The sequence below is a fragment of the Sinohyriopsis cumingii genome, chromosome 15 (genome assembly GCF_028554795.1).
Source record: "Sinohyriopsis cumingii isolate HCF-2022 chromosome 15, ASM2855479v2, whole genome shotgun sequence".
In the NCBI taxonomy this organism is placed as follows: Eukaryota; Metazoa; Mollusca; class Bivalvia; order Unionida; family Unionidae; genus Sinohyriopsis; species Sinohyriopsis cumingii.
Window position 1 is genome coordinate 89,438 of NC_142975.1, and position 72,089 is coordinate 161,526.

General features: G+C 38.6%; 13 non-coding genes across 13 annotated transcripts; all 13 read right to left on the minus strand.

The window, feature by feature from the left end:
• Positions 1-102: 102 nt before the first annotated feature.
• On the minus strand, positions 103-192 carry Trnam-cau (transfer RNA methionine (anticodon CAU)). Its single transcript is given in 2 exon segments — positions 103-138; positions 156-192. It is a non-coding gene; the product is annotated as a tRNA-Met (tRNA).
• A 3,400-nt stretch (positions 193-3,592) lies between these two features.
• On the minus strand, positions 3,593-3,682 carry Trnam-cau (transfer RNA methionine (anticodon CAU)). Its single transcript is given in 2 exon segments — positions 3,593-3,628; positions 3,646-3,682. It is a non-coding gene; the product is annotated as a tRNA-Met (tRNA).
• A 3,399-nt stretch (positions 3,683-7,081) lies between these two features.
• Trnam-cau (transfer RNA methionine (anticodon CAU)) lies at positions 7,082-7,171 on the minus strand. Its single transcript is given in 2 exon segments — positions 7,082-7,117; positions 7,135-7,171. It is a non-coding gene; the product is annotated as a tRNA-Met (tRNA).
• A 3,399-nt stretch (positions 7,172-10,570) lies between these two features.
• Trnam-cau (transfer RNA methionine (anticodon CAU)) lies at positions 10,571-10,660 on the minus strand. Its single transcript is given in 2 exon segments — positions 10,571-10,606; positions 10,624-10,660. It is a non-coding gene; the product is annotated as a tRNA-Met (tRNA).
• Positions 10,661-14,046: 3,386 nt separating this feature from the next.
• On the minus strand, positions 14,047-14,136 carry Trnam-cau (transfer RNA methionine (anticodon CAU)). Its single transcript is given in 2 exon segments — positions 14,047-14,082; positions 14,100-14,136. It is a non-coding gene; the product is annotated as a tRNA-Met (tRNA).
• A 3,408-nt stretch (positions 14,137-17,544) lies between these two features.
• On the minus strand, positions 17,545-17,634 carry Trnam-cau (transfer RNA methionine (anticodon CAU)). Its single transcript is given in 2 exon segments — positions 17,545-17,580; positions 17,598-17,634. It is a non-coding gene; the product is annotated as a tRNA-Met (tRNA).
• Positions 17,635-21,020: 3,386 nt separating this feature from the next.
• Trnam-cau (transfer RNA methionine (anticodon CAU)) lies at positions 21,021-21,110 on the minus strand. The gene is given in 2 exon segments: positions 21,021-21,056; positions 21,074-21,110. It is a non-coding gene; the product is annotated as a tRNA-Met (tRNA).
• A 3,408-nt stretch (positions 21,111-24,518) lies between these two features.
• Trnam-cau (transfer RNA methionine (anticodon CAU)) lies at positions 24,519-24,608 on the minus strand. The gene is given in 2 exon segments: positions 24,519-24,554; positions 24,572-24,608. It is a non-coding gene; the product is annotated as a tRNA-Met (tRNA).
• A 3,386-nt stretch (positions 24,609-27,994) lies between these two features.
• Positions 27,995-28,084, minus strand: Trnam-cau (transfer RNA methionine (anticodon CAU)). The gene is given in 2 exon segments: positions 27,995-28,030; positions 28,048-28,084. It is a non-coding gene; the product is annotated as a tRNA-Met (tRNA).
• A 3,387-nt stretch (positions 28,085-31,471) lies between these two features.
• On the minus strand, positions 31,472-31,561 carry Trnam-cau (transfer RNA methionine (anticodon CAU)). Its single transcript is given in 2 exon segments — positions 31,472-31,507; positions 31,525-31,561. It is a non-coding gene; the product is annotated as a tRNA-Met (tRNA).
• A 23,104-nt stretch (positions 31,562-54,665) lies between these two features.
• Positions 54,666-54,755, minus strand: Trnam-cau (transfer RNA methionine (anticodon CAU)). The gene is given in 2 exon segments: positions 54,666-54,701; positions 54,719-54,755. It is a non-coding gene; the product is annotated as a tRNA-Met (tRNA).
• Positions 54,756-61,929: 7,174 nt separating this feature from the next.
• Positions 61,930-62,019, minus strand: Trnam-cau (transfer RNA methionine (anticodon CAU)). Its single transcript is given in 2 exon segments — positions 61,930-61,965; positions 61,983-62,019. It is a non-coding gene; the product is annotated as a tRNA-Met (tRNA).
• A 6,800-nt stretch (positions 62,020-68,819) lies between these two features.
• On the minus strand, positions 68,820-68,909 carry Trnam-cau (transfer RNA methionine (anticodon CAU)). The gene is given in 2 exon segments: positions 68,820-68,855; positions 68,873-68,909. It is a non-coding gene; the product is annotated as a tRNA-Met (tRNA).
• Positions 68,910-72,089: the final 3,180 nt, after the last annotated feature.

Below are 72,089 nucleotides of genomic sequence, written 5' to 3' on the forward strand. Positions count from 1 at the left end.
ACATTTGGCGTTTTCACTCTAATGTGAGTATAATTGGTGGAATTAAATAGAATAACCACAAAGGATAAAAGGTAATAATTCGAGCTAAGGAGACAAAATATCTGCCCCGGGTGAGGATCGAACTCACGACCTTCAGATTGCTCTCTACGATTGATTATGAGACTGACGCGCTACCTGCTGCGCTACCGAGGCTATATACATTTTCCATGAGAGATTATATCTTCAGGAGAAACTAAAAGCATTCTTCAGAAAGCATGCGCACCAGCATATGTCAAAAGAGCAAATGATTTACCCCGAGGCGCAGATGTAGAACATGGTAGAAAACACTATAACTAGTCATAAAACGTGTTCTAAACATCCATGATGGTCAACTACATTAACTTATAGGTAAGTTCATCTTATCGGTATTCTGATACCTCTATAAATTCTAAATGGATGGCAATACTAGTTGTTACAAGAAAATAGCCTCCCACTGTTGAGGGGTGGGTGATATTATTTAAATTTAGTGTTTATGATTGTACAAAATTATCATTATCGCGAAGGTTATAATGCCATTGGGAGCGTACGTTTCTACTTTATAAACATTAAGACTTATCAAACACGATTCACTGTGAGTTTTCATTTTCAACTCGTAGGTGAGGAATTTAAGCTACACAAAAATATTTTTTAATTTACTAAATGTTCAAAGGCAGGAACTGTGACTGAACTAGCTGCGTTTCATTTTAGCGCTTTCCGGATGGAGACGTTAACTGTGTTGAAGGACTGCCATGCAAACGAGCATATTCCAAGAAAAGTTGAAAGAGAATCATCTATCATGTGGTCTGAACATAGGACAAGTAAGAAGTCTTTCTATAGAAAGGCGATTGTGAGATTGGCCCTCATGTGTATTGAATCAATGGTCACATTGGAGGATTGTCAACTCTGATTGAGGCTATGCAACATTGATGCAATTTGCGAAACTGTGCTAGCGAAGGTCACCAATAATCAGTCGAATAATAAATCTGGCTCTCAAGGACAATACATGAGTATAACAAGAAATAACAGTTGACCCATGAACCGTCCTTGTGGGCTGATGAATACATATCCATACATCCATTCAGTCAATGAAAACAATTTCAAACAAATATTTTGGAGTTAAATATTATACAGGTCTCCCCAGTCAATGTTCGAAAAATATCGTTAGAACACTGATCATATCATGTGTTAAAACTTTTCTATTCACGGATCGGTAACTGAAAGCGACAAATATGCATTATAATTTTCTCTGTAGAAAATAAACCACAAAATGCTTTCATTACATGATGGCATGGAGTTTGTTGAATTGTATGTGATTGGAAAGAGAAAACCATTCCTCGTGTAACATTAACTCATACAAATACCATTAATACTAGTACTATTACTACCACTAACACTACTACTGCTACTCCTACTACTACTACTAACACATGTATAATGCTCGGAACACTTTCTCTGGATTCCTGTTGAAGACAGAACTCCTTCTTTAGAAAGGACATATAGACGTCGTCAAATCAGCGTAATTTAGGTGAATCAGGTTCTTACTTTAATATTGTGATAGTGAATCCTATTCCGATTGATGAAACAATGGATCTTGCCCATGAGGAAATGTTTTCCAAAATATACTCGTTTGGAAATCTAGATATTGTTACGCGTTATTATGTTTATGACCTCGGGCCCTGATGGGCGCCCTCCAATTGGAAGTAGGTCAAACCTAATTGAGTGTGCTAACACCAATGGCTGATTTATCGTGACGTCACCAGTAGGAAGACTGATATGCACCGAGGTACGACGCTTTCTATATTGATTACAGTGCGGCACGTTCGTTTTTTAGCCTTTGCTATGCAAACGGTATTTTGTTGCGAATTATATTTATTGAAATTGTATTTGAATCGAATTAGTTAACGTATATTATAGTAGTTATTATTTCTTCCCCGGTTGTTTTCAAATGATGGCTACATTGTTGTATATATCTTTTAGGGTCGGGTGCATTGAGCTGCTTGACTTGACCCTAATATGTATGTATTAATGCAGTTGATAAGAATGATGATATTATAAATTGGAAAAATGTTGGTTTGGGTTATAACTTGCTTTCATCCACTCCGGGCCAAATACATTCCACATAGTCCTACTCGCAGATGAACCATTTCCACTGAATGACGACACGTTCCCTACTTAGGCGTATCCGAAAGGTTTCCTTTTGATGGGAGCAGCACGTCGACGACACACAAATCCACCATATTTGCTGTGTGTGAGTGAACTGGCTTAGATGGGGTTCCTGATGGCCCTCAAAGATGACAGACAAAAGTTCGAAGCGTTGTTCAAACTATGTCAATGAACGTAGAGTTTTGCTAGGCGGTTTGAAAATGTATCATCTATCGGCAAGTGTGTCTTCTATTAAAGCACGATAATGGTCGCTGGCAGACTAAGAAACTGATGAATGTACAATCGTTTTCAAAGTGGGTTATAAACCTATACTCCCTGTTCTATGCTTACAGTTTTTCAGGAGATCGATGTCATGATACGGTATGATGATTAAATTACTCCAGATCATAAGTCTTTGTCTTTGAGAATTTAGGTAGCGAGCACACATATTCAAACTGAAGTAACGAATAGATATGTTTTAACAAATATTATTTGCAAATGTTATATCTGACACCAGACAGTGAATATATTTATTAATGTAAGAGCAGAAAGTTGGCGGGATCGAGACCGACAGATTTTTGTCCTAATATACGCATGGGAAGAAGATTATATTTATGTAACAAACGTGTAATTGTATTATATCCTTTGGTCCCCGTTTCATGTTTATGAATACAGACTTCCATAGATCAATACAGACTTCAATTGACCATTACCAAATGCAAAAGTGTCATCTTCCCTGTAACTTATGCTCGACGGATAGAACAATATTTGCCTTTCTTTGTTGCAAGTTGTTTTTAAAATAGTCAAGTTTGATACTGTACTCAAGTATCACGTGCATGTACCTTTTCTGTCTTTACAGGAGAGAGAGAGAGAGAGAGAGAGAGAGAGAGAGAGAGAGAGTGTTTTTGTTTGATTTGGATTTTTAACGTAGCTTTAACAATTTTTCAATCATATAGGTACGTTGTCTGCAGTGTGGCAGTTTATAGTGATGCCTAGCACTGGGGCATCATGTCGCAGACACGTAGCATGATGTCCCACCCAGTCCCATTATCCTGAGACCAGGCCAACCAGTTCTATCACTAACTTCTTAATGCTGAGCACCTAGAGAGGCAGTTGTCAGTATCAATTTTGTAAGTCTCTGATAGGACTAGGCTGGGGATCAAACCCATGACCTCCCGCATCCACAACGGACGCCCTAAACATTAGGCCACTGGAACGGTGTAGAGTGTCCATTGTGCTTTCAAGTGGGATCTGTTTGAATAGGTAATGATAGTTTCCCATCAGTTTGAGGCACACCATCCTTCAAACTTGGTCGTTACATTTGATATATACATTTGGCGTTTTCACTCTAATGTGAGTATAATTGGTGGAATTAAATAGAATAACCACAAAGGATAAAAGGTAACAATTCGAGCTAAGGAGACAAAATATCTGCCCCGGGTGAGGATCGAACTCACGACCTTCAGATTGCTCTCTACGATTGATTATGAGACTGACGCGCTACCTGCTGCGCTACCGAGGCTATATACATTTTCCATGAGAGATTATATCTTCAGGAGAAACTAAAAGCATTCTTCAGAAAGCATGCGCACCAGCATATGTCAAAAGAGCAAATGATTTACCCCGAGGCGCAGATGTAGAACATGGTAGAAAACACTATAACTAGTCATAAAACGTGTTCTAAACATCCATGATGGTCAACTACATTAACTTATAGGTAAGTTCATCTTATCGGTATTCTGATACCTCTATAAATTCTAAATGGATGGCAATACTAGTTGTTACAAGAAAATAGCCTCCCACTGTTGAGGGGTGGGTGATATTATTTAAATTTAGTGTTTATGATTGTACAAAATTATCATTATCGCGAAGGTTATAATGCCATTGGGAGCGTACGTTTCTACTTTATAAACATTAAGACTTATCAAACACGATTCACTGTGAGTTTTCATTTTCAACTCGTAGGTGAGGAATTTAAGCTACATAAAAATATTTTTTAATTTACTAAATGTTCAAAGGCAGGAACTGTGACTGAACTAGCTGCGTTTCATTTTAGCGCTTTCCGGATGGAGACGTTAACTGTGTTGAAGGACTGCCATGCAAACGAGCATATTCCAAGAAAAGTTGAAAGAGAATCATCTATCATGTGGTCTGAACATAGGACAAGTAAGAAGTCTTTCTATAGAAAGGCGATTGTGAGATTGGCCCTCATGTGTATTGAATCAATGGTCACATTGGAGGATTGTCAACTCTGATTGAGGCTATGCAACATTGATGCAATTTGCGAAACTGTGCTAGCGAAGGTCACCAATAATCAGTCGAATAATAAATCTGGCTCTCAAGGACAATACATGAGTATAACAAGAAATAACAGTTGACCCATGAACCGTCCTTGTGGGCTGATGAATACATATCCATACATCCATTCAGTCAATGAAAACAATTTCAAACAAATATTTTGGAGTTAAATATTATACAGGTCTCCCCAGTCAATGTTCGAAAAATATCGTTAGAACACTGATCATATCATGTGTTAAAACTTTTCTATTCACGGATCGGTAACTGAAAGCGACAAATATGCATTATAATTTTCTCTGTAGAAAATAAACCACAAAATGCTTTCATTACATGATGGCATGGAGTTTGTTGAATTGTATGTGATTGGAAAGAGAAAACCATTCCTCGTGTAACATTAACTCATACAAATACCATTAATACTAGTACTATTACTACCACTAACACTACTACTGCTACTCCTACTACTACTACTAACACATGTATAATGTTCGGAACACTTTCTCTGGATTCCTGTTGAAGACAGAACTCCTTCTTTAGAAAGGACATATAGACGTCGTCAAATCAGCGTAATTTAGGTGAATCAGGTTCTTACTTTAATATTGTGATAGTGAATCCTATTCCGATTGATGAAACAATGGATCTTGCCCATGAGGAAATGTTTTCCAAAATATACTCGTTTGGAAATCTAGATATTGTTACGCGTTATTATGTTTATGACCTCGGGCCCTGCTGGGCGCCCTCCAATTGGAAGTAGGTCAAACCTAATTGAGTGTGCTAACACCAATGGCTGATTTATCGTGACGTCACCAGTAGGAAGACTGATATGCACCGAGGTACGACGCTTTCTATATTGATTACAGTGCGGCACGTTCGTTTTTTAGCCTTTGCTATGCAAACGGTATTTTGTTGCGAATTATATTTATTGAAATTGTATTTGAATCGAATTAGTTAACGTATATTATAGTAGTTATTATTTCTTCCCCGGTTGTTTTCAAATGATGGCTACATTGTTGTATATATCTTTTAGGGTCGGGTGCATTGAGCTGCTTGACTTGACCCTAATATGTATGTATTAATGCAGTTGATAAGAATGATGATATTATAAATTGGAAAAATGTTGGTTTGGGTTATAACTTGATTTCATCCACTTCGGGCCAAATACATTCCACATAGTCCTACTCGCAGATGAACCATTTCCATTGAATGACGACACGTTCCCTACTTAGGCGTATCCGAAAGGTTTCCTTTTGATGGGTAGCAGCACGTCGACGACTCACAAATCCACCATATTTGCTGTGTGTGAGTGAACTGGCTTAGATGGGGTTCCTGATGGCCCTCAAAGATGACAGACAAAAGTTCGAAGCGTTGTTCAAACTATGTCAATGAACGTAGAGTTTTGCTAGGCGGTTTGAAAATGTATCATCTATCGGCAAGTGTGTCTTCTATTAAAGCACGATAATGGTCGCTGGCAGACTAAGAAACTGATGAATGTACAATCGTTTTCAAAGTGGGTTATAAACCTATACTCCCTGTTCTATGCTTACAGTTTTTCAGGAGATCGATGTCATGATACGGTATGATGATTAAATTACTCCAGATCATAAGTCTTTGTCTTTGAGAATTTAGGTAGCGAGCACACATATTCAAACTGAAGTAACGAATAGATATGTTTTAACAAATATTATTTGCAAATGTTATATCTGACACCAGACAGTGAATATATTTATTAATGTAAGAGCAGAAAGTTGGCGGGATCGAGACCGACAGATTTTTGTCCTAATATACGCATGGGAAGAAGATTATATTTATGTAACAAACGTGTAATTGTATTATATCCTTTGGTCCCCGTTTCATGTTTATGAATACAGACTTCCACAGATCAATACAGACTTCAATTGACCATTACCAAATGCAAAAGTGTCATCTTCCCTGTAACTTATGCTCGACGGATAGAACAATATTTGCCTTTCTTTGTTGCAAGTTGTTTTTAAAATAGTCAAGTTTGATACTGTACTCAAGTATCACGTGCATGTACCTTTTCTGTCTTTACAGGAGAGAGAGAGAGAGAGAGAGAGAGAGAGAGAGAGAGAGTGTTTTTGTTTGATTTGGATTTTTAACGTAGCTTTAACAATTTTTCAATCATATAGGTACGTTGTCTGCAGTGTGGCAGTTTATAGTGATGCCTAGCACTGGGGCATCATGTCGCAGACACGTAGCATGATGTCCCACCCAGTCCCATTATCCTGAGACCAGGCCAACCAGTTCTATCACTAACTTCTTAATGCTGAGCACCTAGAGAGGCAGTTGTCAGTATCAATTTTGTAAGTCTCTGATAGGACTAGGCTGGGGATCAAACCCATGACCTCCCGCATCCACAACGGACGCCCTAAACATTAGGCCACTGGAACGGTGTAGAGTGTCCATTGTGCTTTCAAGTGGGATCTGTTTGAATAGGTAATGATAGTTTCCCATCAGTTTGAGGCACACCATCCTTCAAACTTGGTCGTTACATTTGATATATACATTTGGCGTTTTCACTCTAATGTGAGTATAATTGGTGGAATTAAATAGAATAACCACAAAGGATAAAAGGTAACAATTCGAGCTAAGGAGACAAAATATCTGCCCCGGGTGAGGATCGAACTCACGACCTTCAGATTGCTCTCTACGATTGATTATGAGACTGACGCGCTACCTGCTGCGCTACCGAGGCTATATACATTTTCCATGAGAGATTATATCTTCAGGAGAAACTAAAAGCATTCTTCAGAAAGCATGCGCACCAGCATATGTCAAAAGAGCAAATGATTTACCCCGAGGCGCAGATGTAGAACATGGTAGAAAACACTATAACTAGTCATAAAACGTGTTCTAAACATCCATGATGGTCAACTACATTAACTTATAGGTAAGTTCATCTTATCGGTATTCTGATACCTCTATAAATTCTAAATGGATGGCAATACTAGTTGTTACAAGAAAATAGCCTCCCACTGTTGAGGGGTGGGTGATATTATTTAAATTTAGTGTTTATGATTGTACAAAATTATCATTATCGCGAAGGTTATAATGCCATTGGGAGCGTACGTTTCTACTTTATAAACATTAAGACTTATCAAACACGATTCACTGTGAGTTTTCATTTTCAACTCGTAGGTGAGGAATTTAAGCTACATAAAAATATTTTTTAATTTACTAAATGTTCAAAGGCAGGAACTGTGACTGAACTAGCTGCGTTTCATTTTAGCGCTTTCCGGATGGAGACGTTAACTGTGTTGAAGGACTGCCATGCAAACGAGCATATTCCAAGAAAAGTTGAAAGAGAATCATCTATCATGTGGTCTGAACATAGGACAAGTAAGAAGTCTTTCTATAGAAAGGCGATTGTGAGATTGGCCCTCATGTGTATTGAATCAATGGTCACATTGGAGGATTGTCAACTCTGATTGAGGCTATGCAACATTGATGCAATTTGCGAAACTGTGCTAGCGAAGGTCACCAATAATCAGTCGAATAATAAATCTGGCTCTCAAGGACAATACATGAGTATAACAAGAAATAACAGTTGACCCATGAACCGTCCTTGTGGGCTGATGAATACATATCCATACATCCATTCAGTCAATGAAAACAATTTCAAACAAATATTTTGGAGTTAAATATTATACAGGTCTCCCCAGTCAATGTTCGAAAAATATCGTTAGAACACTGATCATATCATGTGTTAAAACTTTTCTATTCACGGATCGGTAACTGAAAGCGACAAATATGCATTATAATTTTCTCTGTAGAAAATAAACCACAAAATGCTTTCATTACATGATGGCATGGAGTTTGTTGAATTGTATGTGATTGGAAAGAGAAAACCATTCCTCGTGTAACATTAACTCATACAAATACCATTAATACTAGTACTATTACTACCACTAACACTACTACTGCTACTCCTACTACTACTACTAACACATGTATAATGTTCGGAACACTTTCTCTGGATTCCTGTTGAAGACAGAACTCCTTCTTTAGAAAGGACATATAGACGTCGTCAAATCAGCGTAATTTAGGTGAATCAGGTTCTTACTTTAATATTGTGATAGTGAATCCTATTCCGATTGATGAAACAATGGATCTTGCCCATGAGGAAATGTTTTCCAAAATATACTCGTTTGGAAATCTAGATATTGTTACGCGTTATTATGTTTATGACCTCGGGCCCTGCTGGGCGCCCTCCAATTGGAAGTAGGTCAAACCTAATTGAGTGTGCTAACACCAATGGCTGATTTATCGTGACGTCACCAGTAGGAAGACTGATATGCACCGAGGTACGACGCTTTCTATATTGATTACAGTGCGGCACGTTCGTTTTTTAGCCTTTGCTATGCAAACGGTATTTTGTTGCGAATTATATTTATTGAAATTGTATTTGAATCGAATTAGTTAACGTATATTATAGTAGTTATTATTTCTTCCCCGGTTGTTTTCAAATGATGGCTACATTGTTGTATATATCTTTTAGGGTCGGGTGCATTGAGCTGCTTGACTTGACCCTAATATGTATGTATTAATGCAGTTGATAAGAATGATGATATTATAAATTGGAAAAATGTTGGTTTGGGTTATAACTTGATTTCATCCACTTCGGGCCAAATACATTCCACATAGTCCTACTCGCAGATGAACCATTTCCATTGAATGACGACACGTTCCCTACTTAGGCGTATCCGAAAGGTTTCCTTTTGATGGGTAGCAGCACGTCGACGACTCACAAATCCACCATATTTGCTGTGTGTGAGTGAACTGGCTTAGATGGGGTTCCTGATGGCCCTCAAAGATGACAGACAAAAGTTCGAAGCGTTGTTCAAACTATGTCAATGAACGTAGAGTTTTGCTAGGCGGTTTGAAAATGTATCATCTATCGGCAAGTGTGTCTTCTATTAAAGCACGATAATGGTCGCTGGCAGACTAAGAAACTGATGAATGTACAATCGTTTTCAAAGTGGGTTATAAACCTATACTCCCTGTTCTATGCTTACAGTTTTTCAGGAGATCGATGTCATGATACGGTATGATGATTAAATTACTCCAGATCATAAGTCTTTGTCTTTGAGAATTTAGGTAGCGAGCACACATATTCAAACTGAAGTAACGAATAGATATGTTTTAACAAATATTATTTGCAAATGTTATATCTGACACCAGACAGTGAATATATTTATTAATGTAAGAGCAGAAAGTTGGCGGGATCGAGACCGACAGATTTTTGTCCTAATATACGCATGGGAAGAAGATTATATTTATGTAACAAACGTGTAATTGTATTATATCCTTTGGTCCCCGTTTCATGTTTATGAATACAGACTTCCACAGATCAATACAGACTTCAATTGACCATTACCAAATGCAAAAGTGTCATCTTCCCTGTAACTTATGCTCGACGGATAGAACAATATTTGCCTTTCTTTGTTGCAAGTTGTTTTTAAAATAGTCAAGTTTGATACTGTACTCAAGTATCACGTGCATGTACCTTTTCTGTCTTTACAGGAGAGAGAGAGAGAGAGAGAGAGAGAGAGAGAGAGAGAGTGTTTTTGTTTGATTTGGATTTTTAACGTAGCTTTAACAATTTTTCAATCATATAGGTACGTTGTCTGCAGTGTGGCAGTTTATAGTGATGCCTAGCACTGGGGCATCATGTCGCAGACACGTAGCATGATGTCCCACCCAGTCCCATTATCCTGAGACCAGGCCAACCAGTTCTATCACTAACTTCTTAATGCTGAGCACCTAGAGAGGCAGTTGTCAGTATCAATTTTGTAAGTCTCTGATAGGACTAGGCTGGGGATCAAACCCATGACCTCCCGCATCCACAACGGACGCCCTAAACATTAGGCCACTGGAACGGTGTAGAGTGTCCATTGTGCTTTCAAGTGGGATCTGTTTGAATAGGTAATGATAGTTTCCCATCAGTTTGAGGCACACCATCCTTCAAACTTGGTCGTTACATTTGATATATACATTTGGCGTTTTCACTCTAATGTGAGTATAATTGGTGGAATTAAATAGAATAACCACAAAGGATAAAAGGTAATAATTCGAGCTAAGGAGACAAAATATCTGCCCCGGGTGAGGATCGAACTCACGACCTTCAGATTGCTCTCTACGATTGATTATGAGACTGACGCGCTACCTGCTGCGCTACCGAGGCTATATACATTTTCCATGAGAGATTATATCTTCAGGAGAAACTAAAAGCATTCTTCAGAAAGCATGCGCACCAGCATATGTCAAAAGAGCAAATGATTTACCCCGAGGCGCAGATGTAGAACATGGTAGAAAACACTATAACTAGTCATAAAACGTGTTCTAAACATCCATGATGGTCAACTACATTAACTTATAGGTAAGTTCATCTTATCGGTATTCTGATACCTCTATAAATTCTAAATGGATGGCAATACTAGTTGTTACAAGAAAATAGCCTCCCACTGTTGAGGGGTGGGTGATATTATTTAAATTTAGTGTTTATGATTGTACAAAATTATCATTATCGCGAAGGTTATAATGCCATTGGGAGCGTACGTTTCTACTTTATAAACATTAAGACTTATCAAACACGATTCACTGTGAGTTTTCATTTTCAACTCGTAGGTGAGGAATTTAAGCTACACAAAAATATTTTTTAATTTACTAAATGTTCAAAGGCAGGAACTGTGACTGAACTAGCTGCGTTTCATTTTAGCGCTTTCCGGATGGAGACGTTAACTGTGTTGAAGGACTGCCATGCAAACGAGCATATTCCAAGAAAAGTTGAAAGAGAATCATCTATCATGTGGTCTGAACATAGGACAAGTAAGAAGTCTTTCTATAGAAAGGCGATTGTGAGATTGGCCCTCATGTGTATTGAATCAATGGTCACATTGGAGGATTGTCAACTCTGATTGAGGCTATGCAACATTGATGCAATTTGCGAAACTGTGCTAGCGAAGGTCACCAATAATCAGTCGAATAATAAATCTGGCTCTCAAGGACAATACATGAGTATAACAAGAAATAACAGTTGACCCATGAACCGTCCTTGTGGGCTGATGAATACATATCCATACATCCATTCAGTCAATGAAAACAATTTCAAACAAATATTTTGGAGTTAAATATTATACAGGTCTCCCCAGTCAATGTTCGAAAAATATCGTTAGAACACTGATCATATCATGTGTTAAAACTTTTCTATTCACGGATCGGTAACTGAAAGCGACAAATATGCATTATAATTTTCTCTGTAGAAAATAAACCACAAAATGCTTTCATTACATGATGGCATGGAGTTTGTTGAATTGTATGTGATTGGAAAGAGAAAACCATTCCTCGTGTAACATTAACTCATACAAATACCATTAATACTAGTACTATTACTACCACTAACACTACTACTGCTACTCCTACTACTACTACTAACACATGTATAATGCTCGGAACACTTTCTCTGGATTCCTGTTGAAGACAGAACTCCTTCTTTAGAAAGGACATATAGACGTCGTCAAATCAGCGTAATTTAGGTGAATCAGGTTCTTACTTTAATATTGTGATAGTGAATCCTATTCCGATTGATGAAACAATGGATCTTGCCCATGAGGAAATGTTTTCCAAAATATACTCGTTTGGAAATCTAGATATTGTTACGCGTTATTATGTTTATGACCTCGGGCCCTGATGGGCGCCCTCCAATTGGAAGTAGGTCAAACCTAATTGAGTGTGCTAACACCAATGGCTGATTTATCGTGACGTCACCAGTAGGAAGACTGATATGCACCGAGGTACGACGCTTTCTATATTGATTACAGTGCGGCACGTTCGTTTTTTAGCCTTTGCTATGCAAACGGTATTTTGTTGCGAATTATATTTATTGAAATTGTATTTGAATCGAATTAGTTAACGTATATTATAGTAGTTATTATTTCTTCCCCGGTTGTTTTCAAATGATGGCTACATTGTTGTATATATCTTTTAGGGTCGGGTGCATTGAGCTGCTTGACTTGACCCTAATATGTATGTATTAATGCAGTTGATAAGAATGATGATATTATAAATTGGAAAAATGTTGGTTTGGGTTATAACTTGCTTTCATCCCCTCCGGGCCAAATACATTCCACATAGTCCTACTCGCAGATGAACCATTTCCACTGAATGACGACACGTTCCCTACTTAGGCGTATCCGAAAGGTTTCCTTTTGATGGGAGCAGCACGTCGACGACACACAAATCCACCATATTTGCTGTGTGTGAGTGAACTGGCTTAGATGGGGTTCCTGATGGCCCTCAAAGATGACAGACAAAAGTTCGAAGCGTTGTTCAAACTATGTCAATGAACGTAGAGTTTTGCTAGGCGGTTTGAAAATGTATCATCTATCGGCAAGTGTGTCTTCTATTAAAGCACGATAATGGTCGCTGGCAGACTAAGAAACTGATGAATGTACAATCGTTTTCAAAGTGGGTTATAAACCTATACTCCCTGTTCTATGCTTACAGTTTTTCAGGAGATCGATGTCATGATACGGTATGATGATTAAATTACTCCAGATCATAAGTCTTTGTCTTTGAGAATTTAGGTAGCGAGCACACATATTCAAACTGAAGTAACGAATAGATATGTTTTAACAAATATTATTTGCAAATGTTATATCTGACACCAGACAGTGAATATATTTATTAATGTAAGAGCAGAAAGTTGGCGGGATCGAGACCGACAGATTTTTGTCCTAATATACGCATGGGAAGAAGATTATATTTATGTAACAAACGTGTAATTGTATTATATCCTTTGGTCCCCGTTTCATGTTTATGAATACAGACTTCCATAGATCAATACAGACTTCAATTGACCATTACCAAATGCAAAAGTGTCATCTTCCCTGTAACTTATGCTCGACGGATAGAACAATATTTGCCTTTCTTTGTTGCAAGTTGTTTTTAAAATAGTCAAGTTTGATACTGTACTCAAGTATCACGTGCATGTACCTTTTCTGTCTTTACAGGAGAGAGAGAGAGAGAGAGAGTGTGTGTGTTTTTGTTTGATTTGGATTTTTAACGTAGCTTTAACAATTTTTCAATCATATAGGTACGTTGTCTGCAGTGTGGCAGTTTATAGTGATGCCTAGCACTGGGGCATCATGTCGCAGACACGTAGCATGATGTCCCACCCAGTCCCATTATCCTGAGACCAGGCCAACCAGTTCTATCACTAACTTCTTAATGCTGAGCACCTAGAGAGGCAGTTGTCAGTATCAATTTTGTAAGTCTCTGATAGGACTAGGCTGGGGATCAAACCCATGACCTCCCGCATCCACAACGGACGCCCTAAACATTAGGCCACTGGAACGGTGTAGAGTGTCCATTGTGCTTTCAAGTGGGATCTGTTTGAATAGGTAATGATAGTTTCCCATCAGTTTGAGGCACACCATCCTTCAAACTTGGTCGTTACATTTGATATATACATTTGGCGTTTTCACTCTAATGTGAGTATAATTGGTGGAATTAAATAGAATAACCACAAAGGATAAAAGGTAATAATTCGAGCTAAGGAGACAAAATATCTGCCCCGGGTGAGGATCGAACTCACGACCTTCAGATTGCTCTCTACGATTGATTATGAGACTGACGCGCTACCTGCTGCGCTACCGAGGCTATATACATTTTCCATGAGAGATTATATCTTCAGGAGAAACTAAAAGCATTCTTCAGAAAGCATGCGCACCAGCATATGTCAAAAGAGCAAATGATTTACCCCGAGGCGCAGATGTAGAACATGGTAGAAAACACTATAACTAGTCATAAAACGTGTTCTAAACATCCATGATGGTCAACTACATTAACTTATAGGTAAGTTCATCTTATCGGTATTCTGATACCTCTATAAATTCTAAATGGATGGCAATACTAGTTGTTACAAGAAAATAGCCTCCCACTGTTGAGGGGTGGGTGATATTATTTAAATTTAGTGTTTATGATTGTACAAAATTATCATTATCGCGAAGGTTATAATGCCATTGGGAGCGTACGTTTCTACTTTATAAACATTAAGACTTATCAAACACGATTCACTGTGAGTTTTCATTTTCAACTCGTAGGTGAGGAATTTAAGCTACATAAAAATATTTTTTAATTTACTAAATGTTCAAAGGCAGGAACTGTGACTGAACTAGCTGCGTTTCATTTTAGCGCTTTCCGGATGGAGACGTTAACTGTGTTGAAGGACTGCCATGCAAACGAGCATATTCCAAGAAAAGTTGAAAGAGAATCATCTATCATGTGGTCTGAACATAGGACAAGTAAGAAGTCTTTCTATAGAAAGGCGATTGTGAGATTGGCCCTCATGTGTATTGAATCAATGGTCACATTGGAGGATTGTCAACTCTGATTGAGGCTATGCAACATTGATGCAATTTGCGAAACTGTGCTAGCGAAGGTCACCAATAATCAGTCGAATAATAAATCTGGCTCTCAAGGACAATACATGAGTATAACAAGAAATAACAGTTGACCCATGAACCGTCCTTGTGGGCTGATGAATACATATCCATACATCCATTCAGTCAATGAAAACAATTTCAAACAAATATTTTGGAGTTAAATATTATACAGGTCTCCCCAGTCAATGTTCGAAAAATATCGTTAGAACACTGATCATATCATGTGTTAAAACTTTTCTATTCACGGATCGGTAACTGAAAGCGACAAATATGCATTATAATTTTCTCTGTAGAAAATAAACCACAAAATGCTTTCATTACATGATGGCATGGAGTTTGTTGAATTGTATGTGATTGGAAAGAGAAAACCATTCCTCGTGTAACATTAACTCATACAAATACCATTAATACTAGTACTATTACTACCACTAACACTACTACTGCTACTCCTACTACTACTACTAACACATGTATAATGTTCGGAACACTTTCTCTGGATTCCTGTTGAAGACAGAACTCCTTCTTTAGAAAGGACATATAGACGTCGTCAAATCAGCGTAATTTAGGTGAATCAGGTTCTTACTTTAATATTGTGATAGTGAATCCTATTCCGATTGATGAAACAATGGATCTTGCCCATGAGGAAATGTTTTCCAAAATATACTCGTTTGGAAATCTAGATATTGTTACGCGTTATTATGTTTATGACCTCGGGCCCTGATGGGCGCCCTCCAATTGGAAGTAGGTCAAACCTAATTGAGTGTGCTAACACCAATGGCTGATTTATCGTGACGCCACCAGTAGGAAGACTGATATGCACCGAGGTACGACGCTTTCTATATTGATTACAGTGCGGCACGTTCGTTTTTTAGCCTTTGCTATGCAAACGGTATTTTGTTGCGAATTATATTTATTGAAATTGTATTTGAATCGAATTAGTTAACGTATATTATAGTAGTTATTATTTCTTCCCCGGTTGTTTTCAAATGATGGCTACATTGTTGTATATATCTTTTAGGGTCGGGTGCATTGAGCTGCTTGACTTGACCCTAATATGTATGTATTAATGCAGTTGATAAGAATGATGATATTATAAATTGGAAAAATGTTGGTTTGGGTTATAACTTGCTTTCATCCACTCCGGGCCAAATACATTCCACATAGTCCTACTCGCAGATGAACCATTTCCACTGAATGACGACACGTTCCCTACTTGGGCGTATCCGAAAGGTTTCCTTTTGATGGGAGCAGCACGTCGACGACACACAAATCCACCATATTTGCTGTGTGTGAGTGAACTGGCTTAGATGGGGTTCCTGATGGCCCTCAAAGATGACAGACAAAAGTTCGAAGCGTTGTTCAAACTATGTCAATGAACGTAGAGTTTTGCTAGGCGGTTTGAAAATGTATCATCTATCGGCAAGTGTGTCTTCTATTAAAGCACGATAATGGTCGCTGGCAGACTAAGAAACTGATGAATGTACAATCGTTTTCAAAGTGGGTTATAAACCTATACTCCCTGTTCTATGCTTACAGTTTTTCAGGAGATCGATGTCATGATACGGTATGATGATTAAATTACTCCAGATCATAAGTCTTTGTCTTTGAGAATTTAGGTAGCGAGCACACATATTCAAACTGAAGTAACGAATAGATATGTTTTAACAAATATTATTTGCAAATGTTATATCTGACACCAGACAGTGAATATATTTATTAATGTAAGAGCAGAAAGTTGGCGGGATCGAGACCGACAGATTTTTGTCCTAATATACGCATGGGAAGAAGATTATATTTATGTAACAAACGTGTAATTGTATTATATCCTTTGGTCCCCGTTTCATGTTTATGAATACAGACTTCCACAGATCAATACAGACTTCAATTGACCATTACCAAATGCAAAAGTGTCATCTTCCCTGTAACTTATGCTCGACGGATAGAACAATATTTGCCTTTCTTTGTTGCAAGTTGTTTTTAAAATAGTCAAGTTTGATACTGTACTCAAGTATCACGTGCATGTACTTTTTCTGTCTTTACAGGAGAGAGAGAGAGAGAGAGAGAGAGTGAGAGAGAGAGAGAGAGAGAGTGTGTTTTTGTTTGAATTGGATTTTTAACGTAGCTTTAACAATTTTTCAATCATATAGGTACGTTGTCTGCAGTGTGGCAGTTTATAGTGATGCCTAGCACTGGGACATCATGTCGCAGACACGTAGCATGATGTCCCACCCAGTCCCATTATCCTGAGACCAGGCCAACCAGTTCTATCACTAACTTCTTAATGCTGAGCACCTAGAGAGGCAGTTGTCAGTATCAATTTTGTAAGTCTCTGATAGGACTAGGCTGGGGATCAAACCCATGACCTCCCGCATCCACAACGGACGCCCTAAACATTAGGCCACTGGAACGGTGTAGAGTGTCCATTGTGCTTTCAAGTGGGATCTGTTTGAATAGGTAATGATAGTTTCCCATCAGTTTGAGGCACACCATCCTTCAAACTTGGTCGTTACATTTGATATATACATTTGGCGTTTTCACTCTAATGTGAGTATAATTGGTGGAATTAAATAGAATAACCACAAAGGATAAAAGGTAATAATTCGAGCTAAGGAGACAAAATATCTGCCCCGGGTGAGGATCGAACTCACGACCTTCAGATTGCTCTCTACGATTGATTATGAGACTGACGCGCTACCTACTGCGCTACCGAGGCTATATACATTTTCCATGAGAGATTATATCTTCAGGAGAAACTAAAAGCATTCTTCAGAAAGCATGCGCACCAGCATATGTCAAAAGAGCAAATGATTTACCCCGAGGCGCAGATGTAGAACATGGTAGAAAACACTATAACTAGTCATAAAACGTGTTCTAAACATCCATGATGGTCAACTACATTAACTTATAGGTAAGTTCATCTTATCGGTATTCTGATACCTCTATAAATTCTAAATGGATGGCTATACTAGTTGTTACAAGAAAATAGCCTCCCACTGTTGAGGGGTGGGTGATATTATTTAAATTTAGTGTTTATGATTGTACAAAATTATCATTATCGCGAAGGTTATAATGCCATTGGGAGCGTACGTTTCTACTTTATAAACATTAAGACTTATCAAACACGATTCACTGTGAGTTTTCATTTCAACTCGTAGGTGAGGAATTTAAGCTACATAAAAATATTTTTTAATTTACTAAATGTTCAAAGGCAGGAACTGTGACTGAACTAGCTGCGTTTCATTTTAGCGCTTTCCGGATGGAGACGTTAACTGTGTTGAAGGACTGCCATGCAAACGAGCATATTCCAAGAAAAGTTGAAAGAGAATCATCTATCATGTGGTCTGAACATAGGACAAGTAAGAAGTCTTTCTATAGAAAGGCGATTGTGAGATTGGCCCTCATGTGTATTGAATCAATGGTCACATTGGAGGATTGTCAACTCTGATTGAGGCTATGCAACATTGATGCAATTTGCGAAACTGTGCTAGCAAAGGTCACCAATAATCAGTCGAATAATAAATCTGGCTCTCAAGGACAATACATGAGTATAACAAGAAATAACAGTTGACCCATGAACCGTCCTTGTGGGCTGATGAATACATATCCATACATCCATTCAGTCAATGAAAACAATTTCAAACAAATATTTTGGGGTTAAATATTATACAGGTCTCCCCAGTCAATGTTCGAAAAATATCGTTAGAACACTGATCATATCATGTGTTAAAACTTTTCTATTCACGGATCGGTAACTGAAAGCGACAAATATGCATTATAATTTTCTCTGTAGAAAATAAACCACAAAATGCTTTCTTTACATGATGGCATGGAGTTTGTTGAATTGTATGTGATTGGAAAGAGAAAACCATTCCTCGTGTAACATTAACTCATACAAATACCATTAATACTAGTACTATTACTACCACTAACACTACTACTGCTACTCCTACTACTACTACTAACACATGTATAATGTTCGGAACACTTTCTCTGGATTCCTGTTGAAGACAGAACTCCTTCTTTAGAAAGGACATATAGACGTCGTCAAATCAGCGTAATTTAGGTGAATCAGGTTCTTACTTTAATATTGTGATAGTGAATCCTATTCCGATTGATGAAACAATGGATCTTGCCCATGAGGAAATGTTTTCCAAAATATACTCGTTTGGAAATCTAGATATTGTTACGCGTTATTATGTTTATGACCTCGGGCCCTGCTGGGCGCCCTCCAATTGGAAGTAGGTCAAACCTAATTGAGTGTGCTAACACCAATGGCTGATTTATCGTGACGTCACCAGTAGGAAGACTGATATGCACCGAGGTACGACGCTTTCTATATTGATTACAGTGCGGCACGTTCGTTTTTTAGCCTTTGCTATGCAAACGGTATTTTGTTGCGAATTATATTTATTGAAATTGTATTTGAATCGAATTAGTTAACGTATATTATAGTAGTTATTATTTCTTCCCCGGTTGTTTTCAAATGATGGCTACATTGTTGTATATATCTTTTAGGGTCGGGTGCATTGAGCTGCTTGACTTGACCCTAATATGTATGTATTAATGCAGTTGATAAGAATGATGATATTATAAATTGGAAAAATGTTGGTTTGGGTTATAACTTGCTTTCATCCACTCCGGGCCAAATACATTCCACATAGTCCTACTCGCAGATGAACCATTTCCATTGAATGACGACACGTTCCCTACTTAGGCGTATCCGAAAGGTTTCCTTTTGATGGGTAGCAGCACGTCGACGACACACAAATCCACCATATTTGCTGTGTGTGAGTGAACTGGCTTAGATGGGGTTCCTGATGGCCCTCAAAGATGACAGACAAAAGTTCGAAGCGTTGTTCAAACTATGTCAATGAACGTAGAGTTTTGCTAGGCGGTTTGAAAATGTATCATCTATCGGCAAGTGTGTCTTCTATTAAAGCACGATAATGGTCGCTGGCAGACTAAGAAACTGATGAATGTACAATCGTTTTCAAAGTGGGTTATAAACCTATACTCCCTGTTCTATGCTTACAGTTTTTCAGGAGATCGATGTCATGATACGGTATGATGATTAAATTACTCCAGATCATAAGTCTTTGTCTTTGAGAATTTAGGTAGCGAGCACACATATTCAAACTGAAGTAACGAATAGATATGTTTTAACAAATATTATTTGCAAATGTTATATCTGACACCAGACAGGGAATATATTTATTAATGTAAGAGCAGAAAGTTGGCGGGATCGAGACCGACAGAATTTTGTCCTAATATACGCATGGGAAGAAGATTATATTTATGTAACAAACGTGTAATTGTATTATATCCTTTGGTCCCCGTTTCATGTTTATGAATACAGACTTCCACAGATCAATACAGACTTCAATTGACCATTACCAAATGCAAAAGTATCATCTTCCCTGTAACTTATGCTCGACGGATAGAACAATATTTGCCTTTCTTTGTTGCAAGTTGTTTTTAAAATAGTCAAGTTTGATACTGTACTCAAGTATCACGTGCATGTACCTTTTCTGTCTTTACAGTAGAGAGAGAGAGAGAGAGGGAGAGTGTGTTTTTGTTTGATTTGGATTTTTAACGTAGCTTTAACAATTTTTCAATCATATAGGTACGTTGTCTGCAGTGTGGCAGTTTATAGTGATGCCTAGCACTGGGACATCATGTCGCAGACACGTAGCATGATGTCCCACCCAGTCCCATTATCCTGAGACCAGGCCAACCAGTTCTATCACTAACTTCTTAATGCTGAGCACCTAGAGAGGCAGTTGTCAGTATCAATTTTGTAAGTCTCTGATAGGACTAGGCTGGGGATCAAACCCATGACCTCCCGCATCCACAACGGACGCCCTAAACATTAGGCCACTGGAACGGTGTAGAGTGTCCATTGTGCTTTCAAGTGGGATCTGTTTGAATAGGTAATGATAGTTTCCCATCAGTTTGAGGCACACCATCCTTCAAACTTGGTCGTTACATTTGATATATACATTTGGCGTTTTCACTCTAATGTGAGTATAATTGGTGGAATTAAATAGAATAACCACAAAGGATAAAAGGTAATAATTCGAGCTAAGGAGACAAAATATCTGCCCCGGGTGAGGATCGAACTCACGACCTTCAGATTGCTCTCTACGATTGATTATGAGACTGACGCGCTACCTGCTGCGCTACCGAGGCTATATACATTTTCCATGAGAGATTATATCTTCAGGAGAAACTAAAAGCATTCTTCAGAAAGCATGCGCACCAGCATATGTCAAAAGAGCAAATGATTTACCCCGAGGCGCAGATGTAGAACATGGTAGAAAACACTATAACTAGTCATAAAACGTGTTCTAAACATCCATGATGGTCAACTACATTAACTTATAGGTAAGTTCATCTTATCGGTATTCTGATACCTCTATAAATTCTAAATGGATGGCAATACTAGTTGTTACAAGAAAATAGCCTCCCACTGTTGAGGGGTGGGTGATATTATTTAAATTTAGTGTTTATGATTGTACAAAATTATCATTATCGCGAAGGTTATAATGTCATTGGGAGCGTACGTTTCTACTTTATAAACATTAAGACTTATCAAACACGATTCACTGTGAGTTTTCATTTTCAACTCGTAGGTGAGGAATTTAAGCTACATAAAAATATTTTTTAATTTACTAAATGTTCAAAGGCAGGAACTGTGACTGAACTAGCTGCGTTTCATTTTAGCGCTTTCCGGATGGAGACGTTAACTGTGTTGAAGGACTGCCATGCAAACGAGCATATTCCAAGAAAAGTTGAAAGAGAATCATCTATCATGTGGTCTGAACATAGGACAAGTAAGAAGTCTTTCTATAGAAAGGCGATTGTGAGATTGGCCCTCATGTGTATTGAATCAATGGTCACATTGGAGGATTGTCAACTCTGATTGAGGCTATGCAACATTGATGCAATTTGCGAAACTGTGCTAGCGAAGGTCACCAATAATCAGTCGAATAATAAATCTGGCTCTCAAGGACAATACATGAGTATAACAAGAAATAACAGTTGACCCATGAACCGTCCTTATGGGCTGATGAATACATATCGATACATCCATTCAGTCAATGAAAACAATTTCAAACAAATATTTTGGAGTTAAATATTATACAGGTCTCCCTAGTCAATGTTCGAAAAATATCGTTAGAACACTGATCATATCATGTGTTAAAACTTTTCTATTCAGGGATCGGTAACTGAAAGCGACAAATATGCATTATAATTTTCTCTGTAGAAAATAAACCACAAAATGTCTTCATTACATGATGGCATGGAGTTTGTTGAATTGTATGTGATTGGAAAGAGAAGACCATTCCTCGTGTAACATTAACTCATACAAATACCATTAATACTAGTACTACTACTACCACTAACACTACTACTGCTACTCCTACTACTACTACTAACACATGTATAATGTTCGGAACACTTTCTCTGGATTCCTGTTGAAGACAGAACTCCTTCTTTAGAAAGGACATATAGACGTCGTCAAATCAGCGTAATTTAGGTGAATCAGGTTCTTACTTTAATATTGTGATAGTGAATCCTATTCCGATTGATGAAACAATGGATCTTGCCCATGAGGAAATGTTTTTCAAAATATACTCGTTTGGAAATCTAGATATTGTTACGCGTTATTATGTTTATGACCTCGGGCCCTGATGGGCGCCCTCCAATTGGAAGTAGGTCAAACCTAATTGAGTGTGCTAACACCAATGGCTGATTTATCGTGACGTCACCAGTAGGAAGACTGATATGCACCGAGGTACGACGCTTTCTATATTGATTACAGTGCGGCACGTTCGTTTTTTAGCCTTTGCTATGCAAACGGTATTTTGTTGCGAATTATATTTATTGAAATTGTATTTGAATCGAATTAGTTAACGTATATTATAGTAGTTATTATTTCTTCCCCGGTTGTTTTCAAATGATGGCTACATTGTTGTATATATCTTTTAGGGTCGGGTGCATTGAGCTGCTTGACTTGACCCTAATATGTATGTATTAATGCAGTTGATAAGAATGATGATATTATAAATTGGAAAAATGTTGGTTTGGGTTATAACTTGCTTTCATCCACTCCGGGCCAAATACATTCCACATAGTCCTACTCGCAGATGAACCATTTCCACTGAATGACGACACGTTCCCTACTTGGGCGTATCCGAAAGGTTTCCTTTTGATGGGAGCAGCACGTCGACGACACACAAATCCACCATATTTGCTGTGTGTGAGTGAACTGGCTTAGATGGGGTTCCTGATGGCCCTCAAAGATGACAGACAAAAGTTCGAAGCGTTGTTCAAACTATGTCAATGAACGTAGAGTTTTGCTAGGCGGTTTGAAAATGTATCATCTATCGGCAAGTGTGTCTTCTATTAAAGCACGATAATGGTCGCTGGCAGACTAAGAAACTGATGAATGTACAATCGTTTTCAAAGTGGGTTATAAACCTATACTCCCTGTTCTATGCTTACAGTTTTTCAGGAGATCGATGTCATGATACGGTATGATGATTAAATTACTCCAGATCATAAGTCTTTGTCTTTGAGAATTTAGGTAGCGAGCACACATATTCAAACTGAAGTAACGAATAGATATGTTTTAACAAATATTATTTGCAAATGTTATATCTGACACCAGACAGTGAATATATTTATTAATGTAAGAGCAGAAAGTTGGCGGGATCGAGACCGACAGATTTTTGTCCTAATATACGCATGGGAAGAAGATTATATTTATGTAACAAACGTGTAATTGTATTATATCCTTTGGTCCCCGTTTCATGTTTATGAATACAGACTTCCACAGATCAATACAGACTTCAATTGACCATTACCAAATGCAAAAGTGTCATCTTCCCTGTAACTTATGCTCGACGGATAGAACAATATTTGCCTTTCTTTGTTGCAAGTTGTTTTTAAAATAGTCAAGTTTGATACTGTACTCAAGTATCACGTGCATGTACTTTTTCTGTCTTTACAGGAGAGAGAGAGAGAGAGAGAGAGAGTGAGAGAGAGAGAGAGAGAGAGTGTGTTTTTGTTTGAATTGGATTTTTAACGTAGCTTTAACAATTTTTCAATCATATAGGTACGTTGTCTGCAGTGTGGCAGTTTATAGTGATGCCTAGCACTGGGACATCATGTCGCAGACACGTAGCATGATGTCCCACCCAGTCCCATTATCCTGAGACCAGGCCAACCAGTTCTATCACTAACTTCTTAATGCTGAGCACCTAGAGAGGCAGTTGTCAGTATCAATTTTGTAAGTCTCTGATAGGACTAGGCTGGGGATCAAACCCATGACCTCCCGCATCCACAACGGACGCCCTAAACATTAGGCCACTGGAACGGTGTAGAGTGTCCATTGTGCTTTCAAGTGGGATCTGTTTGAATAGGTAATGATAGTTTCCCATCAGTTTGAGGCACACCATCCTTCAAACTTGGTCGTTACATTTGATATATACATTTGGCGTTTTCACTCTAATGTGAGTATAATTGGTGGAATTAAATAGAATAACCACAAAGGATAAAAGGTAATAATTCGAGCTAAGGAGACAAAATATCTGCCCCGGGTGAGGATCGAACTCACGACCTTCAGATTGCTCTCTACGATTGATTATGAGACTGACGCGCTACCTACTGCGCTACCGAGGCTATATACATTTTCCATGAGAGATTATATCTTCAGGAGAAACTAAAAGCATTCTTCAGAAAGCATGCGCACCAGCATATGTCAAAAGAGCAAATGATTTACCCCGAGGCGCAGATGTAGAACATGGTAGAAAACACTATAACTAGTCATAAAACGTGTTCTAAACATCCATGATGGTCAACTACATTAACTTATAGGTAAGTTCATCTTATCGGTATTCTGATACCTCTATAAATTCTAAATGGATGGCTATACTAGTTGTTACAAGAAAATAGCCTCCCACTGTTGAGGGGTGGGTGATATTATTTAAATTTAGTGTTTATGATTGTACAAAATTATCATTATCGCGAAGGTTATAATGCCATTGGGAGCGTACGTTTCTACTTTATAAACATTAAGACTTATCAAACACGATTCACTGTGAGTTTTCATTTCAACTCGTAGGTGAGGAATTTAAGCTACATAAAAATATTTTTTAATTTACTAAATGTTCAAAGGCAGGAACTGTGACTGAACTAGCTGCGTTTCATTTTAGCGCTTTCCGGATGGAGACGTTAACTGTGTTGAAGGACTGCCATGCAAACGAGCATATTCCAAGAAAAGTTGAAAGAGAATCATCTATCATGTGGTCTGAACATAGGACAAGTAAGAAGTCTTTCTATAGAAAGGCGATTGTGAGATTGGCCCTCATGTGTATTGAATCAATGGTCACATTGGAGGATTGTCAACTCTGATTGAGGCTATGCAACATTGATGCAATTTGCGAAACTGTGCTAGCAAAGGTCACCAATAATCAGTCGAATAATAAATCTGGCTCTCAAGGACAATACATGAGTATAACAAGAAATAACAGTTGACCCATGAACCGTCCTTGTGGGCTGATGAATACATATCCATACATCCATTCAGTCAATGAAAACAATTTCAAACAAATATTTTGGGGTTAAATATTATACAGGTCTCCCCAGTCAATGTTCGAAAAATATCGTTAGAACACTGATCATATCATGTGTTAAAACTTTTCTATTCACGGATCGGTAACTGAAAGCGACAAATATGCATTATAATTTTCTCTGTAGAAAATAAACCACAAAATGCTTTCTTTACATGATGGCATGGAGTTTGTTGAATTGTATGTGATTGGAAAGAGAAAACCATTCCTCGTGTAACATTAACTCATACAAATACCATTAATACTAGTACTATTACTACCACTAACACTACTACTGCTACTCCTACTACTACTACTAACACATGTATAATGTTCGGAACACTTTCTCTGGATTCCTGTTGAAGACAGAACTCCTTCTTTAGAAAGGACATATAGACGTCGTCAAATCAGCGTAATTTAGGTGAATCAGGTTCTTACTTTAATATTGTGATAGTGAATCCTATTCCGATTGATGAAACAATGGATCTTGCCCATGAGGAAATGTTTTCCAAAATATACTCGTTTGGAAATCTAGATATTGTTACGCGTTATTATGTTTATGACCTCGGGCCCTGCTGGGCGCCCTCCAATTGGAAGTAGGTCAAACCTAATTGAGTGTGCTAACACCAATGGCTGATTTATCGTGACGTCACCAGTAGGAAGACTGATATGCACCGAGGTACGACGCTTTCTATATTGATTACAGTGCGGCACGTTCGTTTTTTAGCCTTTGCTATGCAAACGGTATTTTGTTGCGAATTATATTTATTGAAATTGTATTTGAATCGAATTAGTTAACGTATATTATAGTAGTTATTATTTCTTCCCCGGTTGTTTTCAAATGATGGCTACATTGTTGTATATATCTTTTAGGGTCGGGTGCATTGAGCTGCTTGACTTGACCCTAATATGTATGTATTAATGCAGTTGATAAGAATGATGATATTATAAATTGGAAAAATGTTGGTTTGGGTTATAACTTGCTTTCATCCACTCCGGGCCAAATACATTCCACATAGTCCTACTCGCAGATGAACCATTTCCATTGAATGACGACACGTTCCCTACTTAGGCGTATCCGAAAGGTTTCCTTTTGATGGGTAGCAGCACGTCGACGACACACAAATCCACCATATTTGCTGTGTGTGAGTGAACTGGCTTAGATGGGGTTCCTGATGGCCCTCAAAGATGACAGACAAAAGTTCGAAGCGTTGTTCAAACTATGTCAATGAACGTAGAGTTTTGCTAGGCGGTTTGAAAATGTATCATCTATCGGCAAGTGTGTCTTCTATTAAAGCACGATAATGGTCGCTGGCAGACTAAGAAACTGATGAATGTACAATCGTTTTCAAAGTGGGTTATAAACCTATACTCCCTGTTCTATGCTTACAGTTTTTCAGGAGATCGATGTCATGATACGGTATGATGATTAAATTACTCCAGATCATAAGTCTTTGTCTTTGAGAATTTAGGTAGCGAGCACACATATTCAAACTGAAGTAACGAATAGATATGTTTTAACAAATATTATTTGCAAATGTTATATCTGACACCAGACAGGGAATATATTTATTAATGTAAGAGCAGAAAGTTGGCGGGATCGAGACCGACAGAATTTTGTCCTAATATACGCATGGGAAGAAGATTATATTTATGTAACAAACGTGTAATTGTATTATATCCTTTGGTCCCCGTTTCATGTTTATGAATACAGACTTCCACAGATCAATACAGACTTCAATTGACCATTACCAAATGCAAAAGTATCATCTTCCCTGTAACTTATGCTCGACGGATAGAACAATATTTGCCTTTCTTTGTTGCAAGTTGTTTTTAAAATAGTCAAGTTTGATACTGTACTCAAGTATCACGTGCATGTACCTTTTCTGTCTTTACAGTAGAGAGAGAGAGAGAGAGGGAGAGTGTGTTTTTGTTTGATTTGGATTTTTAACGTAGCTTTAACAATTTTTCAATCATATAGGTACGTTGTCTGCAGTGTGGCAGTTTATAGTGATGCCTAGCACTGGGACATCATGTCGCAGACACGTAGCATGATGTCCCACCCAGTCCCATTATCCTGAGACCAGGCCAACCAGTTCTATCACTAACTTCTTAATGCTGAGCACCTAGAGAGGCAGTTGTCAGTATCAATTTTGTAAGTCTCTGATAGGACTAGGCTGGGGATCAAACCCATGACCTCCCGCATCCACAACGGACGCCCTAAACATTAGGCCACTGGAACGGTGTAGAGTGTCCATTGTGCTTTCAAGTGGGATCTGTTTGAATAGGTAATGATAGTTTCCCATCAGTTTGAGGCACACCATCCTTCAAACTTGGTCGTTACATTTGATATATACATTTGGCGTTTTCACTCTAATGTGAGTATAATTGGTGGAATTAAATAGAATAACCACAAAGGATAAAAGGTAATAATTCGAGCTAAGGAGACAAAATATCTGCCCCGGGTGAGGATCGAACTCACGACCTTCAGATTGCTCTCTACGATTGATTATGAGACTGACGCGCTACCTGCTGCGCTACCGAGGCTATATACATTTTCCATGAGAGATTATATCTTCAGGAGAAACTAAAAGCATTCTTCAGAAAGCATGCGCACCAGCATATGTCAAAAGAGCAAATGATTTACCCCGAGGCGCAGATGTAGAACATGGTAGAAAACACTATAACTAGTCATAAAACGTGTTCTAAACATCCATGATGGTCAACTACATTAACTTATAGGTAAGTTCATCTTATCGGTATTCTGATACCTCTATAAATTCTAAATGGATGGCAATACTAGTTGTTACAAGAAAATAGCCTCCCACTGTTGAGGGGTGGGTGATATTATTTAAATTTAGTGTTTATGATTGTACAAAATTATCATTATCGCGAAGGTTATAATGTCATTGGGAGCGTACGTTTCTACTTTATAAACATTAAGACTTATCAAACACGATTCACTGTGAGTTTTCATTTTCAACTCGTAGGTGAGGAATTTAAGCTACATAAAAATATTTTTTAATTTACTAAATGTTCAAAGGCAGGAACTGTGACTGAACTAGCTGCGTTTCATTTTAGCGCTTTCCGGATGGAGACGTTAACTGTGTTGAAGGACTGCCATGCAAACGAGCATATTCCAAGAAAAGTTGAAAGAGAATCATCTATCATGTGGTCTGAACATAGGACAAGTAAGAAGTCTTTCTATAGAAAGGCGATTGTGAGATTGGCCCTCATGTGTATTGAATCAATGGTCACATTGGAGGATTGTCAACTCTGATTGAGGCTATGCAACATTGATGCAATTTGCGAAACTGTGCTAGCGAAGGTCACCAATAATCAGTCGAATAATAAATCTGGCTCTCAAGGACAATACATGAGTATAACAAGAAATAACAGTTGACCCATGAACCGTCCTTATGGGCTGATGAATACATATCGATACATCCATTCAGTCAATGAAAACAATTTCAAACAAATATTTTGGAGTTAAATATTATACAGGTCTCCCCAGTCAATGTTCGAAAAATATCGTTAGAACACTGATCATATCATGTGTTAAAACTTTTCTATTCAGGGATCGGTAACTGAAAGCGACAAATATGCATTATAATTTTCTCTGTAGAAAATAAACCACAAAATGTCTTCATTACATGATGGCATGGAGTTTGTTGAATTGTATGTGATTGGAAAGAGAAGACCATTCCTCGTGTAACATTAACTCATACAAATACCATTAATACTAGTACTACTACTACCACTAACACTACTACTGCTACTCCTACTACTACTACTAACACATGTATAATGTTCGGAACACTTTCTCTGGATTCCTGTTGAAGACAGAACTCCTTCTTTAGAAAGGACATATAGACGTCGTCAAATCAGCGTAATTTAGGTGAATCAGGTTCTTACTTTAATATTGTGATAGTGAATCCTATTCCGATTGATGAAACAATGGATCTTGCCCATGAGGAAATGTTTTTCAAAATATACTCGTTTGGAAATCTAGATATTGTTACGCGTTATTATGTTTATGACCTCGGGCCCTGATGGGCGCCCTCCAATTGGAAGTAGGTCAAACCTAATTGAGTGTGCTAACACCAATGGCTGATTTATCGTGACGTCACCAGTAGGAAGACTGATATGCACCGAGGTACGACGCTTTCTATATTGATTACAGTGCGGCACGTTCGTTTTGTAGCCTTTGCTATGCAAACGGTATTTTGTTGCGAATTATATTTATTGAAATTGTATTTGAATCGAATTAGTTAACGTATATTATAGTAGTTATTATTTCTTCCCCGGTTGTTTTCAAATGATGGCTACATTGTTGTATATATCTTTTAGGGTCGGGTGCATTGAGCTGCTTGACTTGACCCTAATATGTATGTATTAATGCAGTTGATAAGAATGATGATATTATAAATTGGAAAAATGTTGGTTTGGGTTATAACTTGCTTTCATCCACTCCGGGCCAAATACATTCCACATAGTCCTACTCGCAGATGAACCATTTCCATTGAATGACGACACGTTCCCTACTTAGGCGTATCCGAAAGGTTTCCTTTTGATGGGTAGCAGCACGTCGACGACACACAAATCCACCATATTTGCTGTGTGTGAGTGAACTGGCTTAGATGGGGTTCCTGATGGCCCTCAAAGATGACAGACAAAAGTTCGAAGCGTTGTTCAAACTATGTCAATGAACGTAGAGTTTTGCTAGGCGGTTTGAAAATGTATCATCTATCGGCAAGTGTGTCTTCTATTAAAGCACGATAATGGTCGCTGGCAGACTAAGAAACTGATGAATGTACAATCGTTTTCAAAGTGGGTTATAAACCTATACTCCCTGTTCTATGCTTACAGTTTTTCAGGAGATCGATGTCATGATACGGTATGATGATTAAATTACTCCAGATCATAAGTCTTTGTCTTTGAGAATTTAGGTAGCGAGCACACATATTCAAACTGAAGTAACGAATAGATATGTTTTAACAAATATTATTTGCAAATGTTATATCTGACACCAGACAGGGAATATATTTATTAATGTAAGAGCAGAAAGTTGGCGGGATCGAGACCGACAGAATTTTGTCCTAATATACGCATGGGAAGAAGATTATATTTATGTAACAAACGTGTAATTGTATTATATCCTTTGGTCCCCGTTTCATGTTTATGAATACAGACTTCCACAGATCAATACAGACTTCAATTGACCATTACCAAATGCAAAAGTATCATCTTCCCTGTAACTTATGCTCGACGGATAGAACAATATTTGCCTTTCTTTGTTGCAAGTTGTTTTTAAAATAGTCAAGTTTGATACTGTACTCAAGTATCACGTGCATGTACCTTTTCTGTCTTTACAGTAGAGAGAGAGAGAGAGAGGGAGAGTGTGTTTTTGTTTGATTTGGATTTTTAACGTAGCTTTAACAATTTTTCAATCATATAGGTACGTTGTCTGCAGTGTGGCAGTTTATAGTGATGCCTAGCACTGGGACATCATGTCGCAGACACGTAGCATGATGTCCCACCCAGTCCCATTATTCTGAGACCAGGCCAACCAGTTCTATCACTAACTTCTTAATGCTGAGCACCTAGAGAGGCAGTTGTCAGTATCAATTTTGTAAGTCTCTGATAGGACTAGGCTGGGGATCAAACCCATGACCTCCCGCATCCACAACGGACGCCCTAAACATTAGGCCACTGGAACGGTGTAGAGTGTCCATTGTGCTTTCAAGTGGGATCTGTTTGAATAGGTAATGATAGTTTCCCATCAGTTTGAGGCACACCATCCTTCAAACTTGGTCGTTACATTTGATATATACATTTGGCGTTTTCACTCTAATGTGAGTATAATTGGTGGAATTAAATAGAATAACCACAAAGGATAAAAGGTAATAATTCGAGCTAAGGAGACAAAATATCTGCCCCGGGTGAGGATCGAACTCACGACCTTCAGATTGCTCTCTACGATTGATTATGAGACTGACGCGCTACCTGCTGCGCTACCGAGGCTATATACATTTTCCATGAGAGATTATATCTTCAGGAGAAACTAAAAGCATTCTTCAGAAAGCATGCGCACCAGCATATGTCAAAAGAGCAAATGATTTACCCCGAGGCGCAGATGTAGAACATGGTAGAAAACACTATAACTAGTCATAAAACGTGTTCTAAACATCCATGATGGTCAACTACATTAACTTATAGGTAAGTTCATCTTATCGGTATTCTGATACCTCTATAAATTCTAAATGGATGGCAATACTAGTTGTTACAAGAAAATAGCCTCCCACTGTTGAGGGGTGGGTGATATTATTTAAATTTAGTGTTTATGATTGTACAAAATTATCATTATCGCGAAGGTTATAATGTCATTGGGAGCGTACGTTTCTACTTTATAAACATTAAGACTTATCAAACACGATTCACTGTGAGTTTTCATTTTCAACTCGTAGGTGAGGAATTTAAGCTACATAAAAATATTTTTTAATTTACTAAATGTTCAAAGGCAGGAACTGTGACTGAACTAGCTGCGTTTCATTTTAGCGCTTTCCGGATGGAGACGTTAACTGTGTTGAAGGACTGCCATGCAAACGAGCATATTCCAAGAAAAGTTGAAAGAGAATCATCTATCATGTGGTCTGAACATAGGACAAGTAAGAAGTCTTTCTATAGAAAGGCGATTGTGAGATTGGCCCTCATGTGTATTGAATCAATGGTCACATTGGAGGATTGTCAACTCTGATTGAGGCTATGCAACATTGATGCAATTTGCGAAACTGTGCTAGCGAAGGTCACCAATAATCAGTCGAATAATAAATCTGGCTCTCAAGGACAATACATGAGTATAACAAGAAATAACAGTTGACCCATGAACCGTCCTTATGGGCTGATGAATACATATCGATACATCCATTCAGTCAATGAAAACAATTTCAAACAAATATTTTGGAGTTAAATATTATACAGGTCTCCCCAGTCAATGTTCGAAAAATATCGTTAGAACACTGATCATATCATGTGTTAAAACTTTTCTATTCAGGGATCGGTAACTGAAAGCGACAAATATGCATTATAATTTTCTCTGTAGAAAATAAACCACAAAATGTCTTCATTACATGATGGCATGGAGTTTGTTGAATTGTATGTGATTGGAAAGAGAAGACCATTCCTCGTGTAACATTAACTCATACAAATACCATTAATACTAGTACTACTACTACCACTAACACTACTACTGCTACTCCTACTACTACTACTAACACATGTATAATGTTCGGAACACTTTCTCTGGATTCCTGTTGAAGACAGAACTCCTTCTTTAGAAAGGACATATAGACGTCGTCAAATCAGCGTAATTTAGGTGAATCAGGTTCTTACTTTAATATTGTGATAGTGAATCCTATTCCGATTGATGAAACAATGGATCTTGCCCATGAGGAAATGTTTTTCAAAATATACTCGTTTGGAAATCTAGATATTGTTACGCGTTATTATGTTTATGACCTCGGGCCCTGCTGGGCGCCCTCCAATTGGAAGTAGGTCAAACCTAATTGAGTGTGCTAACACCAATGGCTGATTTATCGTGACGTCACCAGTAGGAAGACTGATATGCACCGAGGTACGACGCTTTCTATATTGATTACAGTGCGGCACGTTCGTTTTGTAGCCTTTGCTATGCAAACGGTATTTTGTTGCGAATTATATTTATTGAAATTGTATTTGAATCGAATTAGTTAACGTATATTATAGTAGTTATTATTTCTTCCCCGGTTGTTTTCAAATGATGGCTACATTGTTGTATATATCTTTTAGGGTCGGGTGCATTGAGCTGCTTGACTTGACCCTAATATGTATGTATTAATGCAGTTGATAAGAATGATGATATTATAAATTGGAAAAATGTTGGTTTGGGTTATAACTTGCTTTCATCCACTCCGGGCCAAATACATTCCACATAGTCCTACTCGCAGATGAACCATTTCCATTGAATGACGACACGTTCCCTACTTTGGCGTATCCGAAAGGTTTCCTTTTGATGGGTAGCAGCACGTCGACGACACACAAATCCACCATATTTGCTGTGTGTGAGTGAACTGGCTTAGACGGGGTTCCTGATGGCCCTCAAAGATGACAGACAAAAGTTCGAAGCGTTGTTCAAACTATGTCAATGAACGTAGAGTTTTGCTAGGCGGTTTGAAAATGTATCATCTATCGGCAAATGTGTCTTCTATTAAAGCACGATAATGGTCGCTGGCAGACTAAGAAACTGATGAATGTACAATCGTTTTCAAAGTGGGTTATAAACCTATATTCCCTGTTCTATGCTTACAGTTTTTCAGGAGATCGATGTCATGATACGGTATGATGATTAAATTACTCCAGATCATAAGTCTTTGTCTTTGAGAATTTAGGTAGCGAGCACACATATTCAAACTGAAGTAACGAATAGATATGTTTTAACAAATATTATTTGCAAATGTTATATCTGACACCAGACAGTGAATATATTTATTAATGTAAGAGCAGAAAGTTGGCGGGATCGAGACCGACAGATTTTTGTCCTATATATAATATAATTCGCAACAAAATACCGTTTGTCCTATTAAAGCACGATAATGGTCGCTGGCAGACTAAGAAACTGATGAATGTACAATCGTTTTCAAAGTGGGTTATAGACCTATACTCCCTGTTCTATGCTTACAGTTTTTCAGGAGATCGATGTCATGATACGGTATGATGATTAAATTACTCCAGATCATAAGTCTTTGTCTTTGAGAATTTAGGTAGCGAGCACACATATTCAAACTGAAGTAACGAATAGATATGTTTTAACAAATATTATTTGCAAATGTTATATCTGACACCAGACAGTGAATATATTTATTAATGTAAGAGCAGAAAGTTGGCGGGATCGAGACCGACAGAATTTTGTCCTAATATACGCATGGGAAGAAGATTATATTTATGTAACAAACGTGTAATTGTATTATATCCTTTGGTCCCCGTTTCATGTTTATGAATACAGACTTCCACAGATCAATACAGACTTCAATTGACTATTACCAAATGCAAAAGTGTCATCTTCCCTGTAACTTATGCTCGACGGATAGAACAATATTTGCCTTTCTTTGTTGCAAGTTGTTTTTAAAATAGTCAAGTTTGATACTGTACTCAAGTATCACGTGCATGTACCTTTTCTGTCTTTACAGTAGAGAGAGAGAGAGAGTGTGTTTTTGTTTGATTTGGATTTTTAACGTAGCTTTAACAATTTTTCAATCATATAGGTACGTTGTCTGCAGTGTGGCAGTTTATAGTGATGCCTAGCACTGGGACATCATGTCGCAGACACGTAGCATGATGTCCCACCCAGTCCCATTATCCTGAGACCAGGCCAACCAGTTCTATCACTAACTTCTTAATGCTGAGCACCTGGAGAGGCAGTTGTCAGTATCAATTTTGTAAGTCTCTGATAGGACTAGGCTGGGGATCAAACCCATGACCTCCCGCATCCACAACGGACGCCCTAAACATTAGGCCACTGGAACGGTGTAGAGTGTCCATTGTGCTTTCAAGTGGGATCTGTTTGAATAGGTAATGATAGTTTCCCATCAGTTTGAGGCACACCATCCTTCAAACTTGGTCGTTACATTTGATATATACATTTGGCGTTTTCACTCTAATGTGAGTATAATTGGTGGAATTAAATAGAATAACCACAAAGGATAAAAGGTAATAATTCGAGCTAAGGAGACAAAATATCTGCCCCGGGTGAGGATCGAACTCACGACCTTCAGATTTCTCTCTACGATTGATTATGACGCGCTACCTGCTGCGCTACCGAGGCTATATACATTTTCCATGAGAGATTATATCTTCAGGAGAAACTAAAAGCATTCTTCAGAAAGCATGCGCACCAGCATATGTCAAAAGAGCAAATGATTTACCCCGAGGCGCAGATGTAGAACATGGTAGAAAACACTATAACTAGTCATAAAACGTGTTCTAAACATCCATGATGGTCAACTACATTAACTTATAGGTAAGTTCATCTTATCGGTATTCTGATACCTCTATAAATTCTAAATGGATGGCAATACTAGTTGTTACAAGAAAATAGCCTCCCACTGTTGAGGGGTGGGTGATATTATTTAAATTTAGTGTTTATGATTGTACAAAATTATCATTATCGCGAAGGTTATAATGTCATTGGGAGCGTACGTTTCTACTTTATAAACATTAAGACTTATCAAACACGATTCACTGTGAGTTTTCATTTTCAACTCGTAGGTGAGGAATTTAAGCTACATAAAAATATTTTTTAATTTACTAAATGTTCAAAGGCAGGAACTGTGACTGAACTAGCTGCGTTTCATTTTAGCGCTTTCCGGATGGAGACGTTAACTGTGTTGAAGGACTGCCATGCAAACGAGCATATTCCAAGAAAAGTTGAAAGAGAATCATCTATCATGTGGTCTGAACATAGGACAAGTAAGAAGTCTTTCTATAGAAAGGCGATTGTGAGATTGGCCCTCATGTGTATTGAATCAATGGTCACATTGGAGGATTGTCAACTCTGATTGAGGCTATGCAACATTGATGCAATTTGCGAAACTGTGCTAGCGAAGGTCACCAATAATCAGTCGAATAATAAATCTGGCTCTCAAGGACAATACATGAGTATAACAAGAAATAACAGTTGACCCATGAACCGTCCCTATGGGCTGATGAATACATATCGATACATCCATTCAGTCAATGAAAACAATTTCAAACAAATATTTTGGAGTTAAATATTATACAGGTCTCCCCAGTCAATGTTCGAAAAATATCGTTAGAACACTGATCATATCATGTGTTAAAACTTTTCTATTCAGGGATCGGTAACTGAAAGCGACAAATATGCATTATAATTTTCTCTGTAGAAAATAAACCACAAAATGTCTTCATTACATGATGGCATGGAGTTTGTTGAATTGTATGTGATTGGAAAGAGAAGACCATTCCTCGTGTAACATTAACTCATACAAATACCATTAATACTAGTACTACTACTACCACTAACACTACTACTGCTACTCCTACTACTACTACTAACACATGTATAATGTTCGGAACACTTTCTCTGGATTCCTGTTGAAGACAGAACTCCTTCTTTAGAAAGGACATATAGACGTCGTCAAATCAGCGTAATTTAGGTGAATCAGGTTCTTACTTTAATATTGTGATAGTGAATCCTATTCCGATTGATGAAACAATGGATCTTGCCCATGAGGAAATGTTTTTCAAAATATACTCGTTTGGAAATCTAGATATTGTTACGCGTTATTATGTTTATGACCTCGGGCCCTGCTGGGCGCCCTCCAATTGGAAGTAGGTCAAACCTAATTGAGTGTGCTAACACCAATGGCTGATTTATCGTGACGTCACCAGTAGGAAGACTGATATGCACCGAGGTACGACGCTTTCTATATTGATTACAGTGCGGCACGTTCGTTTTGTAGCCTTTGCTATGCAAACGGTATTTTGTTGCGAATTATATTTATTGAAATTGTATTTGAATCGAATTAGTTAACGTATATTATAGTAGTTATTATTTCTTCCCCGGTTGTTTTCAAATGATGTCTACATTGTTGTATATATCTTTTAGGGTCGGGTGCATTGAGCTGCTTGACTTGACCCTAATATGTATGTATTAATGCAGTTGATAAGAATGATGATATTATAAATTGGAAAAATGTTGGTTTGGGTTATAACTTGCTTTCATCCACTCCGGGCCAAATACATTCCACATAGTCCTACTCGCAGATGAACCATTTCCATTGAATGACGACACGTTCCCTACTTTGGCGTATCCGAAAGGTTTCCTTTTGATGGGTAGCAGCACGTCGACGACACACAAATCCACCATATTTGCTGTGTGTGAGTGAACTGGCTTAGATGGGGTTCCTGATGGCCCTCAAAGATGACAGACAAAAGTTCGAAGCGTTGTTCAAACTATGTCAATGAACGTAGAGTTTTGCTAGGCGGTTTGAAAATGTATCATCTATCGGCAAATGTGTCTTCTATTAAAGCACGATAATGGTCGCTGGCAGACTAAGAAACTGATGAATGTACAATCGTTTTCAAAGTGGGTTATAAACCTATATTCCCTGTTCTATGCTTACAGTTTTTCAGGAGATCGATGTCATGATACGGTATGATGATTAAATTACTCCAGATCATAAGTCTTTGTCTTTGAGAATTTAGGTAGCGAGCACACATATTCAAACTGAAGTAACGAATAGATATGTTTTAACAAATATTATTTGCAAATGTTATATCTGACACCAGACAGTGAATATATTTATTAATGTAAGAGCAGAAAGTTGGCGGGATCGAGACCGACAGATTTTTGTCCTATATATAATATAATTCGCAACAAAATACCGTTTGTCCTATTAAAGCACGATAATGGTCGCTGGCAGACTAAGTAACTGATGAATGTACAATCGTTTTCAAAGTGGGTTATAGACCTATACTCCCTGTTCTATGCTTACAGTTTTTCAGGAGATCGATGTCATGATACGGTATGATGATTAAATTACTCCAGATCATAAGTCTTTGTCTTTGAGAATTTAGGTAGCGAGCACACATATTCAAACTGAAGTAACGAATAGATATGTTTTAACAAATATTATTTGCAAATGTTATATCTGACACCAGACAGTGAATATATTTATTAATGTAAGAGCAGAAAGTTGGCGGGATCGAGACCGACAGAATTTTGTCCTAATATACGCATGGGAAGAAGATTATATTTATGTAACAAACGTGTAATTGTATTATATCCTTTGGTCCCCGTTTCATGTTTATGAATACAGACTTCCACAGATCAATACAGACTTCAATTGACTATTACCAAATGCAAAAGTGTCATCTTCCCTGTAACTTATGCTCGACGGATAGAACAATATTTGCCTTTCTTTGTTGCAAGTTGTTTTTAAAATAGTCAAGTTTGATACTGTACTCAAGTATCACGTGCATGTACCTTTTCTGTCTTTACAGTAGAGAGAGAGAGAGAGAGAGTGTTTTTGTTTGATTTGGATTTTTAACGTAGCTTTAACAATTTTTCAATCATATAGGTACGTTGTCTGCAGTGTGGCAGTTTATAGTGATGCCTAGCACTGGGACATCATGTCGCAGACACGTAGCATGATGTCCCACCCAGTCCCATTATCCTGAGACCAGGCCAACCAGTTCTATCACTAACTTCTTAATGCTGAGCACCTAGAGAGGCAGTTGTAGCAGCAGGGGGGGGGCGAATCGGACATTTTGTCCAATCGTTATTTTGCTTAATTATTACTTTCTGCACTCAACGATCTAGTGTCGTCAGCGCCTGGTAAAAAAAAAAACGACGACGTCGTTGGGGATCGTCCAATCGTCATTTGGTTTAATTAACACCTTCTGCGCGTCGATCCCCAGCGTCGTCAGCGTCCGGTAAGCACATCGACGACCGCGTCGATGTCATCGCCCCCCCTGCTGCTATGATCTTACAAACAGAGTGATCACTAACTCCTCCTCTTGTAGATCAATTAGGTTATTTGACTGATCGGTAATTCTAAAATTAATTCTCGTTAAAAACCGATTATGGCATCGCATATAGACCGGATTAATCGGACTCTCAACGATTAAAAATCCCGGAGGGGCTGTTGGTGAAAATGAATAAAGGATATATCCCTGTTGAGCCTGATTTGATTGCTTGGTATCCACCTGGTAACTCCCTTCGATAACATCACATACTAGATTAATTGCTATCACCGATGCGATATTTACGTTGTACGGGGCAATATGCCTACCATCATCTCCGTTATCGTGTCTGAGGATATAAGTTGATGGGGGGGCGTCCGCGGGTGGATTCTTAGGCCATCCTAGTATGGTTCTTATTGAACTGTTATAAATATCAACCATATACCCCGGTGTGCTTATTTCAATCGTCGACGATAACGTCGGTTCATGAACTGTAATAGCGATTTTTGATTCTTTTCCTGTGATCGATTTTATCCTGCGTTGAAATTCTTTATTGATTTGCTCTATTTGGTATGACCCAGTTGGTATTGTAACCTCCTCCCAGTTTGGGGTCCCATCGGGTTTATTTGTCCGTGCAAAAACCAGCGAGTTATTAGGTTGTTGTCCGTTAAATGCGTTCGCTCGAATATTAGGCCAACTGTGATATATTCGCAATTTTGCCAGCGCTATTTCCTTCACTGGAACCGGCGACGGGAAGTTCACACTGAATTCGGGTTTCGTTGACGTTATCGATATCATATTTGTTTGTACCGGAGTGGTGTTCTCCGCGATCCGTTGAAGCAACTGAGACCCTTCGGGGTTCAGCGACATTATTATTATTCGTTGTCTTTAGTGTCTAATTTCAACAACCAGGTGGTTCCGGCTTCCAGTTGAAAATCCTCGATTTTTGACATCGCGGAGCTATACAACTGGACCATCGTGGAGAATTCAACATCGGATACGAACAAATTATCAATCGATAACGAGATCAACCCGGATAATTTCGAGTATGCGTCGGATACTATTTGATGTTTTACTGTATACTCGTTGAGTTTTTTCTGAAAACACGATGATATCTTCCTAGTGATTGCGTTGGCGACTCCAGCAACTGTTGTCATCGCGGAGACAGCGATTGGAACAGCGATCGGGGCTATCGTGGTCACCGTGGATAAAACGACGCCGGTACCGGCCACTATACCCGACACCGAGTACACGACCGCGTCGATGGCGGTTATTTTTCTGCGGTATTTTTTTATTTTTGCACGGTATTGTTCGGAAAGCGTTTTCAAGTTCGCGGAAAATTCTTTTGCGGTATCGAATCGATATTGATGTGACGTCGGTGATACCTCTGATTCAATTTCCTTGGTGGTCATTTTTATTTTAAAAGAGCTAGTGTTTTTAATTACTTAGATTCGCTACAAATTCCACATACCATGTGATGTTTGCCCCGGCTAGATTTCTATCAACGGCATAAATTGTAAACAGTTCAGTTGCGTTCTTGTCTATAATTGTTGATATTGTATTGTTAAACCCGGATGAACTCGACGATAATATATTAAACTGCATCATTGAAACCAGTGTCAATCGATAAATACCCTTGACAGTTGCGGTAATATTTACTGTATTCTGTGTAGGAGTCCAATCGAATGATCCATGCCGAATTGTGTATACTGTGTTGATGATGTTCTCATGAGGGGTTTTTATTTTTTCGAGTTGCTCTGCTACTCTCGGTAGCCCGTCTTTAATCGCTTCAACATCAGTTCTGATTATTCCTACTTCCCGCCAATGCGCGTCTATATTATTCTTGTTCGCTGCAACATTAGTTTTGATTGTTTCTATTTCCCGTGTAGTCTCGGTCATACTTTTTTTGTTCGCTGCAACATCAAGTTTGATTGTTTCTATTTCATATGTATGCACGTCTATACCTTTTTTATTCGCTGCAACATCAGTTTTAATTAATCCTATTCCCCGCCAATACGCGTCTACATTTTTTTTGTTCGCTTCAATATCAGTTTTGATTGTTCCTATTTCCTGTGTATGCGCGTCCGCACTCTTTTTGCTCGCTTCAATATCAGTTTTGATTGTTCCTATTTCCTGTGTATGCGCGTCCATATTATTTATGATCGTTGTAACATCAGTTTTGATTGATTCTATTTTCCGTCCATGCGAGTCTACATTATTTATGATCGTTGCAACATTAGCGCCGATTATTTCTATTTCCCGTTCATGCGCGTCTACACTCCTTTTGTTTGTTGCAACATCAGTTTTGATTGTTTTTATTTCCTGTCCATACGCAGTGATATCATTTATAGTTATTGTAATCTCATCCGGCTTGGTATTTTTTTTACCAAAGAATTTATCAAAGTTGTCATCGATCCTGTTAACATTTTTTCGCAACGGGGGTAAATTGGCCGACATCGCCATAAGTTCCGAAATAGCATTTTTTATTATTACAAGAGTTGGTTCGTCTGCCGTCGGGGGTCCCCGAAAAAAACTATCGACAATGTCTCGCATTTCGCCGACGTTCGTTATCATCGACCTGAACAGTTCTCCATGAAAGTTAAATTCACCACGTAAACCCTTTAACGAATCCGACACGGATATATAATTGTTGCCAAGTGTACTTATTTTTCCATTTATCGTCAAGATGGATTCACCTGATTTAAGTCGTCCGTCGCCGGTATACAACGCGATAGCGTCCTCGGCGGCATCACGCTGTCGTATTAAAACGTCATCCAGCGACACATTACTGGATTTCAATTTACCCTGGCGGTCTTGAAATACAACTATTTCGCCTGGGTCAACACTTGTTAAATTCAACATATCAGCGATTTCATCCTCAATTAGTTTTTTTATGTCGGCGGCGGCCGTTTCCGTGGATTCTTTCAGCGCCGAAACCGGTCGTCCCCAGATATCAATCATTATTATTGTAAATGTTATTCTCTAAAATCCGTTGAGCTTCTACGACCCCACTAGTGTATTCGTTTACAACCACATGAGGTGGTTTCCGCGATGATGAAATCGCCGCAAGTACGTTTAATACCTCACGGCCACATATCGGTGGGTCACTTAATTGCTGTGTTGGCAGCGTGGAATAAAAAACCCGGGCTGAACACGCCCGGGCTGAACACGCCCGGATATACCGCATGAACTCTTTCGGCGGAGCTAACCCGTATGAATCAAAATAGACGATCGCACGCGGATCAATCGCGTACGCAACCCAATGAGTTCCCGCTCCGGAGGACCCATCGAGGTTAATTATGCCGGTTTCAATATTCCTTGGGGCCGCCGGTAATTGATCCCTCATAAAAACACCTCTGAAGTTTTTTATCGCTAACGCGTTTGCGGCGTCTATTAAATCAAAATTAGACATTGGAGTCATAGACTCAGGAGTCATTGACTCCCGAGTCAATAAACGGTTCCCGCTAGTCTTAGACCCTTTCCCGAATACCATGAATACGGGGTCCCCGGTAGTCTTAGACCCTTTCCGGCCACGGGTCGTTTTTTTTTGTAGCCTTTCCCGGTTGCCTTCTTCAATGCCATTCCCGCCGCGGTACCAACGGCCCCCAACGCCGCCGCCTTAGCCACTGCTGGTGCGGCCGCGGCAATCAACGCTGGAATCGCAGCTAACAGCGGAAATATCCCACCGGTCTTTTCCATGTTTTTAATTGCTGCGGCTGAAAAATCTATTTGAACACCCTTTTTATTCTTCATCGCATTATTGAAATGTTTTATTTGACGCGCCGTCAACGATATCTTATGATTACCACCCGCCATCTGCGACGGCTTCAGCGTTATTGTGGTCCCGCATTGTTTAGCCGACTTTGATCGTAATTTCTTGACTTGACCATCAGTCAACTCTACACTAACGACACTATACGACATTTTATTGTAAACGCGTTTGTGTTTTCAATTACATGTTTTCCACTGGTGCATCAATGATTCTCATTCGTCCACCAACGCCTTCCAACAGCATTGATTTATCGCTGAGAATGACAGCAACCGCTCTATAATTAACATTAACCGGGGCTATATGAGCTCGGAAGTGTATATCAACGACGGATTGTCTCGTTAAATCAAGATGTTCCAGCGAAAAATAATAAATCGGATACAGTTTTTTAAAATCAAGTTGTGATATTTGCAAACCGGTGTCGACGTTTTGATCACGACCCATATATGACAGCAATCGATGATACACACGTGCGATATGGTTGTCACCGTAATTAAGCTGTATATCCTCGGATGGTTCCTGTTGTCCGTTTATTCTCAGCGAAACATCCCTGACTCCTAATTGATCAAATATCATATGGCTGTGTTCTTGATTACCCAATCGATTCCTATTCTGTAGCGCTATGAATATATGACGCGGGGCTGAAACACCCTGTTTTGATGCTAGGTGCCATGTAAACGTATCGGCGACGTTATCCTCTTTAGCATCAGTTGTTACCGCTAGCCAACTCAACAGCGATTTCCCTCCCTGTTCCATAAATGCTAACAATCGTGCTTCCGTGGTAACTGATGGAGTCAGCACCGGCATCCACAATGCCATTTTAGTTAAAATGACTTTACCGGCAGCGACGCCAGCAGCACGCCATATTGCATTGTTATCATCACCCCTTCGCGTCAGCGCGATTGTATGCTTAGCCCCATAGATAACCTTCCTGACATTTCTGCAGAATCCAAATATGTGATGGAGTGGAATCGCGCATGAAAACTTTCGGCGTGGTCCTTGCAACATTCCTACTCGTGTTGCGAATCCTAGATTGAAATCATTGTTGGTGCTTTTTATAACAGTGAAATTGTCACCTGGTTTTGCTCTGCGGTCTGGGTTAGCTGCTTCATCCTGGTCAGCTGCGGTATTTCGTGGTGTCAGCACGTTGATGTACTGAATGTGATCAGCATTATCGGCGGCGTCCTTCGCAAACATCATAGATGGGCCCGCCGATCTTGTATAATCATCCGAGTATCTCGCCAACCCAATTATCGTCGTTGCAACATCAACCTCGCGTTCTATTGATTCAATTTCTCGCCCGTCAATAAGATATCTGGCACTCTCAAATAACGCCATGATACCGTTGTTGACGAAACCAACTCGAACACGATGGTCATCTGCGTACGGTGCATTATCGGCAGCATTTGTCACGAGTTCTCCCTCAATTTCGATAAACGCTTCACACGGCAGAAAGTATTTACTGGTATCTTGGACTTGAAGTTCAATTCGCGATCGTAGGTCGGGTTGCGCTGCATAATAAGAATAATATTGATAATCACGGACAGAATCATCCCTGCGCACTGGGGCGTCCATATCAAACGCGGGATCAGCGGTACGCGCAAACATTCTATTATTTATCATGTTGATGTTTTCAATTGCGATTTTTTCGTCGTAGACCACTTCCCGCTATCGCGTTCATGAGCGCGTTGGTTGCCGCATCGGCGGATGGCGAAGTCGCCAACGACGGAGTCGTCGCCGCCAACGACTCTAATTTTTCTTCCACGGCGTTATTTATTACTTTACTGACATTTGCAGGCATCACTGTCGTTGATGGCATTACCGGTGGTTTCTGTTTTCTTTTTGAGAATCTCTTAGATTTCACCAATGACATTAGTTCGTCCCGCGCGGCTGAAAGCGCCTTTCCGGCAACATCTCCAATAGCACTAATTCCCTTATCACGAATAACATCAATAGCCTTCATTCCTAATTGTTTGGCTAACGGCGCTACTTTTGGGGCCATTCTTGTAAATAACCCCGCAATGGTGCTACCGAGACCATCTCCATAGTACGCGCGGTAAACAGGCAATCGCGAGTTTACCACGTAGACGAGTACTGGTTTATCATGGTTGTAGTGTATGATCATCCTTATTAAAAACACCAGTTTTCCAATTAGTGATTGTAATCACCAGTGATTGTAATCACCAGTGATTGTAATCACCAGTGATTGTGATCACCTCCCCCCACCGAATCAAAAACCGGAATAAATTTTATCAAAATTTCCTTGGGTTTTTGCCCTCGATAAAAATCCGGTTTTTTTCTGGTTTTTTCTTGATTTTTAGTCATTTTTGGTCGTTTTTTGTTGCCTATAGTCGTTTTTTTCTCGATTTTTCAGAAAAACATCGATTTTCTCTAAATGATTTCCTTGGGTTTTTGCCCTCAAAAAATGGTCAAAAACAGTCAAAAAATGGCCAAAAACAGTCAAAAAACGGTCAAAAACAGTCAAAAAACGGTTAAAATTAACAAAAACGATAATTTTATAATTTTATAATTTTTTTAATCATCCACGAGTTCGTCTATGAGCGTTCGATATGCATTAATGTCCATAATACCGCCTGCAAATAACCGCTTGCAAATATCAGCGGCCTCATTGATTATTTCCGTAGAGTTATTTCCGGCTCGTTTTCCTCCAATTAGTACCTCTAGCCGTGATATATCACTGAGAACACTATTAGGGCAGGTAACGCCGTAGGATTCTTTACCAACAGGGTATCCTTTTCCTTTTTTTGGTGTTATACTCTTAACTTCCTTGTGGAATGTGTCGTAATCAGATTTACTACGATGTGGTAATGCATCTTTATGTTTACTTGCTAAATGCACTATTCTTGCCCAGTCCTTTAACGACTTTATATTTTTCTCGTAACCGCTATTGATATGCTTCTTATCTCGTATGCTCTTAGCAAAATTGTTGGCAGCAAAATTAATTAATTCTTCCCTGTTGCTGAAGCCTCTAATTTGATCTATTGTGCTCTTCTTGAGTACAATACGGGGTATATTCCCCTCTTTTTCTTCCGGTATTTCTTCTTCTGGTATTTCTTCTTCTGGTATTTCTTCTTCTGGTTCTTTCGCAGTAGCGCCTAGTTCTTCCTCGTCGGCCATTGTAACATAAGGTTCTTGTGGTTCGGTTATAGCGAGTGGTGGTGGCCTCCGTGTTGTAGCAGCCGCTATTTTTGCAGGGAGTGTTTCTAAAGACTTTTTTGTTTGTTTTGTCTCTGCCGCTATCTTTTCAAGCGCACCAAGAACGGGTACAGTTGCCGCCGTAACATCCTTAGTCGCTTTAGTTACCGGGGCAAATAACTGTTCACTTCCAACAGTAAAATCAGTTTGCATTTGTTGTCGCGTTTGAAGTTTCTCTCTCACTCTGTCTCGTAACGGTATAAACTTTATAAGCGCTGCTAGCCGCTCTCTGGCTAGCCGAGTAGTAAGTGATTCGCCTACCATTATTGTAAATTGATCCGCAATTTCAAATAAAATTTTCCGCCGGGTCTTTCCATGGTGGCAGAAATATATCGTGTCATTGTGTACATCACATATATATAATGTTACATTTGTATGCCGACTTCGTCACGCGACGTGGGCACAGGTAACTTCAAGCTGAGGCTCCCCACAGGGGTTTCGTCTATGATCCTCCTAATGTTTTTAATCTTACTAGAGATCTCGCGGCGTTTTTCATAAAGCTGCCCGAGTTTTTTTCGTATTGTTTCAACGGCAGTGAATAACCCAATGAATACGCTTACGTCATTGCCATACAGGTTCTCATTAATTGTATGTTGTAATCGTTTTATAAAAGAATACTCGCGGGCTAGCGTAAAACGCCCTCGCTTCGATTGTTCGTTTATAGCCTCATAATCGGATAATATTTCCTCGCTGTTGAGCCTATCAGATAATACAATTCCTTGATTTTTTAATTTTGAAATCTCAGTTAATATATTATTGATGTCTTGGGAATCCATATTCTTATAAACATCTTATTTCTAATATCAAAAATTTTAATAAAATTTAAGTTAATTTAATAAAATTTAAGTTTAATAAAATTATTGGGGTCATTTTTGACCCCGTTTTTTGTATGGACAGTACAATGCCGTAAATCTCCACTCGAGTGTTGTGGCAGATTGCAGGCATACATGGACAGTACAATGCCGTAAATCTCCACTCGAGTGTTGTGGCAGATTGCAGGCATATACATATACTTAATTATGGACAGTACAAACAATGACGGGAGCGTGGTTTGCACTCAACCGAACCAAAACGCAACCCATGAAAATCAATCATGGTTGCGTAGTTGGAAAAAACCAACCGCGCACACTATGAATGATAGTGTGGGCTGCGTTTTGGTTCGTTTTGAACTTCAACGAAGGGGGCTTTATCCCCTCCCCCCCCAATTATATAGAAAAAAAAAACATCTGACCGTTTCCCGCCAGGCAATTGCCCGCTGCGAGGCGCGAACCCGTAAATTGTTGACTCGAGTTTCATAGTCAAACATGTTTGCATTGGACTACGGACCGCACCTAACAAATAACGAGTTTTTAAAAAATATAAGCACGTAATGCGTTCCAGGTGAACGCGCATAGGTAACTTATTTACATTGAAACAGACGACTATTTGCAAATCACGTGACAGCATAACTCTATCATGGTGACTTCGTCATACCCTCACGAGTTATCCCCCTTCAAATATGAAAATCGAATTCTATGTCCGTTTTTACTTGAGAAAGCTGTTTGATATACTCGTTCTGCAAGAAATCGTACTGAGGCGCTACAAATGTCAAAATATTTTCCTGCCTCATTCATTGACTGAAATATTTTTTCCTCGTGCGTTGACGTATCAAATGATTTGACGCCCCTTGCTGCTTTTGAGTACTTACCAGTCTGGCCTTTTTTAATATTTTCACTCTGAGAGATAGCTTGCAGATTACACAGTCTGTTATTTTGATAATTAGAATCAATGTGATCAATAACGAGACTATCTTTGATCAATCCGTGGAAACATTCATAGATGATTCTGTGACAGAGATATTTTTTCCCTCCAGCAGTAAACATTAAATACCCGTGATTGTTTTTCCATCCAACCGGCTTCTTCAGTCTGCGGTTTCTAACAATACCGTCGCGAGATGCCTCGTAATTGACGAGCAGGGGATGCGGCTGAAATTCTTGGTCCATTTATATAATAATACTACTTGTCTAATTTATTATTTGGTTTAATTATAAATCTTTCAACATAGTCTTGGGGGGTTTTGATGACGGAGTCAGCGGTGGGGTCAATGACGGCGTTTTTAATTCGTTTGTCATAATAGCGTTTTAGTTCCCTGTATCGCTTTCCGCCACAATTAATACACAACTGCGATTTTCCTCTTACACCAACGTGGCAAACCAAGCACGGGAGGGGGCCAAGAGAACCATTACGAACGCTTTGTAAATGATACCCGCAGAATTCACCTCTACATGATTTATTGCACGGGGTTATCGACCCAATCATCAACCATTTGCATTTGTTCATTATACTATATTCTTTTATTTAAATACTTGTTTTAATTATATGGATGAGTTTGAGAGATTAGCAGTAATTAAACCCTGGAAAAATATTAAGTTCAATCTCGATAGAGTCCTCAAGGACACACCAAAAGCGTTAATAAACGATAAAACCCTGTTGAGTAAAATACGCGATTGTATCAATGAATTCAAACGTGATGGTGCATCTCATAGTTGGTCAACATTTCGAATTGATGGCGTTGTTGATGCTACCATGAACGACAACCGCGCAGCAACGATAATATCACAACTTGACGGTAAAAGGTATTTCTTCAGAGTAAAATTCATTGTCCGGGTGGAATCAGGCGATTGGATCATACGTGATAAATTTGAACCAGTTCTCAGCGACAAGAAAACAGTCACTGTCAGCCGCGACTCCAAGCCGGGGTTGTTAACCGGAATTGACAGACCATACTATGAACGAGCGTATCCTGAAACAGCAGTTGTTTATGGAATATACCCGTTAAATAAGAAACCTGATATCGGAAAACTGAAACCGATGAAACAGTCAACGGGGATAAATTGTGTAGCAGAACGAATAATAGAGCATTTTACAAATGCATGTCGAGGAAACAAATTGACTGATTTACGACGTAGCAAAATCAACCAGTGGGAACTAACCGTAAAAGAGCGTGGAGCAACCATCAACGACATAGCGAGATTAGAAACATCGCTGAGATTTCCAATAACCGTTACAACGATAACCGGTGAAGTATTATACGAATCGAAGTATAAATCGAAGGGAGCCCCAATCAAAATTATTGATCATAACGAACACGCATGGACGCCCGCGATCACAATATTTCCACGGGATAGAACAGTAAAGTATATACCCGAAGAATTCCTGGGAGAACAATTCTCCAGGGATGGTTTTCTCGCGGAGAGGAAACTATTTGATGCTATTGCCTACTTGTGTAAAAACGACCGTGTATCAGTGTGGTTACTTCGCAGCGCTGAAAACGATGCGGATACCTTTGATCAGTTTGTAAGACCAAACGGCGAATTATATCGCACTGAAGCATTTCACAACAGGATGAAAAAAACCGCCATGGAATTTGAAGAGCATGATGAACAACTGCTAACAAATTGTTTTACGATTCCATCGGTTGTAGCTCATGTTGCAGCAAGGAAAAATGCGTGGAGACCAACGCGCAAGGAATTTCTGCCGGATGTACAATCCAGTTGTTTGGAATACTATCACGGTGGACTATGGAACACTGAATACAGCCGCGACGCTATAATCTCGGTTGATATGGTTGCCTGTTATCCAGCGAGTTTTCTCGGGTATGGATCCGCCGCTGAGTACTTTAGACGATTTGGACACCCCAGTCATGAAATGACTCGTGTTGCTATTAATGGACCACTGCCTGATTTTGATTTAACCGGATTCGCTCGCATAGTATCATTTGAATTCGCGGCAGGACTCCATCGCTGTTGCTATATTTGGATCGGTAGACACATGGCTGAAAAGAAGTGGTTGCCAATAGCGCTGCTACGGTATATGATTGATTGTAGCATGCTAGTTTCGTTGATTGTCAGTGACGCGATTATATCATACCGGGCGCAGACTGAAGTCTGGTTACCAGAATCGGAGCGTCTAGATAGCATAATTGACGAGTCCAGAAAAAACATTGATGCCGACGAGGAATATATCATCGAATGGTCCAGGAGGATATTTAACCAACGAAACCGCGAGGCAAAAGATCTCGGTAGAAGAATAATTGGTAAGTTCACACAAGGTGGAAAAAACCACGACTACAAACGATATTGCTCACGGCTGATTATAGATGACGCAGAATATGATTTCGTAATCAAGGACGCAGTGGCAAAAAATAGATACGTGAACTGCAAAACAGCTTTCTTGTCCAATGGAACGAGGTTGGGTACAGTTGTTACCTACAGCGATGGAGACAGCCCGGCGTATCCACATTTGAGGGCGTCTATGCTGGGTTATGCCGCTATCAATTTATTCTCGATGATAAATAGATTTCCCGATACCGCGGTTAGAGTAGCCGTTGATTCGTTTTATGTTGACGTAGCGTATAAGGAAAACGTAGCCGAGTTTACTAGTCCGGACGAGAGTTGGGGTATATGGAGAATTAAAAATGAAATACGACGCGATTATTCCCCGTCAGCAGATGTCACCGTTGAGAACAACTACTTACGCGGTGATAAATTGTCAGAATGGTCTAATGCACCATCGTGTTCTGATCCAATTTGTAGACATAAAACAGTTTATTTAAGCGGCTGTGGCGGGTCAGGAAAGACGACTCGGGCAATTGAATTATTTCGAACGCGGGCAAGTATAATCGTGCTTACACCGACCCATAGACTAGCGCGAGAGATAAAACAACGAAATGTTGATGCCGTTACTTATCACAGCTTTTTTCGATACAGCGGCGGTGAGTGGACTCCTGATCGAATGGGGGAAAAATTTATTCCTGAGGTTATCATCTGGGACGAAATATGTACTGTTTCGTTAGATACTTTACAAATGTTTCTTGATTGGTTGCTGCTCGCGAATACAGCGGTGATCATGTGTGGCGACCATGGTCAACCACCACCATTTGTCGGCGAGGGCCCACATGATTGGTTAAAGGGTTTTGTGGACTATTATGAAGAAACCGATACTGATTACCGAGCACTTGATGAACAACTGCGCGAGGTTAAAAAATTAATCAGATTACAGCCGGATAGAATTCAGTGTGAAATAATCCGCGAGGTGATTCCGGAAACGCCGTTAAATGAATTCTGGGAAACATGGAAACCAAACGATTTGATTGTAGCGAGTAGAAAGATAGTCAGAGACACACTTCAGCGGAGGTTGTTTACGTTTCATAAGGAAAGGTTTCCAACGCGCCCAGTGCCGTTATGTTATAGACCCGCGGATACACGGCGGCAGAACATTGAAGTTGAAATCCCGGCCCCGACAGCGTCAGGGACAAAAAAACAAATTCTCGTGCTGAATGATATCGTGCTCGTTGATATCAGCGTCGTCGAGGACGCGCTACGTGCTGATAAATCCCCGTGGACGCTAGGATACGCAACGACAATACATTCCTCGCAGGGACTAACCATCACGGACACAATTGTTTGGATGGTTGATAATCGCATCGAATGGTCGAATCTAGTCTATCTTGCAGTGTCCCGAGTACGGAGAATAAATCAGCTTCGAAGAATTGTTATTGACGAAGCCACCGACGAAGCCGGCGACAAAGTCACCATCGATGCAAGCGTCATTGATAGAAAACTCTCGGGTTACCGCCAACAGGATAAAAAAAACAGCGGCGTTTTGATATTGATGCCGAATTAATAATTGCGTTACGACAACAACAGAATAATCACTGCGCGAGTTGTAATTGTATAATGAGTTGGCGTTATTCGGATAAAGACACTCGCCAATTTACCGTGGATAGGATCGATAACAGTCTCGGTCATGTCAAAAACAATGTGAGGTTGACCTGTCTTGAGTGTAATAGACGCAACGGCGCTAGTTAAGACCACGCGGGGGTAATTGAGTATCGTCAGGTATCACTTGTAGTTGCTCGCGTGTAAATCCGCGCTGAGGAGCAGTTGAATCCAGTCTGTAGATCGGTGGTCTACCAGTTGATCGTGTTATCGTTGATATGTTATGTGTGGTAACACTCCAAATAGGATCAGTAGCCCTTTTTTTACCGCCTTCAAGCTCTCCTGGTTCATATAGATATCTAACAGTGACATCGCCGAGAATCGGCTTGGAAACACTATCTATTTTTGATTTTCCGAGTATATACTCGTATTTAATCGCGTCGCTGGGCTTCATGTTGATTGCTCGGGTAATCTCGTTATTTAACGCTGCAATTACGCCTGGCAACCTTTTAACCCATTCACGAGATCGTTTTTCTTGGATGAATTCCTTCGCGTATTGATATCCAAATAACCGTTCAGCAAGAGTCCGATTGAATCGTTCAACAATTGCCTGATCACGATGTAGCGCAGTATGACCTCGTCGTATCGCGACGCTATGATGTTTCAGCGTTGATAAAACAGCGCCGCGAAATTCACTACCGGGATCAACTTGTAATAGATTTGGCCAGCGCAGAGGACCTCTTTGATAAATCCGCTCAAACGCATCGGCTACTTCAGTTGCCGACTTTGTTTTTAACGGCTCCGCTTGTTTGTATCGACTCGCAACATCAACTACGGTTAGCGCGTATTTGTAACCATTGTCATGCGGCAAAAATAGTATATCAGCCTGATGAACTTCATTAGGTACGCTGACATCAAAGCGCGAGAAGTTGATTTGTTTAGGCGGTGGTAGATAAATTTGCCATATAGCCTGTTTGGATAACCAATTAGCCGCAGTGGCCTTTGTTACCTTTGCAGCGCTTGCAAGCTTACCAATTGCGGCCTTCCCCTTCCAGTATCCTCTCGGAGAATAATAGATGGATTCCATGTTGTTATTATAAACGCTAGCGTTTTCAATTACCAGCGCGAGAAGCTCCGCTTCCAATCATTAATTTACCTTTCATAGCCGATTTTACCAACCATGAAGCCAATTTTTCCTTGACGGATTTATCAGGAATAGCATTTAACGCGTCAATTAATTTCACATCCGCGATATGACGCTGTTGCAGATCGCTACTTTTGTAAGCAACATCATGAGCATGACACGCCTTATCGATAGCGTTTATTGGATACTCACCGGGTTTGGGCTGATTTTGATCATCGAGTCTAATATCTAATCGTGTTCCGGGGCCGCAGTAGCTATATCCTGGGAGGTGCTTTTCTCCTGGATACTTTGCCCACGGTGTTCCGGGGAGTTTTGCCAATTTGGCTGCAATATCACCTCCTCGCTTTTTTTTAAAACATCCCCGGGTTTAATAGAAATAAATCTAAATTTCTTTGTACCGCATTGTGCACACTTACCAGTAAGGGCCGATCTGTTATTTCTTGTTGTAGCGGTTGTCATATCATTTGTGCCAGTACGTACTCTACACTTCACACAATATAGATCCATAATTTATGTATAGAGATATGAATATAATTGATTTTTCGGCGACTAAAACAAGAGAACCAGTTAAGCATGTTGCAGCGTTACCAAACTCGATCCGGATGATTATCATCGGACCATCTGGATCCGGCAAGACGCAATTGTTACTCAATTTAATAATGAGATGGATGAAGTGGGATAAGTTGTATTTGGTTGCTCCTAGCGTGGATGATCAACGATGCTACGAGGTGTTGAAAGATTTCAACGAGAATGCATCAGCGATCGCTAAAAAAAATGTTATTGAGTTTATTACGGATATCAATGATGCACCGGGTATTGATGATATTGATGGCGACGTTAACAATCTAGTCGTGTACGATGATGTTATGTTAGACAATCAAAAAAACCCAGCTAGGATATTTTCCAGAGGCAGGCATAAAAACACTGACGTGATATATGTCACTCAACGGTATACTCAGATTCCAAAAGTAATCAGAGATAACTGTAATATTCTTGCTGTATTCAACGGCGTTGATACACACACGCTACGAAATATTTGGCAGACATGGTGCGGCGGTGACATGGACTTTAATGGTTTTCGAAACTTTTTTAGTCATGCTCAGTCGACCCCACACGGATTTGTAACGATAAATTTACATGATCCTCGGACACGATATCGTATCGGACTTGACCAAATATTCGGTTAGTTGTAAATAATTTTCATTGTAAATAGCCACTTAGCAGCAGGGGGGGCGATGACATCGACGCGGTCGTCGATGTGCTTACCGGACGCTGACGACGCTGGGGATCCACGCGCAGAAGGTGTTAATTAAACCAAATGACGATTGGACGATCCCCAACGACGTCGTCGTTTTTTTTTTTTACCAGGCGCTGACGACACTAGATCGTTGAGTGCAGAAAGTAATAATTAAGCAAAATAACGATTGGACAAAATGTCCGATTCGCCCCCCCTGCTGCTGTTTTCAGTATCAATTTTGTAAGTCTCTGATAGGACTAGGCTGGGGATCAAACCCATGACCTCCCGCATCCACAACGGATGCCCTAAACATTAGGCCACTGGAACGGTGTAGAGTGTCCATTGTGCTTTCAAGTGGGATCTGTTTGAATAGGTAATGATAGTTTCCCATCAGTTTGAGGCACACCATCCTTCAAACTTGGTCGTTACATTTGATATATACATTTGGCGTTTTCACTCTAATGTGAGTATAATTGGTGGAATTAAATAGAATAACCACAAAGGATAAAAGGTAATAATTCGAGCTAAGGAGACAAAATATCTGCCCCGGGTGAGGATCGAACTCACGACCTTCAGATTGCTCTCCACGATTGATTATGAGACTGACGCGCTACCTGCTGCGCTACCGAGGCTATATACATTTTCCATGAGAGATTATATCTTCAGGAGAAACTAAAAGCATTCTTCAGAAAGCATGCGCACCAGCATATGTCAAAAGAGCAAATGATTTACCCCGAGGCGCAGATGTAGAACATGGTAGAAAACACTATAACTAGTCATAAAACGTGTTCTAAACATCCATGATGGTCAACTACATTAACTTATAGGTAAGTTCATCTTATCGGTATTCTGATACCTCTATAAATTCTAAATGGATGGCAATACTAGTTGTTACAAGAAAATAGCCTCCCACTGTTGAGGGGTGGGTGATATTATTTAAATTTAGTGTTTATGATTGTACAAAATTATCATTATCGCGAAGGTTATAATGTCATTGGGAGCGTACGTTTCTACTTTATAAACATTAAGACTTATCAAACACGATTCACTGTGAGTTTTCATTTTCAACTCGTAGGTGAGGAATTTAAGCTACATAAAAATATTTTTTAATTTACTAAATGTTCAAAGGCAGGAACTGTGACTGAACTAGCTGCGTTTCATTTTAGCGCTTTCCGGATGGAGACGTTAACTGTGTTGAAGGACTGCCATGCAAACGAGCATATTCCAAGAAAAGTTGAAAGAGAATCATCTATCATGTGGTCTGAACATAGGACAAGTAAGAAGTCTTTCTATAGAAAGGCGATTGTGAGATTGGCCCTCATGTGTATTGAATCAATGGTCACATTGGAGGATTGTCAACTCTGATTGAGGCTATGCAACATTGATGCAATTTGCGAAACTGTGCTAGCGAAGGTCACCAATAATCAGTCGAATAATAAATCTGGCTCTCAAGGACAATACATGAGTATAACAAGAAATAACAGTTGACCCATGAACCGTCCTTGTGGGCTGATGAATACATATCGATACATCCATTCAGTCAATGAAAACAATTTCAAACAAATATTTTGGAGTTAAATATTATACAGGTCTCCCCAGTCAATGTTCGAAAAATATCGTTAGAACACTGATCATATCATGTGTTAAAACTTTTCTATTCACGGATCGGTAACTGAAAGCGACAAATATGCATTATAATTTTCTCTGTAGAAAATAAACCACAAGATGTCTTCATTACATGATGGCATGGAGTTTGTTGAATTGTATGTGATTGGAAAGAGAAGGCCATTCCTCGTGTAACATTAACTCATACAAATACCATTAATACTAGTACTACTACTACCACTAACACTACTACTGCTACTCCTACTACTACTACTAACACATGTATAATGTTCGGAACACTTTCTCTGGATTCCTGTTGAAGACAGAACTCCTTCTTTAGAAAGGACATATAGACGTCGTCAAATCAGCGTAATTTAGGTGAATCAGGTTCTTACTTTAATATTGTGATAGTGAATCCTATTCCGATTGATGAAACAATGGATCTTGCCCATGAGGAAATGTTTTTCAAAATATACTCGTTTGGAAATCTAGATATTGTTACGCGTTATTATGTTTATGACCTCGGGCCCTGCTGGGCGCCCTCCAATTGGAAGTAGGTCAAACCTAATTGAGTGTGTTAACACCAATGGCTGATTTATCGTGACGTCACCAGTAGGAAGACTGATATGCACCGAGGTACGACGCTTTCTATATTGATTACAGTGCGGCACGTTCGTTTTGTAGCCTTTGCTATGCAAACGGTATTTTGTTGCGAATTATATTTATTGAAATTGTATTTGAATCGAATTAGTTAACGTATATTATAGTAGTTATTATTTCTTTCCCGGTTGTTTTCAAATGATGGCTACATTGTTGTATATATCTTTTAGGGTCGGGTGCATTGAGCTGCTTGACTTGACCCTAATATGTATGTATTAATGCAGTTGATAAGAATGATGATATTATAAATTGGAAAAATGTTGGTTTGGGTTATAACTTGCTTTCATCCACTCCGGGCCAAATACATTCCACATAGTCCTACTCGCAGATGAACCATTTCCATTGAATGACGACACGTTCCCTACTTTGGCGTATCCGAAAGGTTTCCTTTTGATGGGTAGCAGCACGTCGACGACACACAAATCCACCATATTTGCTGTGTGTGAGTGAACTGGCTTAGATGGGGTTCCTGATGGCCCTCAAAGATGACAGACAAAAGTTCGAAGCGTTGTTCAAACTATGTCAATGAACGTAGAGTTTTGCTAGGCGGTTTGAAAATGTATCATCTATCGGCAAATGTGTCTTCTATTAAAGCACGATAATGGTCGCTGGCAGACTAAGAAACTGATGAATGTACAATCGTTTTCAAAGTGGGTTATAAACCTATATTCCCTGTTCTATGCTTACAGTTTTTCAGGAGATCGATGTCATGATACGGTATGATGATTAAATTACTCCAGATCATAAGTCTTTGTCTTTGAGAATTTAGGTAGCGAGCACACATATTCAAACTGAAGTAACGAATAGATATGTTTTAACAAATATTATTTGCAAATGTTATATCTGACACCAGACAGTGAATATATTTATTAATGTAAGAGCAGAAAGTTGGCGGGATCGAGACCGACAGATTTTTGTCCTATATATAATATAATTCGCAACAAAATACCGTTTGTCCTATTAAAGCACGATAATGGTCGCTGGCAGACTAAGAAACTGATGAATGTACAATCGTTTTCAAAGTGGGTTATAGACCTATACTCCCTGTTCTATGCTTACAGTTTTTCAGGAGATCGATGTCATGATACGGTATGATGATTAAATTACTCCAGATCATAAGTCTTTGTCTTTGAGAATTTAGGTAGCGAGCACACATATTCAAACTGAAGTAACGAATAGATATGTTTTAACAAATATTATTTGCAAATGTTATATCTGACACCAGACAGTGAATATATTTATTAATGTAAGAGCAGAAAGTTGGCGGGATCGAGACCGACAGAATTTTGTCCTAATATACGCATGGGAAGAAGATTATATTTATGTAACAAACGTGTAATTGTATTATATCCTTTGGTCCCCGTTTCATGTTTATGAATACAGACTTCCACAGATCAATACAGACTTCAATTGACTATTACCAAATGCAAAAGTGTCATCTTCCCTGTAACTTATGCTCGACGGATAGAACAATATTTGCCTTTCTTTGTTGCAAGTTGTTTTTAAAATAGTCAAGTTTGATACTGTACTCAAGTATCACGTGCATGTACCTTTTCTGTCTTTACAGTAGAGAGAGAGAGAGAGAGAGAGTGTTTTTGTTTGATTTGGATTTTTAACGTAGCTTTAACAATTTTTCAATCATATAGGACACACGGTACTAATTATACGGAAGAACTGTGAACCAGTCTAGAAATGGGTGAAGAAATGATAGAGTATTTACAGGTTTGGTGGTCCATAATTGGTTAATAATGAAAATTAAAATTTTAGGAAAAATATCTTTTGAGAGCTTGTCCTATATGTAATGTTAAAAAAATATTGACAAATTTCTACTGATGCAATTTTAGCATTTTTACAGGCTTGACTCAGGAGTACTCAATACTTAAAGTAGCACCTGATTCATTTGGTGCAGAATCAATAACACGTGTTTCATGCACATGTCTGTAAACAAATTGCCGCGGGTCATATGGTGTTCTCCACACATAAGCTTGCACCAAGGTTAGATGTGCACGAAAAATTATAGGTGTCATTATCAGCACCCATAAATTTTAAGTTATTGAATTTTGAATATGACAGTGTTTCCATATGTTTACCATTGGAGTTGAATTAGTACCGTGAGTCCTATATGCGACCTATACCATAATAGGAGTTTGTTGTTTCCATGGTTACCACGTGCAGCCAGGGTATCAATTTGGTGGTTTTTACATATGACAGTGATAATGGAGTCTTTTTATCATGGTTTGCATGTGATTTTGGAGAAAAATTCTATACAAAAGACAGATGGGGATGGTTTTATACACTGGAGAGTGGAAGTATATAGCTCAGGCCATAGGGAAAGGAGCACAGTATGGCCTGATGGCAGAATTTCATATGATGGTACCCATAGATTGGCCTGTATGGTTAAATACAATTTAACACATGCAATAATTCCCCAAAATGGGGTGGAGTGGGGTAGATTTTGTATGTAAGCCACTTATGTCACAATCACTTATGTATCAGTACTGATCATTTAACTTTAGAGACACACTCAGCAGATCAAAGCAGAGAACATTGTAAAAATAAGGACTGTGCACAAAACTGCACATGCTGCATTGCCTCAACCTGTAAATTGAATTATTATATGTCGAGTCACATTGAATATCAATTATACCGGTCTTATTTCTTATCCTAGAATTAAACTCCTTGACACCTATTCTATGTTCAGCATGTTTCTCATATTGGTACATTACATTTTTGGGCAAACAGTATTGGAACTTTTCTGCATTCCTTTTGTTGAGGGAGCAGGGAGGGACATTTTCACTTAAAATAATAGTTTTCAACCCTTCATTCCCAATATAAGTCTGCAAAAGTCCTATCTGTATTGCATTCTTTACACAGGCAGTTTTTCTTCCCCAACCTCCCTTCATACAGTTGAAACATTCTTGATGTATAACTGCATGGTGAACATACTGCTCTCTCCCACCAAACCAGATCTCTTTTTTCTTCATGTACCAAGTCCCATGATAGAAAACCTTTATACTCAGGGTGTTGCAACTTGTGGTCTCAGAACACATTATTCCAAATCTCAGCATTTGATTACTGCGTGCACTAAGTGATATGGGTTTTCTTCACCATATATGTTGTTGTGAATAAATGAAAACAAGCTTCATGTCAGAAATATGGTTTCATATTTGAAACAAAAGCTATTTATTAAACCTACATTGCTCTGTTCTTACCATCAAGTAATAGTAAGGAATCATTTAGCTGTAAATTAGAGCTTGCTATTTGGTTTGCCAATTCAAGGTGTATTACCTCCCCTTTGACTGTAATTGAGTGATTGCAATGTTTGCTTTGTTTCTCTTTTGTTCAATAATGTATGCATTTTTTCAGCTTTATATTAAAAAGTAAGTAATTTAACACTGCTTATAGTGGAAAGTAGCCACAGTAATGATTTTGAGACTTTTTCTTAACTTTTTATGAGCTTTGGGTAAATGTAGGTATATGTTTATGTATTAGACAACTTCAATATGCAATTCAATTCTATTACTTAAATTTAACAAGTAGTGTATTCAGTGACAATTTTTATCAGTGTCTGCATATTGCATAGAGACATGAACTTGTCTTGGCATAGCAAAGTTTTTCACACATTTCTCCACCTCCAGCATACTTAATAGCTTGAGTCATAACAGTTTGTGCATACACTTTCTGTCTCCAACATCAATGTCAGCATTATAGGAACTTTGGATAGCTTTTTCAAATTTGTCTCTTGCTGTCCTTATGTAACATACCTCATGCTGATGTGTTATTTGGGTTGATACACATTCCCCCCACCCCCGTTGTGGGGACCATTACCAGGCTTGAAGAAATTACTCTGTCTATTCTTTGCTTATTCACCCTTCCCCATAGTTTTATACTAAAAAGTAGCACTATGTTATTTAATTATTCAGTATAATAAAGCTTATGGAACTCTTCCTTGGCTTTTATAACTTTTTATTAACATTTGGGGGTTATGAATCACATGTGATGATAGTTTAAATAAGTTTGGAATGTCAGCATCTCTTGATGCTTCATGGGTGTGTGTATATGTTTTAGTCACAAAAGGGCAATGGCCTCTTATCATTTTGACCTGTCATGTGGCACACTTATTTGTTTTGTTTGATTGATGTGAATAGGGATGCACTGTATCTTATTTCTGTGAGAGTCAGCAAGAAAAGAAATGCAATTTTGAAATTTAAAACATTTAAAACTTGTCTTATAGCCAGTGAGAGATGAAAAAACAATGCGTCATGTAATTTGATACCCTGTGATGTCATACTTGATGATGTCAGCATGCTTGTGTTTCTTTTGTGTAGCATGCATGCCATAGAAAGATAACATGAAGATACAAAGGCAGAAAACAATTATTTTAATAACAAGAATAAGCCATTAATAAGTACAATACAACACAGCAACATGTGATGCGGATGCAATTTAACTATAGATATTGGTATCACATAAAATGCTATTGCACTATTATCCATGCACAAGCATGGCCAATTCTTTCTTACAATTATGCTCTAATATCAAGGAGTAAAATACAACTTTTTCAAAAAAAATTAAATCTGGTTATAGGACACACGGTACTAATTATACGGAAGAACTGTGAACCAGTCTAGAAATGGGTGAAGAAATGATAGAGTATTTACAGGTTTGGTGGTCCATAATTGGTTAATAATGAAAATTAAAATTTTAGGAAAAATATCTTTTGAGAGCTTGTCCTATATGTAATGTTAAAAAAATATTGACAAATTTCTACTGATGCAATTTTAGCATTTTTACAGGCTTGACTCAGGAGTACTCAATACTTAAAGTAGCACCTGATTCATTTGGTGCAGAATCAATAACACGTGTTTCATGCACATGTATGTAAACAAATTGCCGCGGGTCATATGGTGTTCTCCACACATAAGCTTGCACCAAGGTTAGATGTGCACGAAAAATTATAGGTGTCATTATCAGCACCCATAAATTTTAAGTTATTGAATTTTGAATATGACAGTGTTTCCATATGTTTACCATTGGAGTTGAATTAGTACCGTGAGTCCTATAGGTACGTTGTCTGCAGTGTGGCAGTTTATAGTGATGCCTAGCACTGGGACATCATGTCGCAGACACGTAGCATGATGTCCCACCCAGTCCCATTATCCTGAGACCAGGCCAACCAGTTCTATCACTAACTTCTTAATGCTGAGCACCTAGAGAGGCAGTTGTCAGTATCAATTTTGTAAGTCTCTGATAGGACTAGGCTGGGGATCAAACCCATGACCTCCCGCATCCACAACGGACGCCCTAAACATTAGGCCACTGGAACGGTGTAGAGTGTCCATTGTGCTTTCAAGTGGGATCTGTTTGAATAGGTAATGATAGTTTCCCATCAGTTTGAGGCACACCATCCTTCAAACTTGGTCGTTACATTTGATATATACATTTGGCGTTTTCACTCTAATGTGAGTATAATTGGTGGAATTAAATAGAATAACCACAAAGGATAAAAGGTAATAATTCGAGCTAAGGAGACAAAATATCTGCCCCGGGTGAGGATCGAACTCACGACCTTCAGATTGCTCTCCACGATTGATTATGAGACTGACGCGCTACCTGCTGCGCTACCGAGGCTATATACATTTTCCATGAGAGATTATATCTTCAGGAGAAACTAAAAGCATTCTTCAGAAAGCATGCGCACCAGCATATGTCAAAAGAGCAAATGATTTACCCCGAGGCGCAGATGTAGAACATGGTAGAAAACACTATAACTAGTCATAAAACGTGTTCTAAACATCCATGATGGTCAACTACATTAACTTATAGGTAAGTTCATCTTATCGGTATTCTGATACCTCTATAAATTCTAAATGGATGGCAATACTAGTTGTTACAAGAAAATAGCCTCCCACTGTTGAGGGGTGGGTGATATTATTTAAATTTAGTGTTTATGATTGTACAAAATTATCATTATCGCGAAGGTTATAATGTCATTGGGAGCGTACGTTTCTACTTTATAAACATTAAGACTTATCAAACACGATTCACTGTGAGTTTTCATTTTCAACTCGTAGGTGAGGAATTTAAGCTACATAAAAATATTTTTTAATTTACTAAATGTTCAAAGGCAGGAACTGTGACTGAACTAGCTGCGTTTCATTTTAGCGCTTTCCGGATGGAGACGTTAACTGTGTTGAAGGACTGCCATGCAAACGAGCATATTCCAAGAAAAGTTGAAAGAGAATCATCTATCATGTGGTCTGAACATAGGACAAGTAAGAAGTCTTTCTATAGAAAGGCGATTGTGAGATTGGCCCTCATGTGTATTGAATCAATGGTCACATTGGAGGATTGTCAACTCTGATTGAGGCTATGCAACATTGATGCAATTTGCGAAACTGTGCTAGCGAAGGTCACCAATAATCAGTCGAATAATAAATCTGGCTCTCAAGGACAATACATGAGTATAACAAGAAATAACAGTTGACCCATGAACCGTCCTTGTGGGCTGATGAATACATATCGATACATCCATTCAGTCAATGAAAACAATTTCAAACAAATATTTTGGAGTTAAATATTATACAGGTCTCCCCAGTCAATGTTCGAAAAATATCGTTAGAACACTGATCATATCATGTGTTAAAACTTTTCTATTCACGGATTGGTAACTGAAAGCGACAAATATGCATTATAATTTTCTCTGTAGAAAATAAACCACAAGATGTCTTCATTACATGATGGCATGGAGTTTGTTGAATTGTATGTGATTGGAAAGAGAAGACCATTCCTCGTGTAACATTAACTCATACAAATACCATTAATACTAGTACTACTACTACCACTAACACTACTACTGCTACTCCTACTACTACTACTAACACATGTATAATGTTCGGAACACTTTCTCTGGATTCCTGTTGAAGACAGAACTCCTTCTTTAGAAAGGACATATAGACGTCGTCAAATCAGCGTAATTTAGGTGAATCAGGTTCTTACTTTAATATTGTGATAGTGAATCCTATTCCGATTGATGAAACAATGGATCTTGCCCATGAGGAAATGTTTTTCAAAATATACTCGTTTGGAAATCTAGATATTGTTACGCGTTATTATGTTTATGACCTCGGGCCCTGCTGGGCGCCCTCCAATTGGAAGTAGGTCAAACCTAATTGAGTGTGTTAACACCAATGGCTGATTTATCGTGACGTCACCAGTAGGAAGACTGATATGCACCGAGGTACGACGCTTTCTATATTGATTACAGTGCGGCACGTTCGTTTTGTAGCCTTTGCTATGCAAACGGTATTTTGTTGCGAATTATATTTATTGAAATTGTATTTGAATCGAATTAGTTAACGTATATTATAGTAGTTATTATTTCTTTCCCGGTTGTTTTCAAATGATGGCTACATTGTTGTATATATCTTTTAGGGTCGGGTGCATTGAGCTGCTTGACTTGACCCTAATATGTATGTATTAATGCAGTTGATAAGAATGATGATATTATAAATTGGAAAAATGTTGGTTTGGGTTATAACTTGCTTTCATCCACTCCGGGCCAAATACATTCCACATAGTCCTACTCGCAGATGAACCATTTCCATTGAATGACGACACGTTCCCTACTTTGGCGTATCCGAAAGGTTTCCTTTTGATGGGTAGCAGCACGTCGACGACACACAAATCCACCATATTTGCTGTGTGTGAGTGAACTGGCTTAGATGGGGTTCCTGATGGCCCTCAAAGATGACAGACAAAAGTTCGAAGCGTTGTTCAAACTATGTCAATGAACGTAGAGTTTTGCTAGGCGGTTTGAAAATGTATCATCTATCGGCAAATGTGTCTTCTATTAAAGCACGATAATGGTCGCTGGCAGACTAAGAAACTGATGAATGTACAATCGTTTTCAAAGTGGGTTATAAACCTATATTCCCTGTTCTATGCTTACAGTTTTTCAGGAGATCGATGTCATGATACGGTATGATGATTAAATTACTCCAGATCATAAGTCTTTGTCTTTGAGAATTTAGGTAGCGAGCACACATATTCAAACTGAAGTAACGAATAGATATGTTTTAACAAATATTATTTGCAAATGTTATATCTGACACCAGACAGTGAATATATTTATTAATGTAAGAGCAGAAAGTTGGCGGGATCGAGACCGACAGAATTTTGTCCTAATATACGCATGGGAAGAAGATTATATTTATGTAACAAACGTGTAATTGTATTATATCCTTTGGTCCCCGTTTCATGTTTATGAATACAGACTTCCACAGATCAATACAGACTTCAATTGACTATTACCAAATGCAAAAGTGTCATCTTCCCTGTAACTTATGCTCGACGGATAGAACAATATTTGCCTTTCTTTGTTGCAAGTTGTTTTTAAAATAGTCAAGTTTGATACTGTACTCAAGTATCACGTGCATGTACCTTTTCTGTCTTTACAGTAGAGAGAGAGAGAGAGAGAGTGTTTTTGTTTGATTTGGATTTTTAACGTAGCTTTAACAATTTTTCAATCATATAGGACACACGGTACTAATTATACGGAAGAACTGTGAACCAGTCTAGAAATGGGTGAAGAAATGATAGAGTATTTACAGGTTTGGTGGTCCATAATTGGTTAATAATGAAAATTAAAATTTTAGGAAAAATATCTTTTGAGAGCTTGTCCTATATGTAATGTTAAAAAAATATTGACAAATTTCTACTGATGCAATTTTAGCATTTTTACAGGCTTGACTCAGGAGTACTCAATACTTAAAGTAGCACCTGATTCATTTGGTGCAGAATCAATAACACGTGTTTCATGCACATGTCTGTAAACAAATTGCCGCGGGTCATATGGTGTTCTCCACACATAAGCTTGCACCAAGGTTAGATGTGCACGAAAAATTATAGGTGTCATTATCAGCACCCATAAATTTTAAGTTATTGAATTTTGAATATGACAGTGTTTCCATATGTTTACCATTGGAGTTGAATTAGTACCGTGAGTCCTATATGCGACCTATACCATAATAGGAGTTTGTTGTTTCCATGGTTACCACGTGCAGCCAGGGTATCAATTTGGTGGTTTTTACATATGACAGTGATAATGGAGTCTTTTTATCATGGTTTGCATGTGATTTTGGAGAAAAATTCTATACAAAAGACAGATGGGGATGGTTTTATACACTGGAGAGTGGAAGTATATAGCTCAGGCCATAGGGAAAGGAGCACAGTATGGCCTGATGGCAGAATTTCATATGATGGTACCCATAGATTGGCCTGTATGGTTAAATACAATTTAACACATGCAATAATTCCCCAAAATGGGGTGGGGTGGGGTAGATTTTGTATGTAAGCCACTTATGTCACAATCACTTATGTATCAGTACTGATCATTTAACTTTAGAGACACACTCAGCAGATCAAAGCAGAGAACATTGTAAAAATAAGGACTGTGCACAAAACTGCACATGCTGCATTGCCTCAACCTGTAAATTGAATTATTATATGTCGAGTCACATTGAATATCAATTATACCGGTCTTATTTCTTATCCTAGAATTAAACTCCTTGACACCTATTCTATGTTCAGCATGTTTCTCATATTGGTACATTACATTTTTGGGCAAACAGTATTGGAACTTTTCTGCATTCCTTTTGTTGAGGGAGCAGGGAGGGACATTTTCACTTAAAATAATAGTTTTCAACCCTTCATTCCCAATATAAGTCTGCAAAAGTCCTATCTGTATTGCATTCTTTACACAGGCAGTTTTTCTTCCCCAACCTCCCTTCATACAGTTGAAACATTCTTGATGTATAACTGCATGGTGAACATACTGCTCTCTCCCACCAAACCAGATCTCTTTTTTCTTCATGTACCAAGTCCCATGATAGAAAACCTTTATACTCAGGGTGTTGCAACTTGTGGTCTCAGAACACATTATTCCAAATCTCAGCATTTGATTACTGCGTGCACTAAGTGATATGGGTTTTCTTCACCATATATGTTGTTGTGAATAAATGAAAACAAGCTTCATGTCAGAAATATGGTTTCATATTTGAAACAAAAGCTATTTATTAAACCTACATTGCTCTGTTCTTACCATCAAGTAATAGTAAGGAATCATTTAGCTGTAAATTAGAGCTTGCTATTTGGTTTGCCAATTCAAGGTGTATTACCTCCCCTTTGACTGTAATTGAGTGATTGCAATGTTTGCTTTGTTTCTCTTTTGTTCAATAATGTATGCATTTTTTCAGCTTTATATTAAAAAGTAAGTAATTTAACACTGCTTATAGTGGAAAGTAGCCACAGTAATGATTTTGAGACTTTTTCTTAACTTTTTATGAGCTTTGGGTAAATGTAGGTATATGTTTATGTATTAGACAACTTCAATATGCAATTCAATTCTATTACTTAAATTTAACAAGTAGTGTATTCAGTGACAATTTTTATCAGTGTCTGCATATTGCATAGAGACATGAACTTGTCTTGGCATAGCAAAGTTTTTCACACATTTCTCCACCTCCAGCATACTTAATAGCTTGAGTCATAACAGTTTGTGCATACACTTTCTGTCTCCAACATCAATGTCAGCATTATAGGAACTTTGGATAGCTTTTTCAAATTTGTCTCTTGCTGTCCTTATGTAACATACCTCATGCTGATGTGTTATTTGGGTTGATACACATTCCCCCCACCCCCGTTGTGGGGACCATTACCAGGCTTGAAGAAATTACTCTGTCTATTCTTTGCTTATTCACCCTTCCCCATAGTTTTATACTAAAAAGTAGCACTATGTTATTTAATTATTCAGTATAATAAAGCTTATGGAACTCTTCCTTGGCTTTTATAACTTTTTATTAACATTTGGGGGTTATGAATCACATGTGATGATAGTTTAAATAAGTTTGGAATGTCAGCATCTCTTGATGCTTCATGGGTGTGTGTATATCTTTTAGTCACAAAAGGGCAATGGCCTCTTATCATTTTGACCTGTCATGTGGCACACTTATTTGTTTTGTTTGATTGATGTGAATAGGGATGCACTGTATCTTATTTCTGTGAGAGTCAGCAAGAAAAGAAATGCAATTTTGAAATTTAAAACATTTAAAACTTGTCTTATAGCCAGTGAGAGATGAAAAAACAATGCGTCATGTAATTTGATACCCTGTGATGTCATACTTGATGATGTCAGCATGCTTGTGTTTCTTTTGTGTAGCATGCATGCCATAGAAAGATAACATGAAGATACAAAGGCAGAAAACAATTATTTTAATAACAAGAATAAGCCATTAATAAGTACAATACAACACAGCAACATGTGATGCGGATGCAATTTAACTATAGATATTGGTATCACATAAAATGCTATTGCACTATTATCCATGCACAAGCATGGCCAATTCTTTCTTACAATTATGCTCTAATATCAAGGAGTAAAATACAACTTTTTCAAAAAAAATTAAATCTGGTTATAGGACACACGGTACTAATTATACGGAAGAACTGTGAACCAGTCTAGAAATGGGTGAAGAAATGATAGAGTATTTACAGGTTTGGTGGTCCATAATTGGTTAATAATGAAAATTAAAATTTTAGGAAAAATATCTTTTGAGAGCTTGTCCTATATGTAATGTTAAAAAAATATTGACAAATTTCTACTGATGCAATTTTAGCATTTTTACAGGCTTGACTCAGGAGTACTCAATACTTAAAGTAGCACCTGATTCATTTGGTGCAGAATCAATAACACGTGTTTCATGCACATGTATGTAAACAAATTGCCGCGGGTCATATGGTGTTCTCCACACATAAGCTTGCACCAAGGTTAGATGTGCACGAAAAATTATAGGTGTCATTATCAGCACCCATAAATTTTAAGTTATTGAATTTTGAATATGACAGTGTTTCCATATGTTTACCATTGGAGTTGAATTAGTACCGTGAGTCCTATAGGTACGTTGTCTGCAGTGTGGCAGTTTATAGTGATGCCTAGCACTGGGACATCATGTCGCAGACACGTAGCATGATGTCCCACCCAGTCCCATTATCCTGAGACCAGGCCAACCAGTTCTATCACTAACTTCTTAATGCTGAGCACCTAGAGAGGCAGTTGTCAGTATCAATTTTGTAAGTCTCTGATAGGACTAGGCTGGGGATCAAACCCATGACCTCCCGCATCCACAACGGACGCCCTAAACATTAGGCCACTGGAACGGTGTAGAGTGTCCATTGTGCTTTCAAGTGGGATCTGTTTGAATAGGTAATGATAGTTTCCCATCAGTTTGAGGCACACCATCCTTCAAACTTGGTCGTTACATTTGATATATACATTTGGCGTTTTCACTCTAATGTGAGTATAATTGGTGGAATTAAATAGAATAACCACAAAGGATAAAAGGTAATAATTCGAGCTAAGGAGACAAAATATCTGCCCCGGGTGAGGATCGAACTCACGACCTTCAGATTGCTCTCCACGATTGATTATGAGACTGACGCGCTACCTGCTGCGCTACCGAGGCTATATACATTTTCCATGAGAGATTATATCTTCAGGAGAAACTAAAAGCATTCTTCAGAAAGCATGCGCACCAGCATATGTCAAAAGAGCAAATGATTTACCCCGAGGCGCAGATGTAGAACATGGTAGAAAACACTATAACTAGTCATAAAACGTGTTCTAAACATCCATGATGGTCAACTACATTAACTTATAGGTAAGTTCATCTTATCGGTATTCTGATACCTCTATAAATTCTAAATGGATGGCAATACTAGTTGTTACAAGAAAATAGCCTCCCACTGTTGAGGGGTGGGTGATATTATTTAAATTTAGTGTTTATGATTGTACAAAATTATCATTATCGCGAAGGTTATAATGTCATTGGGAGCGTACGTTTCTACTTTATAAACATTAAGACTTATCAAACACGATTCACTGTGAGTTTTCATTTTCAACTCGTAGGTGAGGAATTTAAGCTACATAAAAATATTTTTTAATTTACTAAATGTTCAAAGGCAGGAACTGTGACTGAACTAGCTGCGTTTCATTTTAGCGCTTTCCGGATGGAGACGTTAACTGTGTTGAAGGACTGCCATGCAAACGAGCATATTCCAAGAAAAGTTGAAAGAGAATCATCTATCATGTGGTCTGAACATAGGACAAGTAAGAAGTCTTTCTATAGAAAGGCGATTGTGAGATTGGCCCTCATGTGTATTGAGTCAATGGTCACATTGGAGGATTGTCAACTCTGATTGAGGCTATGCAACATTGATGCAATTTGCGAAACTGTGCTAGCGAAGGTCACCAATAATCAGTCGAATAATAAATCTGGCTCTCAAGGACAATACATGAGTATAACAAGAAATAACAGTTGACCCATGAACCGTCCTTATGGGCTGATGAATACATATCCATACATCCATTCAGTCAATGAAAACAATTTCAAACAAATATTTTGGAGTTAAATATTATACAGGTCTCCCCAGTCAATGTTCGAAAAATATCGTTAGAACACTGATCATATCATGTGTTAAAACTTTTCTATTCACGGATCGGTAACTGAAAGCGACAAATATGCATTATAATTTTCTCTGTAGAAAATAAACCACAAAATGTCTTCATTACATGATGGCATGGAGTTTGTTGAATTGTATGTGATTGGAAAGAGAAGACCATTCCTCGTGTAACATTAACTCATACAAATACCATTAATACTAGTACTACTACTACCACTAACACTACTACTGCTACTCCTACTACTACTACTAACACATGTATAATGTTCGGAACACTTTCTCTGGATTCCTGTTGAAGACAGAACTCCTTCTTTAGAAAGGACATATAGACGTCGTCAAATCAGCGTAATTTAGGTGAATCAGGTTCTTACTTTAATATTGTGATAGTGAATCCTATTCCGATTGATGAAACAATGGATCTTGCCCATGAGGAAATGTTTTTCAAAATATGCTCGTTTGGAAATCTAGATATTGTTACGCGTTATTATGTTTATGACCTCGGGCCCTGCTGGGCGCCCTCCAATTGGAAGTAGGTCAAACCTAATTCAGTGTGTTAACACCAATGGCTGATTTATCGTGACGTCACCAGTAGGAAGACTGATATGCACCGAGGTACGACGCTTTCTATATTGATTACAGTGCGGCACGTTCGTTTTGTAGCCTTTGCTATGCAAACGGTATTTTGTTGCGAATTATATTTATTGAAATTGTATTTGAATCGAATTAGTTAACGTATATTATAGTAGTTATTATTTCTTCCCCGGTTGTTTTCAAATGATGGCTACATTGTTGTATATATCTTTTAGGGTCGGGTGCATTGAGCTGCTTGACTTGACCCTAATATGTATGTATTAATGCAGTTGATAAGAATGATGATATTATAAATTGGAAAAATGTTGGTTTGGGTTATAACTTGCTTTCATCCACTCCGGGCCAAATACATTCCACATAGTCCTACTCGCAGATGAACCATTTCCATTGAATGACGACACGTTCCCTACTTTGGCGTATCCGAAAGGTTTCCTTTTGATGGGTAGCAGCACGTCGACGACACACAAATCCACCATATTTGCTGTGTGTGAGTGAACTGGCTTAGATGGGGTTCCTGATGGCCCTCAAAGATGACAGACAAAAGTTCGAAGCGTTGTTCAAACTATGTCAATGAACGTAGAGTTTTGCTAGGCGGTTTGAAAATGTATCATCTATCGGCAAATGTGTCTTCTATTAAAGCACGATAATGGTCGCTGGCAGACTAAGAAACTGATGAATGTACAATCGTTTTCAAAGTGGGTTATAAACCTATATTCCCTGTTCTATGCTTACAGTTTTTCAGGAGATCGATGTCATGATACGGTATGATGATTAAATTACTCCAGATCATAAGTCTTTGTCTTTGAGAATTTAGGTAGCGAGCACACATATTCAAACTGAAGTAACGAATAGATATGTTTTAACAAATATTATTTGCAAATGTTATATCTGACACCAGACAGTGAATATATTTATTAATGTAAGAGCAGAAAGTTGGCGGGATCGAGACCGACAGATTTTTGTCCTATATATAATATAATTCGCAACAAAATACCGTTTGTCCTATTAAAGCACGATAATGGTCGCTGGCAGACTAAGAAACTGATGAATGTACAATCGTTTTCAAAGTGGGTTATAGACCTATACTCCCTGTTCTATGCTTACAGTTTTTCAGGAGATCGATGTCATGATACGGTATGATGATTAAATTACTCCAGATCATAAGTCTTTGTCTTTGAGAATTTAGGTAGCGAGCACACATATTCAAACTGAAGTAACGAATAGATATGTTTTAACAAATATTATTTGCAAATGTTATATCTGACACCAGACAGTGAATATATTTATTAATGTAAGAGCAGAAAGTTGGCGGGATCGAGACCGACAGAATTTTGTCCTAATATACGCATGGGAAGAAGATTATATTTATGTAACAAACGTGTAATTGTATTATATCCTTTGGTCCCCGTTTCATGTTTATGAATACAGACTTCCACAGATCAATACAGACTTCAATTGACCATTACCAAATGCAAAAGTGTCATCTTCCCTGTAACTTATGCTCGACGGATAGAACAATATTTGCCTTTCTTTGTTGCAAGTTGTTTTTAAAATAGTCAAGTTTGATACTGTACTCAAGTATCACGTGCATG